Genomic DNA, 72,089 nt, shown 5'->3' on the forward strand with positions numbered 1-72,089 from the left:
AGATCTCGAAACTTAAAAAATTTTGTGTTTCCCATGAAAAGATGATAAATCAGATTTGCAAAATAGCAAGATAAGGATGATGATACATTGCCTCACAATATCATATTGATTTTTTTAAAATAAAACATATCCACTACTATTAATTCAGTGGCAGTATTGACTTTCGCTTGAGAGGTATATTCCATCTCGGGTTCCATAAACGAAGTGGTGTACCTCAAACCTATCTATTTAGCACGATTGTCTTCAGTTCATTAATGCTATAAAACCTGTGTCGTTTGTCAGCACACAGATGAAAGTGGCCCTATTCATTCCTCATTTTGCAAATTCCCTGTTTTGGCTCCCATAAGAGTGTGACAGAATTATCAGCTAGCTCAGGAATTCGAACACAGTGTCCCGCTAACCTCATCCTCCTTAAAACACGAGCAAAACGAGCTAACTCCATTCTTGTTAAGTTGAGATATTTGTAATGAAAGCTGCTAAAAAACAAAGAAAATGATTTAAAAAAAATATGGGATATTTTTAATCATAACTTCTAGAATATTCCTGTCACAAGTGAGGTAGGCCTATATATCACCGGAAAGGGTTTATTTTGCTCTAGGCCTATATCTGACACAGTAAGAGTTATCCTTAGCATGCGTGGGCACACTCCGTCCAATGCTTTCTCTGCTCCATACAGAAGTACAAATTCAACTGTTGCGATAAAAAGTCGCCGTTTACACTTTCTTCATATTACTATGCAAGGCATTCCATGCGTGCTAAGGCCACGTCTGATCCTGATGTCATTTTCTCTCGAGGCAATCCAGGAGCCCAGATATACTTGAAGTCCTTTTTCTTCTAGGCATTGAGCCGTAGACCAATCTTCAATATCAGCCCGGTGTGATTAACATTAATTTCAAAGTCATCGCCAAAATAATTCCATGAGAGGCCGGTAATCTAATTTCCAAGAAGGAATCTTAAGGCTTGACAAAAACGTGAATGCATGCCAGGTAGACTCGGGAGGCTATGAGGTGATGACATCACTATCAGTTATTAAACTATTATAATGACCAATGGCAGCATTTTGTGGGCATGTGAAGACGTGATTGGATCATTTTATTGTATGTATCAAAGTGGGCTTTCCTACTAGACAAAGGCACTTCATAATGAAAATATTATGTTTCAAGCTACACGTACGCCCTATACAGAATATAAAAATAGGAGCATGTCAAGCTTTTGATTTCAATTTGTCATAGCATGTACTAGTTTTGTGCGTGAATTCGTGGTTCGTGCTCGTCTGCCAATAAGACCTAAATCGGACACAACGTAATGTTGCATAATAAATTATCTCGATCAAGTTACCAAATTCAACTTTGTCATGATGTATAGGCCTATGAAATGTGAAACTTATCACAACAAAATCATAAAGCTTGAAATAATTATCTGACTGGCTTGTAGTGAACGAAAGCTAGCCAGTAGAATGTGAAGGTTGGTTGAAACTTAAATTTTTGCACATTGTAACAAAAAACAATTGTATTTGTTTATAGATTTTGCTGATCCCGCAATGACCACAAATCAATTTCGGTTCTTTGGGTAGGCTTAGGCCTATCAATGAAAAGGTGGAATATTCCAAACCAGTGTTTGAAAAAAATAAACAAACAAGAAAAGCGATATATTGTCGATAACGTCAGACCAAAGAGGTTCAAGAGAATGGGATCACAACTGTAATTTTAATATTCCTTTGAACCATATTCGATACCGCCACTCAAAAATATTTGACGCATGTGCCAAACTGGACTCTGCTGCCTCGCAGATAGGGAGACATTTGACTCGTGTCTCATTGCATAATCACCAACCACTTTTAAAGGAAGATATGTCTTTGTAGATGGTAATTACTTTTTCCATCCCTATATACTTATAAAAGGTAGGTGATGTGTAATGTTAACGACACGAGGATGCGTGAATAGAAATTAACCTTATATATATATATATATATATATATATATATATATATATATGTATATATATAACTTATATATATGACGAAATAAAGCGAAAATTGCTCAGCTGGGCATGCCCACAGAGTTCTGTGGGCATGCCCGGGCACCAATCTGATATACAATAAAGAATAAGGCCTATATTTATAGACGTTCTATACTTGAAGATTTATATTCCGTTTAAAAAAAAAAAAAATATATATATATATATATATATATATATATGTTTATATCATCAAAATATGAAAGTTCTGCGTCGGTGAGTAATGAATAGATATCAAGATCCAGCACTGATTTATACTTTTGCACAAAATTAATCTCTGGACCGGATTAACTATTTTCAATATGCTTTATCATTAAGTGAGATTTAATTAATAAACAAGCAAAATATAGCCAACATTTTATATGATAACGTTCAAAATAAACATTTTAACCGATTGCTCAGCAAGACGGCGACATCGAGCATGGATCTCCAAAGACACAAAAATGCACATCTGTCGAATTCCTTCATCAATAGAAAACTGACAACACACTGTTTGAATGTTTACAGCCAGTTGGAGCTCAATCTCCATTCTGACAACACCGTGGAGGACGACGTACAGTGCTTGCTGCCCTCATTGTTGAAACATGTGCGAGACCGTCATGCTCAGCTTACAGAAAGGACGTCAAGAATGCAGAATTGCTTTGCATGCACAGCTAGCTACAGTAGTGAAGCTGTTCGAGTGTATGTAGTAGTGCAGTGGTACACAGTGCGGTGCGTGACTCCTTGCTTGGTGCATAAAACTAGCGGAGTTCCCGATCCGAGAGAGAGAAACCTAACCACGAACGACTAACCGTCCGTGCTAGAGAAGATCTAATCTGCCGACCTCCTCGCTCTGTATATCGTGAAATACTTGGTAAGTATGGTTTGATAAAAATGTGTTGCTCATTTACATGTTTAACCTCTCTTTCTAACGTTAGACGCAACGTTACGGATCCGGGCTAACTCGGCCCACGGGACAACTCGTCCCACCCGTCGAGGGTGGGCCGAGTTGTCCCACCCGTTGGTATCGATAGTGATCGTGAGCGCTTGTCTGTGTTTGAGGTTATTTTGTCTTTGTGACGTCTTTTTTAACCGTAACTTTTATGGAATTGTGCTCAGTGGTTTCTGTAAAGAATATTTGCCAACTTTTGGGGGATACAACGACGTAAAAATGAAATTTCAGACGTTTTATCGCGGTTCGCGATCCCCATAGGTTCACGTTCATTTCGCGCGGTGGGCTAACTCGGCCCAGCTAAGTTTTAGCTGTTGTTTTGTCAGTAAATCTCCGTAAAAATATCAATTTTATCATGTATGAAGGTGTATTCAGGGTTCCTTCAACTAATTTCATCTTCGAGGGAATTTAATTTTGCACATGTTTGGTGAAATGTTGGATATTTGTTCGCATGATTTCATCTTTGCCGTATCCGGACCGCACCGGTCTCGCCACCAGCAGCTCGCTCACGCATCACTGTGGCAGAGCTGAGCAGCGCCATGCCCATGCCCACTCTCGGCGAGGCACGGGGCGGCGCGGGGCACCCGCGCGAACGGCACAGAGGGAGCAGCCAGCCACTCCGTAAACGTCGCTACGGATACGGGCGGTGGTTGAAATTGGAGGAAAAGGCGTCATTTGCTGCACTTCCCAATTTTCTCGCGTGAGTACTAAATTCTATGCAGTAGTCAGTTGGCATTTTCCTATCCATTGTCTTGAACTTTGAGCTGAGAGCTAGAGAGGGAGCAACTTGTTTCAACTCAACTGTGTTTTGCTACAACGTCGCGTGAATTGGGCTGAGCTGGTGTGCTACCGCCAGCCAATGCCAAGGTGAAAGGGCAAGGGTTTCTGCTAAAGGCTGGGCATATAGGGGGTTGCTTGACTCTTTTTTTTTTTTCTGATTTTTTTTTTTTTTGGTCTTTTATCTTTTTCTGATATTTTTTTTCCAGGATGACTCAATAATATGTATTCCAACCTCATGCAGTTTGCAGTTGTCATTTTGCTGTTTTTCTGTCTATCCCCCAGCATCAGCGTTATTATTTGCAATGATTGATACTGAATAAAAAAAAACACACACACACAACACACACATAAAATAACGATTTGGATGCATGCTGTATTGTTGGCAATTATCACATGACTCGGATGACACTATTCGCTATGTTGGGACACTGCTCCTTAATTTGCGAATATGTAAAATTTGTGAAATAATACGAGTTTTAATATGTGAAAATGTCACTTTTTTGTGTCTGAAATGATTTACTAGTACTATGGTGAAGTCGGTTTTCAAAGTGATATTTATTCAATGTACTATAATTGCTAACAGAAATACTGTTGTTACTGCTAATGATTGACAAATTGCCCTACACGTACATCGATATAAATGTTTATGTAAATATGATGATTTTATAGAGATAATTATTACATCGATGTAGGGCAATTTGTCAATCACTTGCATTAAAAAACATCTCGACGGAAGAATTTCATGAATTTGAAGAAATACTGTTATACCGGTACTGAAATGAATGGAATATATAACCTTGTAACGAAAGCAGCAGATAAAGCAATAGTAAATTACATTGTGATCGAAGTTCATCTATGTAGCAACCTAACATCACTTTATCATTGAATTGTCATATAGACTGCACCTTGCTACTAACAATGAATACTATTGGCCCTGAAATTAATTTTACATTAGTACATGTATGTTCTTTCTTTCTTTTACGCCCAAGTACCAGGTATTACTTCTCTGGCAGGATAGACCAGCAGTAAACTCTGTGGTATTGAATTGCATGCAGACTTGTGCAGGATGGATACTGCAAGTAGTAGTAGGGCCTGGTAGGGGAAAATATGACCAGGTAAGCTCTGAGATTGTAATGTAGTGCTAGTTTTGGAACTACATTGCATTAAAGATCAAAAGTGGGATTTTTTTTTTGTAACACCTATAACTTTCGACAAAGCTTAACATTTGCTAATATTTCACATTTTTTCTTACCTGCGCCTAAAATTGTATTATGATGGCCTGCTATTATGTAGGCCCACGGTAAGACAGCAAACTTGAATTTGTTGAGCTTCTTGGCTATTTCATTCTTTTCAATCTCAGATCATTATATTTTGTTCAGTTTGTAATTGTATAGGTTCATAGGTTGACACACATTCTCATTGACCTGTATGCCGTTTCTTTTTATCGCCCTCATTCCTTTCCCATTCATGTGTTCATCCCTTTCACACCACACCTATACTCTTTTGTTTAACATTCCATATTAAGTTCGGTAGTCCGAACTTAACTTCCCTTGTCCAGTCGGCCACTACATTGGGATGTTCGACAGTGACATAGAAAAAGAAGAAATAAGTTCTCACCTCAGCTTGTTGACACCTTCGTCCAGTTTATTTTCATTTGTAGTCATAGTGAGTTGGGTTTTTACATTTTAGTTGGTCTCTTCCATTCCTATTACTCTCAATTTCAATTTCAATTTACATGTATTTTCATATTTCTCATGAAAATAGTACAGACAAAATAAAAATGTACAGCAGTCTGTCTCAGCATGAAGTCAAAGGTGAGTTTAGAATTGGGCTATGGTACTAGAAATATGATGGGGCCTATACATACCAGCAAGTTTGTTCAGCTGCAACTTATACATGGAGAATAAGCTCATCAGGAGTCACATTCCAGCAGGGCTCCTACTTAGAACCAGACTGTGTGACCATGGTAACCGGCAAGCTGCCACGTACAAGAATTCTGAAATCAGGTACAATAATGAAGGACTTGTGGAATGTTAACAGGAAGGCTGATCAATACCTGCATTCCTGGTTAGGATCCCTCCGGAGTATAGAAGAATAGACAAGGAAAAAAAGCAACAAGTTTACTACCAGGTACCCGATATGCACTTGCGTGCCGTAGCTGCTAATAAGATGTTGCTTTAAGGCTGCGTTCACATAGAAGTATACTATTCGGGTATTCGGGCTCGTTTTTCGAGGGCACGCGAATAGCTTGAATCGAACGATAGGATTTCCTCACACCGGTTCACATAGGAGGGCACTATTCGAAAGTACCGAATAGCTGCGAAAAGTATAGCAAAGTGGGAATCGAGCTTGTTCGATTTTCTTGCAGCGTATACCGTCTCTCGTTTATGAAATAATGACACTTTTGGTCTGGATTTGCCCTTTAGCAAAAATAAGCATGTAGACTGACATTCTGATGCAGTTTAGAAATTGTTAATAAGATTTGCTGGGATGTAGGAGGAAGAAATCCTCACTGCATGGGATGGTGAGTTGACGGTGCGGGTGATGGTGTACTCTGTGCCCGAATAGCGAATAGCGAATAGCGAATACCAAATACTTCTATGAGAACGCAGCCTTGCGTTCACATAGAAGTATTCGGTATACGGTATTTGCTATTCGCTATTCGCTATGCGCCGTCAAGTCGACCCAGTACACCATCACCTGCACCATCCGGATTTCTTCCTCGTACACAACCATCCCAGCAATCTTATTAAAAATTTCTAAACTGCATCAGAATGTCAGTCTACATGCTTATTTTTGCTAAAGGGCAAATTGAGACCAAAATCGTCATCATTTCATAAACGAGAAATGGTATACGCTGTTCGAAAATCGAACAAGCACGATTCCCACTATACTATTCTATGCTATTCGGCATTTTCGAATAGTGCCCTCTTATGTGAACCGGTGTTAGGAAATCCTGTCGTTCGATTCAAGCTATATTTGTGTGCCCTCGAAAACGAGCACCGTATACCCGAAAAGTATACTCCTATGTGAACGCAGCCTAAGACTGTAAGAGTATGTTTGAAAGAAGGTGGTGCGGTGCAGCATATTGGGAAGTTCATTCCAATAACTATAGGCCCATGGTGAACATAATACACAGTGGATTTTTTGTTTTGTTTTGTTTTATTGTTTTTTGCGTTAAAAAAAAGAAAAAGAACTTGACGGTTGGCCATTATTGTGCAGGTACAGGTGGCAGAGGATTTTTCTCTTGAATTAGGGTAAGGATTCCCATGGCAAAAATGGCAATGTCATCAAAACAAAAACAATTCCTTTTTATTTTTGAAAGTACACACAAAAGGTAGGCCCTACAATCATAAACAAGGCCAATCTAGCTAGCACTACATTTCATTACCGGTTTCATGATATCAACCATTCAACCAAACCGTCCATATCTACAGGTCAAATAACTGACCACTGGATATCAAACAATTTATTAATTTCCACGGTAATGCCCATAAACAGACTTACCCCTTGACTTTTGCTTGTTTGTTTTTATTAAGAAAAAAGGTAACATTTATTGGACAGAAATAACTTTTGAGTAGAACGCAGATCTATACATAAAATCAGCAACAACAACAGCAACAACAAAACATTTAACAGTTAAAATCAAATGCATATATTGACCTTCATGTAGTTCACATCGAATGATCTGCTACATAATTTGATTTCTTCTCTACTGGGGATACGGGTACGGAGTGGCTGGCTGCTCCCTCTGTGCCCCGCGCCGCCCCGTGCCTCGCCGAGAGTGGGGATGGGTGGCGCTGCTCAGCTCTGCCACTGCTGAGCGAGCTGCTGGTGGCGATGTGCGGTCCGGATACGGCAAAGATGAAATCATGCGAACAAATATCCAACATTTAACCAAACATGTGCAAAATTGAATTCCCTCGAAGATGAAATTAGTTGAAGGAACCCTGAATACACCTTCATACATGATAAAATTGATATTTCTACAGAGATTTACTGACAAAACAACAGCTAAAACTTAGCTGGGCCGAGTTAGCCCACCGCGCGAAATGAACGTGAACCTATGGGGATCGCGAACCGCGATAAAAACGTCTGAAATTTCATTTTTACGTCGTTGTATCCCCCAAAAGTTGGCAAATATTCTTTACAGAAACCACTGAGCACAATTCCATGAAAATTACGGTTAGAAAAGACGTCATAAAGACGAAATAAACTCAAAGACAGACGAGCGCTCACGATCACTATCGATACCAACGAGTGGGACAACTCGGCCCACCCTCGACGGGTGGGACGAGATGTCCCGTGGGCCGAGTTAGCCCGACCCCAACGTTACACGTACGTAGGGTCGTACTCGCACGAGTCGTAGATAGACCGAAAGATAGTCAATAGTCTGAACATCCATGTCATCATGTGTTACTGTATTCTGCGGAGACCAGGCCATTTAGACGGCAATTTAGACTAGTCCGTCAAACTGTTAGCCCTACTTAGTGTACTGTTAAGGGCTTTTTACACTTGTAAATTTTTGCTTAGCCCCGGACCAACGGTGGGGCTAAGGGGGGGGGGGGGGGGCCTTAGCCCCACCGTTGGTACGGGACTATCCTTAGCCCACTTTCTGTTTACACTCGTTTTTGCCAAAGTGGGCTAGCCCCACCGATAGTACGGTACTATCTGGCCCTGCAAAATAGCAGGGGTTAGCATAGCCTGACCAGACACTGTGCTGCGCACAGGGTCTGACATGTGTTAGTGTTTCAACGTTGTAAACGACCGTCACTATTGACGGCAAAATCACATAAAATACCTTTTATTTTGTATGATTTTAAGAGTAATATAATTTGCAACACTTACCTACAGCGTATTTTCCTGATGGTTGAGTTGAATTCGGCGTTTTGTTGGTATCCAGACCTTATTGTTGAATTTTTCGGAGTAGATCGTGCGGTGGCATCTTTTCCTTCGAGAGCTTCACAAAAGGAACAAACTACCACGCATGCGCATTCAGAAGTGGTTGCTTTTTACGTACGCCCGTGCGCCCGTGCGTTTCATGTGTTACGTAAAGCTTGTAGTAGATCCGCGCGTGCTGCACCGGCAATGATTTGAACTTTTTTAGTCGGGGTCATCCGACTATCTCATCACTTCCGCCCCGACTACCTACGTTGTAGTATACGAGAGTGAATGCCATTCATATAACACGCAGATGAGGAGTGAAGCAGTAAGGACGTTTACAGACCTGATTTCAGCCATAGATTTCGGTAAGTTTTAGACGTAATTAAACAAAAAATCGCATACCGGTTATTGAATGATGGTCATAGATTACGATAATTCCTTATATTTTAGTTTTCCACGATTAATAAAGATATTCATGAAGGAAACAGTGAACGATAACAACGTCCGCGAAGGAATAGAGGTGCAGCGCTGTCGCCAGCGCTGCGTGTAGTTAGGGTTAGCACTGCAATTGCGGTGCCAAGCAAGTGAGTGTAAACAGAACGAAAAAATAATCCTGGGCTAAGCGACGGAGACGAAGTCCGACCCTCACTGACCAATCAGAAACGAGGTAATCAAGTGCTGCCGGTGCGTGCGTGTACGTGTACAGTACACAGCGTAATTATGAATATTCATGTGGTTTGGAAAGTCCGGGGCTAAGAAATACGAGTGTAAAAAGGTCAGTTTTCTCCTTAGCCCCGGACAAGAGATAGTACGGGACTAATTGGCGAGTGTAAAAAGCTGAAAAAATTGGTACGGGACTAACGATAGTCCTGGGTCAGAGAAAGTCTGGGGTTAAGAAACACAAGTGTAAAAAGCCCTTTAGTAAGCAAATAATCAACGTTGGTGAAGGTGATGGGACAAACTATCACTTCCGAGGCGATCTGGATGTAGCTATCTTTCCGAAGCACAGCTGAGGAAAGATAGCGTACACATTCAGATCGCCGAGGAAGTGATAGTTTGTCTCATTGCCTGAAACTAAAAGTTGATTATTTTCTTTATATTCCACATCTACGCGTAGGGTCCTAGAAATTCCCATTTTATTCCACATCTGAAACCGTTCTAGCTGTCTTTCGATATCCTTAGGGCTTAGGCTACGTGTGCGCGTAGATGACAAAACAATGAATTTGCTGCGCGCACCGTGCGGCACCGAAGTGAAAGTGCGTTGCACTGTGTACTATCAAGTGACCTAGGTCACATGATAGCCCACAGTGCAACGCACTTTTATTTCGCGCGTACTCATCTTGCGTTACGACTGTGTGGACTGTTTGGAGATCAGCGAAACAAAAGGGACTATCAACATAGAGTGTAACGAACTTTTCTTCTCAGGTGATGTGATGGGCAAAACTACGCTTCATCACGTGATCAGCTCTGGACCAATCCTATTGCAACATTCTTAGTATGTGGAATATAATACGTGTTAGCTAGCTTCACGGAATCACTCTCTCCTGTTCCTGTCAGTTCAGTGAAGTGTCACTGCCTGTCTCGTGCGGAGGTGACTCAAAGTCAATACCGGTAATTAAATGTTCTTAATGATAAACTCCGAACAGACAGATTTTTCAGCAATCCTGGGTATCTAAATACGAATCTTGTTAGGATGCTATATTATTTTAGGCCTAACGCTTGGGCTTCTATTTAACTTCAGCACAGCCATATCCGTGTAACCCGAATCCAGTAGTCGTTAGATTGTTCTGTAACATTAGGTGTCCTATAACTGCGACCAGCCCCAACACGCAGTGTTGGGGCTGCGCATTGTAGCAGACATGATCATGACAGGCGAAGTATAGGCCACTGGCGCCTAAATATCAATATGAAATCGCAAAAATTCTGTAATATGAAGACTTACAGGTGAAGTTATAATGTTGAAGACTGACTGCGTTCAACTTTTGGTTCTGCCAATATTCCATTTCTGCTCAAATTGATGAGTTAAATACGACTCGGTTGAGAGGAACTCGGGAGAACAACATCTTATACAGTCAATGGATTTGAAATTTGTGCACATGCGCTGGCCGTCAATTCATCTGTACAGCTGTAGCTTTATGGCAAGGCCGTATCATACTGTTGTGGCAAACCCTCTCGCTGTATATTGCGTTGCTTTCTGGGTGGGTGCGCGCGCGCAGGCCTTGTCAGAAGGCTAAAAGCATTGCGACTCCGCCAGCACATGAATATTTACGTGCGCAGTGTACTGCATACAGATTTCAAAAATGGTGAATGGGATGGGGAGCTAGGAGATGGACCTGTAAAAAAAACGTTTTTTCAAGATCATTGGACCAGTGTGAACAAGAACAAGGTGAACGGATGGTAGGAATTAGATAAGAATCTTATGTATACTGGTAATTATAAAAGTAAGTTTTTTTCTAGTGAAATTCGAAACTTACGGAGGCGCGAAAATCTGTGACAGACTGTGTATGTTTTTCAAGCTTACCGATATAGCACTCTATTGACTCAGGACGCTCCCACAGTATAACTGTGTACACGGAGCGTCCCGGGGTTAGGTGTCCTATAGTATTAGTAATACATCGACACTGCTGCACTGCTGTACATTGTCATTGAAACCGACACCCCTCAATTTATAGCATTTGATATGCATAAAGAACGAACTTTCACTCATGAAACTATGCGTGCACGCAGTGGTTTTGCATTCTGTGAAGCTAGACTAATTCTACATGTAGACCCTAACAAACCGTTGTAGGCTATAGATCTAGACTAGATGTAGTTGATGTGCGTTTTAATATTCTGTTTTATATGTAGCTTTAACAGAAGTCATTCTGCCATTTTGCAGTCTTGTCACTGTTGTGACAAGCATATGTTTGTTAAATATTTATCCCTCCTAATAGTGATACGCTGTCTGTCGCACACAAACACACACACTCTACACAGGCTTATAAAATACCTAGTGAAACCCCATCATAACATGTTCAGTTGTAATGAGGAAAAACTTTTATCGAGGTGATCATGTCAATCCCATTTTCCTTTGCATGTAAACCTAAGGCAACCTAGCAACTATTTTTGAATGTTCAAGCGATGACGAAGAATGAGAAAACAAACTTAAACCTCAGTTGGTAGTGGAAACTTGACACCCATACTTTTGGAAGTTTCCATGAAAGTCCCAGTGTCAGGCAGGCAAAGGAATGTGCATTTGATATATGCATTCCTTCAGCTTCATAGCCCACCAGGTCATAAACTGCATGTAAATAGCATCGGAATAGCAGCAAATGTGTAGAACTAATCTGTGTGAGTTAAAGACTCTGTAGATCTTAACAAATGTCATGAATCTAGATTTCCCCCCCCCCCCAAAAAAAAAAAAAAATCAAACAGTAGATCAATGTATAATGTTAACCAAGACTATTCTCTGTTTTATCCAGATGGGCACTCATGTAAATGTACACTTGTGTTCACTGCCTTTAAACTTGTTTTTATTAGATGGAGATACCTTGTGTCTGATATTGTCATTGAGCTAAAAAAAATTAAGAGGGTAGAAATTCAATGCTTGTGTTTGTATTGACAAAACTGTAAAAGTGATTCAGCTGAGTGACTCAGATTTTTACCTAATCTTGTTACCATTTTCAGGTGTTGATTTTGATGGTTTGAACCACTTCACCATGAGCAGCTCAGAAGAGGTCTCGTGGATATCATGGTTCTGTGGACTCAGAGGCAATGAATTCTTTTGTGAGGTAATATGTGTATGATTCTTCACGATAAAGTAGGTTTTGAATACCAGTCTTACCACGTGTTTGATTCATATTTATTTTTTATTTGCTATTTGAAGATTGTTTTAAGAAATAGGCACTGTAGGGATGTACATCTGTTAACTATATGCAAATATGTGACTGTGCATCACAAAACCAACAAAAAGTTGTGTGACAAGATTTTATGTAAGGACTCAAAATGGGTGAAAATGAAATGGTTTTTGGTATTTTGTGAAAGAGCAATCCTTCTTTTACATAATGCGTAACTGTAAGTTTTGGATGATAAATTGAATGGAAAGTTGTGTTTTTTTGCAGTTTTGTAGAACACCTTTTCTTGTAGAAGTGTGATAAGGTATGTTTTAGAGGCTCTGTGTTTTTTCTTAGAAACCCTTTTACTTTACGCCCACTTCACTTTCAACTCTGATAACTTTTGAGGAGATAATGCTACTGCTTTGAAAGTTAATAGCGGTCGTGAATACAGTGTGTAAAATTTCAGCTTAATCTGTAATCCCTTCATTGTGGTTGCCCTAGAGGTTTACATCATGTTTTTAGTTCCATCTGTTGCACAGAGCGCAGCTTGGTAAGACCAGGCGTCCACTAGGGCGCGGACAAGACGCGGACAAGTCCCGGAATGCAAATTTGGTATTCCGCACTCCTTCGGGAACCTGTCCGCACGTTCCTGAACGTGTCCGCTCACTGTCCTAAACATGTCCGGGCGTTTCCGCACCTTCGGGAGAGAGAAAAATTTCCGTGCCCAAATTTTGATCGAGACCAAAATTTGGACGCGGAAATGAACTTCATGACACCTTCGGCGACTTGTCCTGACGATGTCCTGACGATGTCCCGCTTGTCCGGAACCCTTCCGCTCCTTCCGCACACGCTCTGGAAAGAATCCCGCGGTGTGGGGAAGCTTCGCGAATGAAAGCGGAAGACACCAGGAATGGTTTAGGACAGCGCGGAGCCGATGCGGATCTATATATGCAAGTGTCCGGAACCGATGCGGAAATGTTGTGATGCAGACACGAAAATGTCGACACTTTCCGCGAGCGTCATGCCAATGAAACGCAAAATGAGCAAGAAGGGAGGCGAGGCCCCCATGCAAATATCCCCATCACAGTCACACCTTTCGTCTAGTGATGAAGAACAGGTAAATCTAAGGAATTTCCGGTCCCAGAAGGCGAAGAAGAAGGTAGTATAGACTGTGCCAAAAGTAACCAGGAAGAAGTGAAATCAGCCCCTAACTTCCTAGTAAGTTTGTATTGATTTGATCTAAACAGAAATTATTTTTCATCTGAGTGACTTTCCTGGTTCCTATTACTTACTATGGTACATTTTCCTTTATATTGTTTTCGTATTTTATTTGCAAACAAACTAGGTTGTCCCATGTGACAGCCCAACTGAAAAATCACAAAAGTAGGTGGAAGTACACTCAGAAAAAAAAACAACATAGAATTGTTGGCTAAATGTTAATGTATTATATAAACATGAACAAGTTGTTGTTCATACGTAAATGCTTTCTAATGATACAACATATTAGAACAAAAGACAAATTCATCACACTAAAAAGCATGAATTCAATTGCAAAGATATACCTGTGGTCTCATTACAATGTAATATCTTTGAAGCCCCAAATAACAATGAAAGCTAAAGATGATGGAGGACAATGAAGAATTTTCTGTCACTTCAAAATTCAAGTGAAATGAGAGAAAAAGCAATAAATCATGAACTCGAAAAAGCGTTAAATTTCTGTCTTTCTTTTTTTTCTTTTTTTTTTTTGCTGAGTGTATATATTTAAGTACACATTAAGCATCACAAATCATTTCAGAAGTATTCTTTACCTGAATGATTTTCGTAGTTGTTATTACCTAATATTTTTTTCTTCTCTCTTTGTTTTAGTTGCAAATAAACTCGATTGTCCAATTTGACAGCCCAGCTGAACCATCCCCCCATGAAAAAAGGAAATCAAAGTATAGGTTAAAGATATTTCCCCATTTTTACACTTCATTGACAATAGGCTAGTAAGCTCTAAGCATGAAAAAAAAATCTCGGACTTGAAAATGTTCAAAAGTGATCAAAATAAGAGAGGGTTAGAGATGCACAAGGGTAAAAATGAGAGAAAGAAAAGCAAATTTAATGATTAGGATCATTTTGGCATGTTCCACAGAAGTATCAGACAAAACATGTATATACTTCACGATGGATAAAGCACAGGTCTAAAAAAGGGGAATAAAGAATATATATATATATATATATATAAGTAACAAAACTGCAACAAAGTTCATGCTATATTCACCAACGGTTTATTTCTTGTGAAGAAAATCAACCGTTGGTGATTACAGCATGAACTTTGTTGCAGTTTTGTTACTTATCTTTTTATCTTGCCAACACGTGGACTGCCTTATCAACATGATCCATATATATATATATATATACATTTACATTTATATGTATATTATATATATATATACTGTATATATATATATATATATATATATATATGGTTCAAAAAGTTTGCGAATATCATCCATGTGACTGTAGGCAGAGAAAAAAATTGTTCTCCCAGATGAGGCAAATTAAAAAGAAAAAAGAATGAGTCGTCAGCCGACATGCAGACAATCCTCTTCTTCGACTTTTGGTGGTCACATTTATCAAATAATATTGACCAATCATCTCAATATAATATCAGCAGCTACTGCGGAAGCACAACAAGGAGCATCAATGACGGCTAGCAGTCAAATGAGGAAAAGTCAAAGTCAGCGCCAAATTTATACCTTTCCATTTTTAGCTCACCTGAGCCAAAGGCTCAAGTGAGCTATTGCGATCGCCCTTCGTCCGGCGTCCGTCGTGCGTCGTGCGTCGTCCGTCGTCCGTCGTCCGTCGTCCGTCGTCCGTCGTCCGTCGTGCGTCGTGCGTAAACTTTTTACATTTTCATCTTCTTCTTGAAAACCCCAAGACCGATTTTCATCAAACTTGGCAGGTAGCATCCCTAGGGGGTTAGGAACTCAATTTGTTAAAATGGGCACCATGCCCCACCCAGGGGGTCCCCAGGGGGGCCCAAACCCCCCAAAATTAAGGAATCTGTAAAAATCTTCTTCTCTAGAACCAGAAGTGATAGAGCTAAGTTAATACTATGAGTTAGTACATTGATGACTGTAGTTTCAAGTTTGTTCATGGCAAAATTAGGGGTGCCCCCCTTGGGACCCAGGGGAGGGGGGTGGGGAGGGGTTCTAATGGGGCCTAAATTGTACATTTTCATCTTCTTCTTGAGAACCCCATTACCCATTTTCACCAAACTTGGCAGGTAGCATCCCTAGGGGGTTAGGAACTCAATTTGTTAAAATGGGCACCATGCCCCACCCAGGGGGCCCCCAGGGGGCCCAAACGCCCCAAACTTAAGGAATCTGTAAAAATCTTCTTCTCCAGAACCAGAAGTGATAGAGCTAAGTTAATACTATGAGTTTGTACATTGATGACTGTAGTTTCAAGTTTGTTCATGGCAGAATCAGGTGTGCCCCCCTTGGGACCCAGGGGAGGGGGGTGAGGAGGGGTCCTAATGGGGCCTAAATTGTACATTTTTATCTTCTTCTTGAGAACCCCATGACCCATTTTCACCAAACTTGGCAGGTAGCATCCCTAGGGAGTTAGGATTTCAATTTCTTAAAATGGGCACCATTCCCCACCCAGGGGGCCCCCAGGGGGGCCCCAAACCCCCAAAATGAAGGAATCTTTAAAAATCTTCTCTAGAATCAGAAGTTATAGAGCTAAGATAATACTATGAGTGAGTACATTAATGACTGTATTTTCAAGTTTGTTCATAGGAGGGAGATCAAGGGGTGCCCCTCTTGGGGGCAGGGGGGGGGGGGGGGGGAGGTTGGTTGGGAAGGTCCAAATGGGGACCTGAATTGTACATTTTCATCTTCTTCCTGAAAACCTCATGATGTATTTTCATCAAACTTGGCAGGTAGCATCCCTAGGGGGTCAGGATCTCAATTTATAAAAATGGGCACCATGCCCCACCCAGAGGGCCCCAGGGGGCCCCAATCCCCCCCCCCAAAAAAAAAAAAAAATTTGGGCCCTTATTGTACAGTTTCATCTTCTACTTGAGAATGCCTGGTCAAATTTTGGTAGAGCTGTGAATAATTATACCCCCGCCAAACGAAGTTTGAAGGGGGTATATGGGAATCAGCGGACGGTCGGTCGGGCGGTCGGTCGGGCGGTCGGTCGGGCGGTCGGTCGGTCGGGCGGTCGGGCGGTCAGTCCGTTGCAAATCTTGCGTCGCGAACTACTTCCTCAGTTTTCAACCGATTCCCATAAAACTTGGCACAGATGTGTGCCTTGGGTTGTAGATGTGCAAGACGTATTTTTTGACAGTACCCAAAAGTACGTTGCCATGGTAACGGCATATTATGGGCAAAAATGGGTACAAATCTTGCGTCGCGAACTACTTCCTCAGTTTTTGCCCAATTTCCATGAAACTTGGTACAGATGTGTGCCTTTGGTTGTAGATGTGCAAGATGCATTTTTCGACAGTACCCGAAAGTACGTTGCCATGGTAACGGCATATTAATGGCAGAAGATCAAGGAAAGATCTTGCGGATTTAACTACTTCCTCAGTTTTTTGACCAAAGTTTATCAAATGTTGTTTTGACCAAAGCTTATGAAATGTTGTTTGGCGGGGGTATAACCAGTCGCTGTAGCGACATTTTTTAGATTAGTGACTGCGTGAAAGGTGAACTTGCGATACTCAGGTGAGCGCTAGACCCGCGGGTCTCTTGTCCTGGTATTGTCCGCAGTTTGTCCGCATGCCTAACTTGTGTTGTCCGGAAGGCATCCTGATTGTCCGCGTTCATTCCTGGTGTAATCCTAGATGTTTCCGCGCTGCCCGGCTACGATTAGCATATTCCGAGGTATTTCGCGCTCTTCTGGAGTGATTCCTACGAATGTCCGCAGTCAGTCCGCGGACAGTCCGCGGACAGTCCGCGGACAGTCCTATGAATGTCCCAGGACAAGCCGATTCACAAAGTTATTCCGCGTATGTCGCGGACAGGATGCCGAAATAACAAAATTTGCTTCCGCAACCCTTCCGGGGCTTGTCCGCGCCCAGGTGGACGTCCGCCTTAAAGGCTGTGTCACACCGTTCCGGGCAAGCTACACGGGCTTGTGGCGAGGAGGTAGTTTCCAGCTCGTAGAAGATTTTCAGCGGGCGAACAAGAATGTTTGCAATTTTCATTCATGCCTTGTCATACCGTACGGGGGAAGTTTTGCGGCTTAACTTGCGGGGAAACAAATTTACTTTCCGGAGCTCTCCGCAGTTGGTCCGCACCTGACAGTATCTAGCGCGTAGTTGCCCGGAGGTGCTCATGCAAGTCCGATTTAACCGCAGCCAAGTTTTGAGCATGACCAAAACTTTTTCTGGGTGAGTCGTGGGAATGCCCGTAGAGGTCCACGCAGAACGCCAGTAGGAGGCCCTTAGTGGCAGCACTTCCCAGGCAACTCCCACGCAGGTACTTAGCAGTCCCGTATGCAGCCAAGATAATGAAATTCTGTGGGATTTCAGCCATTCCATTAGAGGAATTCCTTCACTGAGTTGTCAGCCCCCAAGCGACTGGTACAAAGGTCACACAGTATACTCGCAAGTATAATTTAAGTAGAACGCGTCCAGCAAGTAAGACACATGCGCTGACTCGCTCAAATCCTTTTTCCGCCCTCAGGAATGTCCGGTATGCTAGAAAATCCCTACACGTAACAAGCCCGAGTAGCTTGCCCGGAAAGGTGTGACAGGGCCTAAACACGGTTGCGGGTAAAAAAATATGCGTGCGCACCTCCAGGCGACTACGGTTGAGATACATGCTAGGTACTGTCATGTGCGGATCATCTACGGGGACCTCCGGGTAGTCAAAATTGTTCTTTGCAAGTCGCACGCAAGGCTTGCCTGGAAAGGTGTGACACGGCCTTTAGATTATGAAAGCACTTAACCCATTGAGGATGAGTCCCAGGTATACTCAGGCAAGTGTTTATTGGAAATACGTGTTGTGGCAAAATCAGCCCAACCTCAACATGTCAAAGCCTCCTATCTCAGTTAGCACTTTTCCATGATGTGTACATTCTTTCCATTAATTATTTAGATAGGTTAGGAAGGTCTGTTTGTATTGAGTTATACATCACTCTAAAGCTTGGAGTCTGTTCTGTCAGAATCTGCCTGTAACTAAAAATCCATTTCTTGCAAATTTTGACATTAATTTTAATTAAATGATCAAAGATAGATAAGACATGTTACATATGGAATAAGGAAGAAAGATTTGCGGTGACACCATGTGTATGTAGTCCTTAATCGGATCGCTGTTTGGCAGAAGAGCCTAGAAAGAGGAGAAACGAAGAGGGAAGCGACATATGGGGGTTGTGAGGAGGGCAGAAAGTGAAGAGTGGGAGACAGTAATGGGCTAGAGGTTGAAGTTGCACTAGTGGAGACGGTAGAGAAAGGAACACAGAGAGTGGTAAGGAAGAATAGTGTGAGAATCAAGTGGGATGTTCGGACATCGTTAGAAGGGGAAAGATGAAATAGAAGGGAAGAGGAAGAGGAAGGAGTTGAATGTTGGAGAATCATGGAGATAGGAGAGAGCAGTAAAGATTCATCAAACCAAGAGAAGAAAAACGAAGTCGGCGAACAGTGTGACTATGGAATGCGGAATCAATGGAGAAAGGACGAATAATCCCTCGAAGGAAGGGTAAGTAGAGGAGAGATGAGAATATGTTGATAGAAGGGAGATAGAGAGAGAGAGAGAGAGAGAGAGGCGGGGGGGGGGGGGGACAAAGAAAAGAAGTAGAAAAGAACAAATTGAAATTCAATACGTAAATCAGAGGGAGCTAGTATGGATCCTAGAATGAAATGCTGCTGAGAGGGAGAAAAAAAAAATGGAAAGGAAAATTGATGACAGTTAAGTCCTGAAAAGGTTCCTGTGGGAGAAAAGCAAAAATAAGAAATCAAAATGAGGTTAAAGTGTAGACCTGAGGAGAGAAGACAAGAGAAATAACCTGTCCCCCCCCCCCCCCCCCCCCCCGCCTCTCTCTCTCTCTCTCTCTCTCTCTATCTCCCTTCTATCAACATATTCTCATCTCTCCTCTACTTACCCTTCCTTCGAGGGATTATTCGTCCTTTCTCCATTGATTCCGCATTCCATAGTCACACTGTTCGCCGACTTCGTTTTTCTTCTCTTGGTTTGATGAATCTTTACTGCTCTCTCCTATCTCCATGATTCTCCAACATTCAACTCCTTCCTCTTCCTCTTCCCTTCTATTTCATCTTTCCCCTTCTAACGATGTCCGAACATCCTACTTGATTCTCACACTATTCTTCCTTACCACTCTCTGTGTTCCTTTCTCTACCGTCTCCACTAGTGCAACTTCAACCTCTAGCCCATTACTGTCTCCCACTCTTCACTTTCTGCCCTCCTCACAACCCCCATATGTCGCTTCCCTCTTCGTTTCTCCTCTTTCTAGGCTCTTCTGCCAAACGGCGATCCGATTAAGGACTACATACACATGGTGTCACCGCAAATCTTTCTTCCTCATTTACTTCACCATGCAAACCTTCAAACAACACATATGGAATAGTTACATACTTGTTTGAGACAGTTTGTCCCATATTCATTTAGTGTGTGGAAAACCCTATTTATGGGTATTTGTTCTAATTACTGAAGTAAAATCAGTTGCAGCTGTTCAGATATGTACCCATGCAGATTGTCAAGGAAACAACATTCCAAAAATATTTACTACCATTATCATATTATTTAATTATATTTTACATTTTTACATATAGGCCCATGTCAAACCCAGCTATGTATGCCCATTATCATGGATACTGTAAAACAAGATATATTCACGGCATGAATTTTTTGCGAATTGGAGCCGACGGCCTTTTTTGCACCATGAAATTTTCACGAACTGCCACTGGCATTCAATGCATATAGTGTAGACAAGGACTTTCGCGTGCATTTTAATTTGGAGAATCTTGGCCCTCACGAAATTCGCGAAAATAAAATGCATGCGAAAATTCCTTGTTTTACAGTACTACTAAAACATGGAATGATTAGTGTTTATTTACACATAATAAAGGGCAATTTGCCAATCAATTGCAATGAAAAACAGCTTGATGCAAGAAACATTTATTTGAGTAAATATGCATTACCCATTGCACGGAACCTCGGTAGTCTAGTGGATACATTTGACACCTTCGTAGCAATCAGGAGGTTGTTTGTTTGAATTCGATTTGAGTATGTATGCCCATGAGTTTTGCCATGGCTATCACTAAAACACTGAATAATCTGTGTTATTTAACATGGGTGAAGTGCAATTTGCCAGTCAGTTGCAATGAAAAGCGATTTGATGCAAGAATCAGTATAGTCATGTATAGAATGAAAAAACAAAGTTATTTAAATTGAGAATATGCAGCTCTGATGAGAATCAAATAGTCCAGAATTCAAAGCACTTTCTCCACAGCAGAATTTTGAAATATTAGCTTTGAAGGTGAGTGATAATTGAGTAACTTCATTTTTCTTTCAGTTCTAGTATTGCTGAATTATTATTACTCCAAGATGGTTGATAAAGGTTGTTATTTCTTCCTTTCAAATTTATCTTTAAATACATACAAGTAGGGTGTGTCTACAGTATGTAGCAGTGATTCTTATACAAGCTGATTGGAGACTAGTTGTATAGTGTTGTCATTGCATCTTATATTCATTGATTTTTGTGATGGATGCAGATTATTTTTGGGAAAATCAAAATATGATGTTCCATAATATTTTGATAATTGTGTGATGAAACTTGAGTGGTCTGTTTTGTTGAATTCTACTGAAATTGCTCAAGTCATATGGAATTGTGTTTGTTTTTTTCAAGATTGCTCTCTTTCATATCCATATAGGTTGATGAAGACTACATTCAAGACAAATTCAATTTAACTGGTCTTAATGAGCAGGTGCCACACTACAGGCAAGCACTTGACATGATTTTAGACCTAGAGCCAGGTGAGTGCAACAAACAATGATTATCATGTGTACCATGATTCAGAATGAGGGATTTGAAATGTTTGCTTTTGAATTCATCTTTGATTTTCACACATATCTGTAGACCTGCATTCATTACTTTCAGTTTATGAAATGGTAAACTAAGGATGCATAATTGAGGGGATACAGTATATCTTAAATACATTTTTCCCTTTTTTCCTTTTTTTTTTTTTTGATGGGAGGCCTGAATTTTTATTTTGTGGTAGGCCTAAAGTTCAAAGTCGTGTATGAGTGCACATGTTCAGTGTATTTGTCAGAGAAGATGTTCATGTCCTGTATAATCAGGGATTTTGTAGTCCAGTGCTCACCCGTTATTCAGGAACCGCTTAAGCGGAGCCCCCTTTAAGTGCAACAAACTTGATGTAACAAATTTTTCACATGTTATTTCCACCACTTAATCAGAACCATGAACCGTTTTAATATCAGGACAAAACTGACTGAAACACTTCCATTGTTCGCCATGAATGCCTGGAAATGATCAATAAATCCTCAGAAATAATTGCAGGGATTTCATTTCCTTGCCAGAAGGATAATTTTTTAACCAGTTCCCAATAGGTTATGCCAACCATAATCTACACATTTACTGTTTTAAGGCAGTGAGATGTAGCGCAGAGGCGGTCTGATGAGCACCATCAGCTTCTCCTTATGCACTTACACTGTACGACCCCTTCAGTGCGATATGGCAAGTCACCTTCCCCGCGTTGCAGCTCATACTCTGCTGCACTAAGTGCTGTTTTGATTGAAACTGTAGACAATTAGGAATTTTAATGCAATATGTTTTTGTTGATTTCATTTTCACATTTTCAGCTTCTTTTTAAAAACTTCATGATTGATATTCACCATACGTGGTCGGTAGTATCCCTAGAATTATAGGATCATAATCTGTTCAAGTGGGCACTGTGCCCCCTGCCCCCTGCCCTCCCAACCCCCCACCCAAAAGCTACCCGAAATTAAGGAATCATTTAAAAAAAAAAAAACCTTTCCTAGAACCAGAATGATGAAGTTTAGTTTATTAGTGCTGTGAATATGGCTGTGGTCACAACCATTTCCCCCCCCCCCCCCCAAGGGAAAAAAAAAAAAAATATATATATATATATGTATACAAGTTTTTAGCCCATTTTGGCTGGGCACAGCTGTTCTTTCAGGATATTGTTTGATTCCCTGCTAAAGTTTTACAGGGAGTTAAAACTTCGGCAGTGCCTGCCCACTTTCCACTCGCCACACCACATATATGCTTGGTGCCCAGGCTCTTACTTCGAACATTAGGTGCTCACCATCAAGCGATATAGGTAGAAACTGCAAGATAAACAGCTGCCAAGCAGTTGCTGCCAGATTGCGCCTGGGAAACCAGTAGGTCACAAGTCAGCGAGTTCAAAACAGGCTGGCATGCACATGATGCCTTTTTGATTCCCAGTGGCTGTCTGCCCAGCCATTTATAAGGCAATGCTCAGTGCTTTCCACAAGAGAAATCAACTAGATTGCTGAATGAACTTAGGCCCTGTTTTTATGCCTCTGTCATAATATCACCATGGGCATTATGTTTTCTGGTTGCCTATCTGTCAATAATTGATATTATGAATACATAATATGAACCATTAAATTTTGAGGTATCCAAATGAATCTTGCATATGAGTCAAAAACGCAATTCTTAAATTTTTGTCAAGCCCACCGCAGGTGTGGGGAGATTATGGGATTGCCTGCGGCGTCTGTCCGTCTCTCCGTAGTCCGTCTGTGACGCTACAAAAACTTGAATAACTCTCTACTGAGGACTTCAATTTCAATCAAACTTGGAGGGAATAGTGGTTATACAAAGTTACACATTTTACAAAACATGAAGAGCACCTCAAGGACAGTGGTCACAGGCAGAGGTCAATGAACTTTAGGGCCCAATGTTAAGTTTTTATGGCGCATTTCGATTATGGCTCATAACTTTTGATGTATATGTCAGTTTGTGACCAAACTTGGATGGTAGATGCCCCTTGGGGAGTTGAAGGTCACCACAAGGTCAAAGGTCACAGACAGGGGTCAACAAACTTTTAGGGCCCAATGTTCAATTTTTACGGCGTGTTTTGATTATGACTCAAAACTTTTGATCTCTATGTCTGGTAGTGACCAAACTTGGATGGTAGATGGCCCGTGGGGAGTTGAAGGTCACAACAAGGTCAAAGGTCATAGACAGGGGTCAACAAACTTATAGGGCCCAGTGTTAAGTTTTTATGGCGCATTTTGATTATGGCTCATAACTTTTGATCCCTTTGTCCGTTTGTGACCAAACTTGTATGGTCAATGTCTCTTAGGGATTTGAAGGTCATCACAACGTCAAAGGTCACAGATAGGGGTCAACGAACTTTTAGGGCCCAATGTTAATTTTTTACGGCGGGTTTTGATTATGGCTCGTAACTTTTGATCCCTGTATCAGTTTGTCACCAAAGTTGGATGGTAGATGTCTCTTGGGGAGTTGAAGGTCATCACACCGTCAAAGGTCACAGACAGGGGTCAAAGAACTTTTAGGGCCCAATGTTAATTTTTTATGGCGCATTTTGATTATGGCTCATAACTTTTGATCCCTATGTCCGTTTGTGACCAAACTTGGATGGTAGATGTCCCTTGGGGAGTTGAAGGTCACCACAAGGTCAAAGGTCATAGGTACATCAATGAACTTCCAGGAGTTAGAAAAGCATTAATTTCTTCTATGCGAATGGGCGAGACACAATTTTGCACTTGCCTTCTTATGTCACTGACTCTTCTGCCTGCATTTTAAAGAAGTTAAAGACTGCAGAAAAGGATTCTTGCATCTTGTCTATTCGATGGCATATGTAGTATGCTATTAAAGTTGAGAGCATATAGGGAAATAAAGTTGGATGTGTTATGGCCTACTGAGTATGAGATATAGGTGAAAAAAGAAAAAAAAATCTTGTTAGTGTGAGGTATGGATTGTAACAATTCAAAAGATATTCTTCTGTAAATTAGTTTTACATGTACACTTTCGATTGTTCATTGCAGACAGATAAAAAGATTGTCTTTTTTGTGCATTGCAGATATAAAAGAAAGATTGTCTTTTTTGTACTTTGAAACGTTGTTTTTCACCATCTGTTATTTGTCTCAAATTTACTGTATCATACTGTATTTGACCATGTTTTAAAGTATTGTATTGATGGCACAAAAGGTGAAGACATTTTGTTAGATTAACCCACCCACCCCCCCCCCCCAAAAAAAAAAAAAAAAGGAATCTTTAAAAATCTTCTTGAGAACCAGAAGTGATAGAGCTAGGTTAATGCTATGAGTTATTGTCCCCGCCGAACGAGTTCGAGCAGGGGACTATGAAACGGGCTCCGTACGTGTGTGTGTCCGTGTGTCCGTCCGTCTGTCCGTCCGTCCGTCCGTGTGTCCGTGTGTCCGTGTGTCCGTGTGTGCGTCCGTGTGTGATCAAAATCTTCAATTTGCTACTTCTCTGTCATTTATGAGCCAATTTTGATTCTGTTTGCTTTATATGATAGCACTACATGGGAGCTTTGAAACTTCTACACAGAATTTCAGTCGTGACCTTTGACCTTGACCTTTGACCTATATTGTACATTTTGCTACAAAATGCTACTCCTTCGCCATTTCTAACCCGATTTCGATTCCGTTTGCTTTATGTGATGGCGCTAGGTGAGGGCTTCAAAACTTCTACACAGAATTTTGACCTTTGACTTCTTTGACCTTTGACCTTGATTTTTTGACCTATATTGTACATTTTGCTACAAAATGCTACTCCTTCGCCATTTCTAACCCGATTTCGATTCCGTTTGCTTTATGTGATGGCACTAGGTGAGGGCTTCAAAACTTCTACACAGAATTTTGACCTTTGACTTCTTTGACCTTTGACCTTGATTTTTGACCTATATTGTACATTTTGCTACGAAATGCTACTCCTTCGCCATTTTTAACCCGATTTCGATTCCGTTTGCTTTATATGATGGCACTAGTTGAGGGCTTCAAAACTTCTACACAGAATTTTGACCTTTGACTTCTTTGACCTTTGACCTTGATTTTTGACCTATATTGTGCATTTTGCTACAGAATGCTACTCCTTCGCCATTTCTAACCCGATTTCGATTCCGTTTGCTTTATGTGATAGCACTAGGTGAGGGCTTCAAAACTTCTACACAGAATTTTGACCTTTGTCTTCTTTGACCTTTGACCTTGATTTTTGACCTATATTGTACATTGGCTACAAAATGCTACTCCTTCGCCATTTCTAACCCAATTTCGATTCCATTTGCTTTATGTGATGGCACTAGGTTATATCAACGACTGTTATTTATAGTTTGTTCATGGTGAAATAAGGGATGCCCTCCCCCCCCCCCCCCCTGTTGTCACAGAGGAGGGGATGGGTGCAAATGGGGACTTTAATAGTAAATGTTCATTATTCTTCTTGAAAACCCCTTGATGGATTTTCACCAAGGTTGGCAGGTAGCACGCCTGTGGGATTTGGATCTCAATTTGTTCAACTGGGCACCATGCTCCCCTAGGGGGTCCCTAACCTTAGAAATATTTACTTTTATTTATATTTCATTTGCATACTCCTTAAATTGTAACAGATGATGAGATGGAGGAGAACCCAAACCAGAATGACTTGATCGAGCAGGCTGCAGAAATGTTGTATGGACTCATCCATGCCAGGTTCATCATGACAAACAGAGGGATAGCACTCATGGTAAGAGTAAGACCAGTTAGGGCCAGTTGTACTAAAGCTTAATGCGCACTTCATGACTTTGCTGGTCATTTGACTTAAAGGTACTGTTTACCATTAGGATCAGTGATTTTTAAAAATGCTCAAGTCATCACATTTGATGCATATTTGTAGGTCAGTTGTATCACAAAACATCCTACCATGTAAAAATTTGCAAATAAAGTCTAAAATATAAGGAGATATCACTATTATTGTCTCAATAAACCATACTGTAGGCGGTTTATTCTAGAAATGATTTTATTATAACTATTGCTCACATGTTGTATGTTTAACAATGCTTAACATTGATTATCCTGATTAAAGTTTTTACATTAATTGGTTGTTTCTATCCCTAACTCACATTTTAGAACTATATTAAAGCACTAAACCTGGGTTTTTGTCTCATCTGCAAATGGTAAATAATGCTTTTAAAGACCATAATTGTGGAGTCACCAGCCTAGCCACTAGCCAGTTTCCAGTCATGCAGCTGGGTCACATTGGCAGTCAAGGAGAGTCATGCCAAATTTTCACTATCGATCGTGGACTTTCACCCAATCATGTTGTAGTATGCAATATGTACTGACACTGAATGCAGTCATAAGTTTTGCTGTGTAGTCTGGGGGGTGTTTCATCAACGTTTGTCAGCGCTGACAATTTCAGCAAAATCTTTGGTTTTGATTGGCTGAGATGCTCTGGTCACTGACTGTTACTATGGTGATTCAAGTTGTCAGCGCTGACAAACGTTGATGAAACACCCCCCAGATCACACATTGTGCGGTGTCGAGTCACACAACTGGTCATGCAACGCTTCTTGTCCCCAGAGTTATCATGCGACCGGTCAGATCGTGTATTGTGCGGCGGGCTTACATTTTAAGTCAACTGGGATGTTTAGCTTCACAAAGTTGCATCGTGTTTTCAACAGACATCACTTTCAACTGTCACTGTAGTAGTTACTGTTATGCCGTACCCCCCCCCCCCCCCCCCCCAATAAAAAAATTAATAATTCTGTTACGTTATTTATCTCTGGACTGGAGCTTATTATTTGCAAATCATATATAATCTCATTCTCTGGGTTTTTTTTTGGGGGGGGGGGGTTGGTTTTTTTTTTGTTGTTGTTTTTTTGTTTTTGTTTTGTTTTTTTGAGTTGGGGGGGGGGGGATTGGGGTGTGTACTGGTTACATGACAGAATATGTTTGAGAGTGCACTTTTTGTACAAGTACAACTTTTTATTTGCTCAATGTACCCATCTCATCTCTCTTTGGCCCAACTTCACAGCTGGAGAAATATCAACAAGGTGACTTTGGACACTGTCCCAGGGTTTATTGTGAAAATCAGCTTGTTTTGCCAATAGGTAAGCATATTTGTGTGGGTTGAAAGGCCATATTTCCAAAGTTGCAAATATACCACAGTATATGTGTGTTTGCACTGTGCACCAAGTTGCTAGGCCGTAATGTTATGACAGGATAACAGCGCAGTTATTACACATTTTCTACCATGTTTGATCTGCATTGTACTGTACATCATTACTGTAAACAAGTAACTGTCATATATTTGTTTGATATTCATTTTCATTTTTATACAATACATTTAGGATGCAGGTATCATTTCCTATATTTTCATTAGTTTGGCAATGAAATTTGTTAGTATCTCTTATTCTATTGGTTATCAGTCAAATTTTGAATTATAGGTAACTGAAGTCTTGACTGTGTGAAAAGAAATTTGCAGCTTTTTCCATGTGAGGGCAAAAGAAATGTGTGTTTAAAAAATGATGGTTGAGCACTTCTTAACAAAACAACTAAAGAAAACTCATCATTCTGATGATAAGTTTGATTATACCCCCAACAACACACACTGTGTATGGGGGTTTAGGAGTCACTCTGAGGTCAGATGACCAGGCGGTTGGTCAGTCAGTCACTCTGTTGGAAAATCTTGTGGAATGAACTAGTATGTACTCCTGCATTTTTTGAGCAGTTGACTTTAAAATTAAGCATGTGTGTACACTATCATAGGTGGATATGTAAGATACATTTTTTGCTAGTATCAAGAAATGGTAACAGCAAATTTTCACAAAATCATACAAATGTTGTTGATCAAACTCGGATTTAAAGCAATTCAGTTGAAATTTGATAACATGTGATCAATGTAAAGTATAGTTGAGCAAGACACCTTTTTCGTACATGTTCAGAAAGTTTTTGAAACAATTGTACAACATTTTTTGGATTGAGCTGCTCTCTCTCTCAGTTTTACAGTGTTCGAAGTAGTAATTAAGTTAATGGCAGACATTGGTATGCTATAGGGAGATCTAAAGCAATTGAAAGAAACTTTGGTAATTTCCATGAGGGTAAAAGTGGTGCCATATTACCATAAATAAAGGTATATTAACTGCACCTTTTTTCCCCTACTGCAGTGGGTCAAAATTCAGGGTGCTGTTTATACACCATTACAGCCAATACCTACTGTGTGTCTGCATACAGTGTGCAGACAATGTTCTCTAATGTGTACAATCTACCATTCTCAGCATGCCTGTGAATGGTTACTTACAGTAGTTGAATGTTCATATAAAGCCACATTAGAGTCATTAAAGCCAAAACATAATTCTCGTATGCCTGCAAAAATTGTCAAATGTTGCTCCCAAATGTACACAAATGCCTAAGAAATGTGTGGAATAATGCTGCAATAACAAGATATTCATTAAGTAACGAAGAAAATGCGAAATATTAACCAAAAAGGTTCGCCGGAGTCGTAATCTCAGAACTTACCCGATCGGGGTCAGGCTAACTCGGACTTGGGGACAACTCGGCATCACTTTTACGGCGGGGCCAAGTTGTCCCTCTGGATAGTACAGTGTTGTACAATGGTAGCACTTTGCATTCTGGCTGGTCACAGTTATGGGCCATTTTGTTAATTAGATGATCATTTCATCGACCAAATGACTGATTTCGTAACGAAATATTCCATTCGACACATGGCGCCTCATACAAAACTACGGTGTTTGCCCATACAGGATTGTACCACCTTCATGAATTCGGGCCTCTGATTCTATAACATTTTTTTTTTTTTTTTTGATTGGCCTCTCAAATCAAAATGATAAGTCATTTTATATACCTGAGATGTGCGTTCCACCCTGCAAAAAGATTGCTTCGTTACTTCATGGACAAAATTGAGTCAAATGTTCACAAAAGAAAATATGCAGAGGTATGCCCAGGTGTTAAAAAATTTCCTGATAACTGTTGCCTACCCACCCTTGTCTCACCAATGTCATTCAGGCCTCTCTGATGTTCCTGGTGAAGCTATGGTCAAACTTTATTGTCCGAAGTGCCAGGATGTGTACACACCAAAGTCTTCACGGCACCACCACACTGATGGTGCTTACTTTGGCACTGGGTTCCCCCATATGTTTTTCATGGTGCACCCAGAATACAGACCTAAAAGACCACCCAACCAGTTTGTGCCCAGGTAAGTTTCCTTTGCAGTACAATGTGACAATGAATCCTACGTAGAAAAACGCCAACTAGAAGTGAGGATACCATGTAAAATATAATTTCTTTTGTGAAATATGAATTTTGAAAAAGTTTTCTGACATGATCAACTGACCAAAGGGGTATGCCAGTTCACAACTTCAGGCAAGCATTATGTACCATTTATGAGTATGTGTGCAAACAGAATGCATTCATTAGACATAAGCCAGCAAGAGTCATGAACTGTGTAGTCCCATTTATTGTATGAACAGGATGAGTGCTATTATAGTTCTGATCTACATGGTTCTAAGCTGATAAGTCTAATCTTGTGCAGGCAGTCAAGTGAAATCATACAATAGAAAGGTTGCTTCACACTTTCAAGAATCATCATAATTTCATAGATAACTCCAATGTAATAACAGAACAAAGATAAAAATTCAGACACAGGACATCAATTAGTAAGAAAAAAAAGTGTTGATGCACAGAATATATGAAAATGTAGGTAATGATGTTCAAAATGAAAAAAAGAAATACATATCGTAATAAATAATCATTAACTTGCAGAGTCTATTTGATGGTTAAATCAGGACATTTCATGTATTCATACAATACATAGTTCTGGGTGTTATTGGGAGAGAAATTTCTGAAAGTGATTACATGTATGCATGTAAGAATTTGTGTAATATCTCTGCCCTTCTTTACATGATTGCATATTAGGCTTATAAATGAATACTGTGACTGGGTTTGTGTTTACCATGTCTTTAATGCATGGATTCCAGACCAACCTGCACTTTTCAACACATGCACTTAAACAAACCTTGAACATTTATGCTGTAATGGTAATATGATTGCACTATGGTTTATTGTTTGCTACATCGAATGAGAATCCCCATTGCCTTGCATACCTATATATGTACACACACCTTGTATGTGTTGTGTTTACTTTCCATTTAAGCGACAAGTCTGTACAAAGATTTCCATTCCTCTTTAAAGCAAAAACCATTTATGTTTCCTGTAAAAGCTCTGCCATACATATATTGAATCAACGCTGACTGCCATGAATTATACTTAGCCATTCATGTGTATTGTGTTGGTAAAACGAAAGTTCAAACTAATCACAGATCACTTCTTTTGCTACTCTCCCCTTTCCAGACTTGATTTCTGTATGTTTATCTCATGCCACATAACTAATGTGCAGTTTCTCATCTATATGTCTTGTAAAGAATTCACATGCTCTGTGAAGTTCTAAGCAGACCCAATTTTCTGTGATGCAGGGACTAATGGACCAAAAAATTAATAACAAAACATGTGTGCAGTACTTGTGTGTGTCCCGTGTCCTTTCCTTCCATCCTAACATAACATTTCTTTCCCCAAATAGCATACTGCAGGCTAACATCCTTCTTTTCCTTGCAACATATTTATATTTCAAGGTTTTTGTTGGTATGGTATTCTCTTTTTGATGTGAGTGTGCAGTGATTAGAAAAGCAGAAGAGGAAGATTAGATATAGAGCAATGCTTCACAAATGTGGATGCATAGAACAGCTGACTGTGCATACATTGTTTGTGGTGAGTGATACTTGTAAATGTTTTGTTCTTATATCATTTTGCCACATGTTGCTAGTGTACTGTGGTATTTTGGTACAAAACCATGATAATAATGATGTTGATCAAGCGTCTGAAAAAACTGGCAGTGTCAAGCTGTATTAAAATCTGATTTTCATGAATTAAATGATAGATATTACAAGCGCTTTTTGTAAAAATGTAAGAATAAAAATGAATATGAAAGCTTCATTCTATAGGGCCATTCTCATTTGGAAATTCTGCGAAGTGAAACTTCACAAAATTTCAAGTAGCCATTCGCATTGCAACAAATGATGAAACTTTTCCAAATTATGTGCCTGGTAGGTAACTAGCAAAATTTTACAATAAACTACACACGCGTGAAGGATGATTCCAGCATGCAGTTCGATTTGGCACAGCTTGGTCTTCACACAAACTCTTACAATTACGTGTATAAGGTATTGTAAAGCGTGACTATAAGATGATCAAATGTTCCATGTACTTGTTTTCGTGGCTATTCCAATACATCTGACATGGATCTTCAAATTCTGTTATATCCGTGAAGAAAATGAATGTTGATGTGGATTGTTATAGGTATTTCATTCGCTGACAAGAAGAGACTTATGGGACACTTGTATTGACGTTGCTGTTGCTCTTTCTACATCGTACACAGTGGCACATCTGCACTGTACATTGTACAGTGCATTGTACAGCTGTACCACCAGACTTGCCACCATCAGTGTGGTCAAAACACTGATGTCTTTCATGTACAAAGAGGTTCTCTTTTCAAAGGATATCTATCCCGCTGTGCTTACAAACACACTCTTGATTTTGCTGTACTCTCAAAAGTTTATCTTGTCTCCACATGTATCGGAGACATCTTGTCCCATTGTCAGTCTAGTTGCTGTTATTCCTTTCCATTAGCAGTATAGGATGATAAATACAGTAACCAAGACAATTGATTCTTTAGGATGATGTACATGATTAAAATGATTAGTACGTGCAAGAGAGTGTCAGTGATGTGTTCGCAATTTGAAAACTATCCCTTTTTTTCCCATAGTGTAGTAGGCCCTAATGCTATGGTAAGGCAGCATCACAAAAACCCCATACATGTACCTTCATATCACTAATCTACATAGAAATGAGGGCTTCATAATACTCCCATTCGTAGTACACGTTCACAATTCACTTGGAGTTTGGATCAAGCAGTGAGCAGGAAGTGTACAGAAGTCATGTGACAAACTTTGATTTCTTTTTTTTTTTCTTTTTTTCTTTCTTTTTTTTCTTTTTGCGGTGACCGTTCACATTACAAATCGCAGCAGCAAACTTTGTGTGAAGAGTAAAGCTTCACACTCTGGCTTGGATTTTTCCGGCAAAGTTTCGAAGGGGGGTGCCATAAAGTCGCCGAGCAACTTTCACACAAACTCCGAAAACTTTCTAACTTTGCAAAATGTCATTTGCAACATCTTGCTAAGAACCCTATGAACTTGTAGTTGTGTACATGTAGCAGGTCAGTTCTAGTTTTATCTTAATTGACCACTCTAAAATTCAGGTCAGATTTTCAAAGTTTTCCGCAATGGCTCAACTTCCAACCAATTTGTCAGACTAATGCACTAAATTTATTGTTTACCTGACTTACTGACATGATTATTCCATGGCATTCTACTTCCATAATGTCCTTGGGTGTCTGTAAAGGGCTTTTTACACTTGCAAATTTTTGCTTAGTCCCGTACCAATGGTGGGGCTAAGGGGGGGGGGGGGGGGGGGGGGCCTTAGCCCCACCGTTGGTACCGGACTTTCCTTAGCCCACTTTCTGTTTACACTTGTTTTTGCCAAAGTGGGCTAGCCCCACCGATAATCCCGTACTATCTGGCCCTGCAAAGGCAGGGTTAGCACCGCAATTGCGGTGCCAAGCAAGCGAGTGTAAATAGAACGAAAAAATAATCCGGGGCTAAGAGACGGAGACGAAGTCCGACCCCCCACTGACCAATCAGAAACGAGGTAATCAAGTGCTGCCGGTGCGTGCGTGTACTTGTACAGTGCACGGCATAATCATGAATATTCATGTGGTTTGAAAGTACGAGACTAAGAAATACGAGTGTAAAAAGGTCAATTTTCTCCTTGGCCCAGGACAAGAGCTTAGTACGGGATTTATTGGCGAGTGTAAAAAGCTGAAAAAATTGGTACGGGACTAACGATAGTCCTGGGTCAGATAAAGTACGGGGTTAAGAAACACAAGTGTAAAAAGGGCTTAACCGGATAGTTTTCAGCAGTGCCACATTCCTAACAAGTACACACATGCTATGACACAGGAACAAAATGGCGATAAAAATGGACATAGCAGTCTCACAGTCTGTGCAAATGCATCACCGGAACAAATCTTCATTCATATGACCCACAAAATAACCCTTTTCAGAGCTTGCAGTACATATCTATGGCCCTGCCAATGCAGAGAAAGAGGCAGCAGTGAACAACATGCACTCTGTACTGTGACGAGCATATTTTTCTCATATACATCGCTCCTTTTCCCATCAGTCACACACACACACACACACACACATTCTTGTGAGATGCTTCAACCTGGGATATGACAGTTGATCAAGGTAATGAGACATTACCTGTTATATGTCTTAAAAAATCTTTTTTTTTTCTTTTTCTTATAAATTGAGTTTTTGAAATTAAAAATGATAAAAAAAAACAACATGTAAATTCAGTTTAGTAAGTACAGTAAAAAAATAATGCTTCATGTAGTGTATAGGTGTATAGACAGTGATCAATGGTACAGGTAAAACTTTTCAAATTCCAAATTTGAATAGTGTGAAAACTATTCGCCTACATAGAGGGCCTAATATGGAGAACGAGCAGGTGCATAATTTACCTGTAAGATACCCCTAGGGCCTTAAGAGGGCACTGCTTTATTTGTTTTAAATTCGCTGAACAAACAGACAAATGCCCAGTGTGAAATGTATCCCAGTTGCCTGGAGTGAAACACTGCAATATCGCTGATTAAAGCGGTTTACACACGAACACACTAAAGGCCCTGTCACACCTTTCCGGGCAAGGCTTGCGTGTGATTTGCGTAGAGCAATTTTTGATACCCGGAGATCCCGGCAGATGGCAGGCACATAACAGTACCTAGCACATATCTCGCCCATAGTCGCCTGGAGGTGCACACGCGAATGCTTTTTACCCGCAGCCATGTTTAGGCCCTGCCACACCTTTCCAGTCAAGCTGTGTGGGCTTGTTGCATGTGGGAATTTCCAGCATGCAGGACAATTTCTGAGGGCCGACAAGGATTTTGGCGAGTTTTGCAGGTGTCTTACGCATACTTGCTGGATGTGTGCTACTTAAGTTCTACTTGCGTGTAATATGTGTGACCTGTGTGTCAGGCGCGTGGGGGGGGGGGGGGGGGGGGGCTGACAACACAGTGAAGGAATTCCTCTGAAGGAATATTTATTTGGCAGAGGTCCCAGAGAATGTCATAATCCCGGCTGCAGCCGGCTCTCAACTAACCGGCAGAAGGCAGTAACTGATCTTCAACATGCATGCGGGTTAACTACCTGTGACTTGCGGCAGTTGCAGGCCTCATACTGGTGTTCTGCATGGACCTCTGCTGGCAATCTTTGCAAGTCACCCGGAAAAAAGTTTTGAGCATGCTCAAAACTTGGCTGCAGGTAAATCGGACTTGTATGCATTACTACGGGCGGCTACGTGCTATGTACTGTCATTGTGCAGGCCATCTGCAGGGACCTTGGGTAGCGAAAAATGTTTCCCGCAAGTCACAAGCAAGGCTTGCCCGGATAGGTACGACGGGTCCTTGAGCATGCTCAAACCTGTTCCAGGTTAGTAGCGGGGATTGCCCGTGGATGTCCACGCAGAACACCAGTAGAAGGGCCGTAGAGGTACAGCGTAGCACCTCGCAGGCAACTCCCACACAACTAGACCATAACTAGAATGTGAGTAGAACGTAAGTAGCACATGTCCAGCAGGTAAGACGCACGCGAAACTCGCTCAAATCCTTGTCCGCCGGCAGAAAATTACTGTGCATGCTGGAAAATCCATACACGCAACAAGCCAGCATGTGACAGGGCCTTCAGACACTGCACACACTACATATACAGACTCACAAAGAGTGAAGAGTATGGGCCACATGTGGAAAAGGTGACTTTCCATAACAACATACTCACACTGAATGGTTTGGAAGTGCATGAGTATAAGCTGACGATGCTCGATATGACTGCGAGGACTACGTCCTACTGCCTAACAGCAAATAGTTTAGACTGTAAAATCAGCAGAATCTGCCCAGGATTGGTTCAAAAATAACCCTATCAGTCAGGGAATTAAATACCTGACTCATCCTCAACGGGTTAACAAAACTTTGGAATATCAAACTCCCCCCCCCCCCCATTTTTGGACTAAGGAATCACCTTATTTCATTTTCAAATTAACGAACCCTCAAAATAATGAACCTCATTTCATTTTTGCATTAATGAACCTTCAGAATAACAAGAGCCTTCGAAAAAACAAATTGTAACTGTTACTATATTTTTTTCTAGTGAAGCTGCATTGGGATTCACTAAGTTTATTACACATAAATGTTGCAATGTCTTCCCCCAGCAATTTGGTCATGGCCAAACTCTCTAGCACGCACATGGGTAGTTCACATGGGTAAGTGATTAAGAGCAGCACTGTGTATATGCTCAGGGTTCTGGTTTTACAGTCTGTCAGTCTTGATTCTTTATCTGTCTCACTTTCCTCTAATATGGCCTAACTATCTCCAGGTCTCCATTCCCACTCTCTCAAAATTTTACAGTTTCACTGTTGGTGCACTGTCACCACTAATCTATGCCTACTTAAATTATGCATGAGCATGATCATTCCTATGATTCAGTAGGCATGTTCCAACAGCAGAATTGACTTTTGGATACGAATCGCAATCCAAATATTACTTTTTAAATCAATGCTCAAACAAGACAAAAATTGTCCTGATCACAAAAGTAAAAAAAAAAATATTTTTCTGGCAGTCGCTCACATGATGACCACAACATCTTGAGAGAACCGTACATGTAGCCAGCCTATTTTACAGATGTGGTCGTAGGTTGCAATGTATGGGAAGGTAAACAAAACGATCAAGATAGCATAAACTAGATCAGGACATGAAATGCCTATCAGTTATTTTTGCTTTTGTACTGCTCTCACTGCCAGTCAGTGAGTCAGGAGTCAAGTTCAATCTGCTGCTTTGAGAAGGAGATAGTGGCCGAATGTTTCGGGAGATGCAACATCTCAAATTACAACTGTAGAAGAAGCATGTAGGCTATTAACAATGGCAGTCCGCTGCCATTCCGCTTGGTTTTGCCATCCAAAACTGAAATGCCCTGCACTATTTCTGTCGTCTGCCGCCACTTGAAAATAAAAAAATCGCTGCAGATCCAGTTAACATCCAGTTGATATTCTCTTGAATAATTCATTCAAACAACAAGAAACAAGCTATTGTATCTATCTGTTGAGGAAACCTTACACCCTAACAACATGTAAGCAGTGACATGAGAAGTAACAGTACGCAGTTCAAGCGTACAGTGCATGTATTGTATAGGATACTACAACAAGCAAGATGCGTCAGCCCTGTGAATGCAGGCAGGTGTGTGACCATTTGAATAAAACGGGCGAAATCTCCCAAGAATTCGAGACTTTCGGAACACCGCAAATTTCGCTACCTGATTTGCTCCTACTGAAAATCGTCCCTGGCATCATTGCGCATTGACCACCTCAAAAGGTGGACGATGGAGCACCTCGCATCACTGCGCATCAGCCACTACCTGATCTGTCTCTACTGAGGAAAAATTTGAGGTGTTACCGCGCATTGCCGCGCATCACCGTGAATCACCTCGCATCGCCTCACATCACCTCGAACATTCATGGCTCTGTGGAAACACGCTCATAGAGGCAGTAACACAAAGTCTTAGGGTTGATGTTGTTAACCCGTTCCATACGGAAACCTGGCGGCCTGTGTATTAAGTCTATGGGGGTTTCAGAATTCAGTATGGAACGGGTTAACTTTAGACCCCCTGATTATCTGCAAATACTTTCTGTTATGAACCATATATTCCTGTGTGTCTTTCATAGACCATGTGGTATGTACATTAAGCAGATGAACTTGTCTGTCCTTGTAAAAATGAAAGTTGACAGGAGAAGAAAAAAATAGTTTAAGTTGTGAAAATTTTAGGAAAATTGTTTTCCTTCCAGGTGTATATTACCAAACTTTTGCCCTTATTGTACTATACATTATGCCTTTGAGCCTTTCCTACCAAATGCTGTTTCAAACATTCTATCAGGGAACACTTGCCCCTCCAAAGCTAGCATTACAAGTTGTTCAACCCAACATCAAATAAGCATTCTTCTGCTTTCAATAGTTTTTCTTCTCCATTTTCCTTTTGAGGAGTAGATGAGGTATGACAGAAACAGTACTTGTTTTTCAGGTCAATGGTTCGCACAATACCATTAAATCTTACAAGGTCCTAGAATAAGCAACAGCATGTTGATGGATATTTACTAATGCACTGCAATGTCTATTACCTCTATTATTGTTCTCCTAATATTTCATTTTCAGTACTTGGTGTTGTACCCACTCATCCTGTCAAATTGTTTGATTTACAGTTTTTGTCTAACAGAGCACTGTGTTTTTGTTGAAGTTCTTTTTCTGCAGCATGCTTTGTTAAATAACCACTCCATGATTTGTAAAGCGTCAGTTTTTTATTCTTAACAATCTAGTTGCAGGGCATCACATAAAGCCACAATTTTTTTCTTTCTTGTCATTTTCTGCACCTTCCTTTTTCTTTCATGTTGTCAACTGTTGTCTATTTCTCTCTCCTTTCTTCTCTTTCCTTTCTGTCTGTTTTGTGCATATTCTCTCTCCGTAGACTCTACGGCTTCAAGATACATCCGCTCGCTTACGAATTTCAGTATCAGGCAGCTTCCCGCACCCGTTACAACGCTCGCCCGTCTGGGAACACCAAGAAATAATCAATATCACAAACGCTTCTTCACTCTATACGGCTACAAGCAAAGCTCTTGAGCACCAGATGGTCCGAGACTGTCTAACACAGTGTAAAGATGCTTTTGTGTAGCAAACACCTTTCTCCCAAATCGGGAATAAATCCTCTTGTATTTGTGTAAGGTTCTCTTGGGGTTAATGAATGCTATCTATGTTTATCTCCCCTCTCTCTTCCTATTCCCTTTTGCGCCATCTCACGTGACAATACAGGTTGTATGGATTCAAGATTCATCCACAAGCTTACGAGATACAGCTTCAGGCTGCTGCTGCCCGTAGTCGATCCTCAACTACTCGCCAACGTTCCGCTAAGCCCCAATATAAATAACGTCTCTGTAGTTGAACAAAGTAGAGACACCTTTCCAAGTCCATGGAGCGCTATTCACACCACAAAGAGAATGATGGACCATTATTCAAGTTATAATTTCTTTTCATCAAAGCAGTGTTATACTCATTGTGTGTATATATTAAAAAAAAAAAAAATTAATCAGTCTCATGCTTTGACAGGGCACTAGCTGAATGGATACATGTGTAGCAATGCTGAAAGTGTTTACATTCTACTGGATAACAGGTCATCATACATGTACAGTAGTTGATTTTAAAATTCCAAGATTAAGTGAAGGTATAGGGAGAATATCTCTGAACTGCAGATTTGTGGTGAACACATCCATCATTGTTTTCTGTGGAAGCTAAAGCAAGTAATTTTATAGTTCATGGACAAACTTCATGGCAAACTACTAAGTGCAAGTGGTTTGGCATTCAGTGCTTGTTTTGCATATTTTCTTTTTTCATTGCTGCCAGACTAAACAAGTTGTATACTATGGAAATTTGAAACCACTCACTTTATGCTTGTTGGTAATTTTGTCTATATTGTGTTGTGTTCAATAGTTTGCAAATGTTTTGTAAAAGCATGTGTGACTGGGGAGCTAAATTCAAAGATCAATCATATTGTGCGCATGGCAGATTGTCATTAACATGATTCCCTGCGCATGGCAGATCATCGCTACGGTGTAGGCTGTGGGAGTGCACATAGGGTTAACAACATTCTACCATGCGCCGGGAAGCGTGTTAACAACATTCTGCCATGCACACAATGATGTGGCTTGCATTACTTTTGTCCTAGCATGATCTGTACATGACATTTATATACTGTAAAAGTGGATATTTTCGCATGACTAATTTTTCGCGCTTGGACGGGTAAGAAAGAGTTTCTCTTGTTTTTAATTCCGCGAAATCAAGACACAATGTACAGGAACATATGGCAAGCAAAAATATTTGCGTGCTTTTATTCCCGCGTTAGTTCCTGGTTGCACGAAATGTGCAAAAATTTCAACACTGCGAAAATTTCCACTTTTACAGTAACACCTGTTCTATTTGTGGGTCTGCATGTCAGATTTGCCAAATTCATCCTTCACTTGGCCTTTTCAATAACTGAATATGCCTAGTATTCACTGTAAAATGGATTTACTAGTGACAGTGATGGAAGGTATACTGGAAGTATGAAGATATTTTAAGCTGTCACTATTCTTTTGTCAGCTTGGAATAATGTACACCTTTACACTGTGTGCATATACCACACACTATTTCCATGTTAGGATCAAGAATGTAGTATCCCTCCATTTTATTTGGACTTAAAGAATCCCATTCTACTTCAGTGAGGTAGCAAAAGTATATACTTTTACAAAGCTCCAATAGGCCACTGTGGGTTAGATATATGTGCATGACAACCAACTTTTGAAGGTCATTGGAATGACACTGTTATTCCGGTTTGGCTCTCTAGTTCTATTGTAATCAAAACAGCTAAACAAATCTTATAATATTGATTCTCATCGATAGCATAAGAGTGAAGTATGTGTCAAAAATGACTCATTTCTGACTTTTTCTCTTTTACAAGCTATTCCAAGATCACCTTTTCTAGTCATGTAACATCATTAGGATATTTGCTACATGATTAATGTTTGTACTTGAACCTGGCAGCAGCAAATTGAAACTTCACAGGTAGAATGGATGTTAACATTTGGAGACAGTTGTACAAAATATGCATCAGTATATACATGTTTAGAATGTCACTCATTCTCATGCACATACTGCCAAAGAGAATGTAGCCACTAAGTATGTAGAACATGTTTCTTATTGTCAGTAATGAAGATGTTTTCATGTGATACAATACACAAGATTTTTTTTTTCAATAATGGACTCTTTGGCTGTCAATTTCGTACAACTGTTGAGTGAAAAATTAAGAAAAGTTTAATGAGTTATGTACATTTGTGGATATGGATGTCCTCAACCAGTATCCATAAAATACCATCTCAACTCAAAACTGAATTTCCTGTATGGAATCTCTCAAGTCTGCACAATTTTATGAGTCAACAAACTCTGGACTAGGCCTTAACACATGACATGACTGCAACTAGCTGTTGGTGTTAGTGCTGCTTACATTGCAGGTATTGCACTAATAGCGGGACATTTCGCATTTTATGCCTGGACTACTTTTATGTTTCTTTGTGTCCCGTGGATTGTGGGCTTTCCATGGTGCTGCTGATTAGTTTGTGCCACATCAGTTTTACCAATGTCTCTGCAGTGTATTTTTGGAGCCCTATGCTTATACATGTTATGTATTGGTGGTGAGAGAATACTGTTCTTATTAATCATTTTGTATACACAATTTGGGATTTAAGTCACTGATTAGCACTATGTAGAGAATTAAAGAGTTAAGAACACAACTATGAGTGAATTTTGAGAATCACAAATTTGTGAGCATTTCTGTCCTTGAAGTTGGTTGCTTTTGTTTCTTTGATTGATGTGCTGCAAATAGAATAGGGTACAGTATTTCATTAGTAAAAGGGTACCTTTCGAGGATGTCAACAGTTTGGTCAGTCCGTGTAACACAATAAAACAATGTTCAAAAGAAATTTAAGGGCTGTTGTTATCTTTTCTTATCAGTATCAGACCATTCAGTTGAAAAAGAAATTTTCATTGAACAACAAATTTTCAGTGAACATTTATTATTTGACCTTCATATGTTGGTACATACATGTTAGTCCAGCGTTACCTACTGTAAATTTGCCCCCAAATGTTAATTTTCATATAAATTCTGATAGATAACTTGTTTGAAGCGATATTGGGGCAAAGTTATCCCGCAAACATGTTCTAAAAGATCATATTGTATTAGGGGTTAATGCATATTGAAAACAGAAAATAAATTTCAAATCCCTGAAAAGTACCCTTTTGCTGAGGAAATACCCACTTGGAAAACTTGATGTGACTGAGTGCACTTCATGAGCAGTAAGCTCATGCACAGGCAATTGGTAGAGTGGCCAATGTGTGAGATAGTAATTGACTGGAAAGAGGAAGTTGTTTACAATAACACAGAATAAATATCAAATTTAAAGCTTTTGTTAGGGCTCACAGTAGATTAAGAGAAGATGTAATGAAATATGACCATACCAAACTCAGTATCATTTACAAAAAGGCCATGTAGACATGCTCTGGTCCTATTTGTTATGCTGCTTTGAGCACTTAAAGAACAGCACCAACAAACAGAATTGGAAACATAGGAACAGGAAAATACCTTTGACATCCTTCTCTCAGCCTCCCTGTGCTCATTTATTCAGACTTACGTCACTTCATGGTTGTCTCTCTTTCTCAAGAGACCCCCCCCCCCCCATGTTCACTGGAAAATGACCCTCATGTTACCCATACAAATTGTATGTATTTCATGTTTGAAAATTAAAAACAAAATACCCGATTTTCCTTGTAGCATCAGAGCTGCCTGTTCAAAGATGAGGCAGGTCAAAGAGCATTGTGTATCATATGAGTTCAGCTTGTGTCTTCAAAATAAAGGGTTTTTTTTTTCTTCTTTTTTAACTACAGAGACATGTAAGGAGCTCATATGAAGCAGTTTTTCCACAGTTAAGCCATAACCATCATAAAGTCACACTACTCCCCACTTTTGTGTTTGCATGTTATAGTTTCATCATGTGACTGTCTTCCTACAAAAAGTAGGCATGATAAACCTTTTCACAGGATACAAAAGCTCTAAGATCAGAGTGCATGATTTCAAATAGATGGTTAAATTATTTTTGTTTTCTTTTTTAGTGTTATGAAACTTGGCAGTTTACCAGTATGTGATGTAAATAACACTTGTTTTAGTGATGTTAGGATTTTTCAGACTGATTGAAAGATATTTCCCACTTGTTCAAATAATGTTATATGTCTGGTACAGTTGGCAGTGTTGAAAAATTATATAATAATCAGTGTAGTGAGTCTTGCTCCCTTAAATTAGCACATATTTTGTAGCATTCTTCAATATTCTCAGAAGATATAACTCTTATGTTATTATTGTACTTAATTAGACCAGGTACCCAAAACAAATATTGATTTAGGTTTCTATTATTGCTTTAAATAAATACAATGTATACTGGTATTCATACATGCACTAGTGAATGAATATGTATATGTGAAGTTATTTTTCAACTGTTTTTACACACACTTATATAGTGTTCAATATTGAGGGTGAATGCAAGTTATAAATGACAGTGTCAACCACTGCTTTAGATTACAATACTGAAGAAAAAGTAACTTTGATCATTTATCTTTACTTTTATCACCTCAACAGCAAGAAGCATTGGAGTGCTAAATGGTATCATCAACATGTGGAACTCATGTCCTGCTCATCAAGTGATAAAAGCAGGGAGAAATTGTGTATTGTGTAATGAGTGATACTGCAATCTGATACTGTTCTAATTGTGATAGATTAGGATGCCATGATCTACCCCCAACATAGCATGAGTACTGTTTTATGACAGATGTAGATTCCATTTCATGAATTATTAAAATTTGCACATTACTGTGATTGGCAAAAATAGTACTGTGTTGCAGCAGTGATCATAGATTTGGTGTATATATTTACCTGTGGGTGGTGGGAAGAGATAACATCTGATATGCACTACAATGTGACACTATCCAAATTGTAGCTGCCTGATAAAATTACAGATAGGGAACACTATGTTCTACATAAATTATAAGGAAAGAAGAGTGGGGAATGTGAGAGATAGCAGGAATACATGTGGATACATCACATGTAATCTCTTATACCTGTGTTTTTAGTTACAAAAACTCATTTCAATTTTACATATCTTTACAATGTAACTCTAATTCTTCCCTGATATTACCTTGTGACACAACATATATATATATTTTTTACCCAGGTGTCAGGACAATAAACTAAGTGAGGTTTGTGCAAGTGTAAACATTTTTCAGACAAGACAATGATTGCTTTACAGCAACCCTTTACCCTCTTCAGGGTGCTCCAACATATGTACTAGTAAGTGGCATTTTTTTTTTTTAAATTTCATTGCATGTTATTAGTAAATGAAATCCTAATCACCAGTGCTCATTTTACCTTCTTACAAGTTGACATCAATACACATTGTACATGTATTGTCATTTTTTTTTTGTGATAAGAAAGAATTTGTATCTTGAAAGCGGGGGGCATACAATTTTGTTACCCTTTAAGCACGCAATTATGAAAGAACTTAAATCTCAACCTAGAGTCAATGGCCAGAGTACACAGTTGAATATGAACTGTGTAAGCACCATTACCAAGGTCACCACTCTATACCGAGTCTTAAGCACATTGGTTTTTGTCGAGCCCACCGGAGGTGCAGGGAGACTAAGGGATCGACTGCGGCGTCTGTCCGTCCGTCCGTTGTCCGTACGTCGTCTGTCCGTAACGCTACAAAAACTTCAATAACTCTTTACTCTGGGCTTCAGTTGCAATCAAACTTCGAGGGAAGAGGGGTCATACAAAGTTTCACATTTTACCATAAATGAAGGTCACCTCAAGGTCAAAGCTCACAGGCAGGGGTCAATGAACTTTAGGGCCCAATGTTAAGTTTTTATGGCGCGTTTCTATTATGGGTCATAACTTTTGATCCATAACTGCATTTGTGACCAAACTTGGATGGTAGATATCCCTTGGAGAGTGGATGATCACCACAAGGTCAAAGGTCACAAGGAAGCAGGGGTCAACAAACTCTTAGAGCCCAATGTTAAGTTATTATGGGTCATAACTTTTGATCCATAACTCCATTTGTGACTAAACTTGGATGGTAGATGTCCCTTGGGGAGTGGATGGTCACCACAAGGTCAATGGTCACAAACATGGGTCAACAAACTTTTAGAGCCCAATGTTAAGTTTTTATGGCACGTTTATATTATGGGTCATAACTTTTGATCCATAGGTCCGTTTGTGACCAAACTTGGATGGTAGATGTCCCTTGGGGAGTGGATGGTCATTACAAGGTCAAAGGTCACAGGCAGGGGTCAACGAACTTCAAGGGCCCAATGTTAAGTTTTTATGGCACATTTCTTTTTTGCCATAAATTTTTACCCTGTTATATCTCTTTTTATCTGTTATATCTCTTTTTTAAATCTGTTATATCCCATTCGCGTACAATTTCTTGTACGCGAATGGGCGAGACACATTATGGCACTTTTTTGGATATCTCAGTCATTTGAAAACCAATTTTCATCAAATAAACGTTGAATCCTTCTTAAAATTACATGCTCCTTCATATCCCATAAGAGGTTTCTCATTATCTCTCTTAGGAATGTTCAAAACATGAATCCTCACCTCAACCAGTACTGTACAGTCCCTTAAAACCATGGACAAAGACCATAGTTTTGAATGAGGCACCAAATGTCGCATGGCCTATTTTGTTACGAAATCAGTCATTTCGTCGACGTAATGTTAACATTTCGTCAACGAAATTGACGGACAAAAGGAATGATTTCATAACAAAGTAGGCCATGCGACACTTTGCGCCCCATACAAAACTATGGTCTTTTTACATGGTTTAAGCCATTGTTTCAATTGTACCACCTTCGTGAATTCGGGCCTTTTTGTTTTTGGGTTGTCCATCCGTCCTTCCTCCGTAATCAGTTTTGTGGACAGCATAACTTATTAAAGGGGAAGGCTAGTAACTGATCAGTGGGAATCAGTGGAAATGCTTGGAGATGATTGTTCCAATCCTTATGGGATTCATTCAAGAGTTCATTGTATATCTATTGTGTGAAAATGATTTGCTTCAGAATGGTCTCATATTCAAGTAATGTGCAGTTTAATGCTTCCAGGTTAGCGTCCCTGGTCATTTTCACACAACAATAGATATACAATGAACTCTTGAATGAATCCCATAAGGATTGGAACAATCATCTCCCAGCATTTCCACTGATTCCCACTGATCAGTTACTAGCCTTTCCCCTTTAAGGTATCCTAATGAAACATGGCATATGTATAGGTGGACGAAGTTGTGCGTATCAACTTTTGGTTGCTCAAGTCAAATGTCAATGGTCAAGGTCAAATTCATAAAATTTCACTATTTCCCTCATATCTCTGTTATGCCTGAAGATATTTTCTTGAAACTTTGTGTATACATGTATTACTAGGTAAACATTCTCTGAGGGAAGTTTCGGGCCGAAAGGTCAAAGGTCAAGTGAAACTGCTAAAATTTCACTTTTTTCTTCATATCTTGGAAATGGCTTAAGGTACAACTGCATCTTCATGGAACTAAGTACATAATACGGTCACAGCTCGTTATTCCGAAGGTTCGTTATTCCGAAGGTTATTGTCCCCGCCGAACGAGTTCGAGCAGGGGACTATGAAACGGGCTCCGTACGTGTGTGTGTCCGTCCGTCCGTGTGTCCGTCCGTGTGTCCGTGTGTGCGTCCGTGTGTGATCAAAATCTTCAATTTGCTACTTCTCTGTCATTTATGAGCCAATTTTGATTCTGTTTGCTTTATATGATAGCACTACATGGGAGCTTTGAAATTTCTACACAGAATTTCAGTCGTGACCTTTGACCTTGACCTTTGACCTATATTGTACATTTTGCTACAAAATGCTACTCCTTCGCCATTTCTAACCCGATTTCGATTCCGTTTGCTTTATATGATGGCACTAGGTGAGGGCTTCAAAACTTCTACACAGAATTTTGACCTTTGACTTCTTTGACCTTTGACCTTGATTTTTGACCTATATTGTACATTTTGCTACAAAATGCTACTCCTTCGCCATTTCTAACCTGATTTCGATTCCGTTTGCTTTATGTGATGGCACTAGGTGAGGGCTTCAAAACTTCTACACAGAATTTCGACCTTTGCCTTCTTTGACCTTTGACCTTGATTTTTGACCTATATTGTACATTTTGCTACAAAATGCTACTCCTTTGCCATTTCTAACCCGATTTCGATTCCGTTTGCTTTATGTGATGGCACTAGGTGAGGGCTTCAAAACTTGTACACAGAATTTTGACCTTTGCCTTCTTTGACCTTTGACCTTGATTTTTGACCTATATTGTACATTTTGCTACAAAATGCTACTCCTTCGCCATTTCTAACCCGATTTCGATTCCGTTTGCTTTATGTGATGGCACTAGGTGAGGGCTTCAAAACTTCTACACAGAATTTTGACCTTTGCCTTCTTTGACCTTTGACCTTGATTTTTGACCTGTATTGTACATTGGCTACAAAATGCTACTCCTTCGCCATTTCTAACCCGATTTCGATTCCGTTTGCTTTATGTGATGGCACTAGGTGAGGGCTTCAAAACTTCTACACAGAATTTTGACCTTTGCCTTCTTTGACCTTTGACCTTGATTTTTGACCTGTATTGTACATTGGCTACAAAATGCTACTCCTTCGCCATTTCTAACCCGATTTCGATTCCATTTGCTTTATGTGATGGCACTAGGTGAGGGCTTCAAAACTTTACACAGAATTTTGACCTTTGCCTTCTTTGACCTTTGACCTTGATTTTTGACCTGCATTGTACATTGGCTATAAAATGCTACTCCTTCGCCATTTCTAACCCGAATTCGATTCCGTTTGCTTTATGTGATGGCACTAGGTGAGGGCTTCAAAACTTTTACACAGAATTTTGACCTTTGACTTCTTTGACCTTTGACCTTGATTTTTTACCTATATTGCACATTTTGCTACAAAATGCTACTTCCGGCGGGGACATATATTACGCACCGTGTAATTTCTACTTTTCCTTGTTTAATCTGAAGGTTTGTTATTCCGAAGGTTCGTTATTCCGAAGATTCGTTATTCCGAAGGTTCCTTAATCCGAAAATGAAATAAGATTCGTCATTCCGAAGGTTCGTTAATCCGAAAATGACATAAGGTTCGTTATTCCGAAGGTTCGTTAAACCGAAAATGAAATTAGGCTCGTTATTCCGAAGGTTCGTTGATTCTAAAATAAAATAAGGTTCGTTATTCCGAAGGTTCGTTAATCCGAAAATGAAATAAGGCTCGTTATTCCGATGGTTCGTTAATCCGAAAATGAAATAAGGCTCGTTATTCCGAAGGTTCGTTGATCCGAAAATAAAATAAGGTTCGTTATTCCGATGGTTCGTTATTCCGAAAATGAAATAAGGTTCGTTAGTCCGAAAATGAAGGTTCGTAAATCCGTAAATAAAATAAGGCTCTTAAATTCCGAAAATAGAGAAAAGTTCTTGTTGTGACAAAATATGGTGTAATTACTGGTTTATGCGTTCGTTGATACGTGTGCGCATATGTGTGAGTGTGTGTATTGAAATCAAGTACATAGAACCTTTGAAATTACTGCTTAAATGCCCATCTAGTTATCCGCTCTCACCCCCGTTATCGTCGCCTTATAGCCTCACGTTTATCGGTAGTCATAACAATTCAGGAGAGGCATGTTCACTTTGAAAAGGGGATGCCAGCACACTCATACTCTCTTGGTACACATAAACACATACGAACAAACACATGTAAACAGGCACACACAAACACACGCAATTCCATACAAACTTTTATCGGCGACGTATAGAATGCCGTCGTAATTTGTAATTTCATTTGTACATGTATACTAACGATGAAAGTAGAGGTATTTTCTCCGGAGGAGGATAAGCTCGCCCCCTCCCACTCCTTCACTTCTTCATCATTGTCAGGATAATACATTCATTATTTGAAATAATTACCATATTCGGCGACTCTAACATGTCTCATGCAGAGAAAAAAAAAAACTCACACATGCGTGGACTTAAGGATAAAGGCTTTTAAACAAATAATCAAATATACTCAACAAGCAGATTTCAAATGTAACATCTCTTTTAATAAGCTTCACGTGAAGAGTGGAATGTAATCGAACTTAATTGTCCTACCGATCAGTCACTAGGTAAGAAATTATTTTTGCATGAATTCAATGAGAAGTTAAATGCAGTTCTCCACTTTTTTGTGTGACATGGTAACACATGGAATTCATGTTATGGTAACTGACAAAATGTAAGCCGGTACGTGCTTTGTATCATTTCTAGTAAAGTTAAGTAAATTGGGTTTTACACTCCATTATGATAGCCTTTGCCATGACACTAGTTGTATTACGTATTACCAAAAGAAACTGCAACTTTTTTGTGTAAAACCCGATTTTGGACACATATTTAGGTGTACTGTTTGGATATTCAAGTTACGGTACCCATTGTTAGAAGTGGAAAAAAAAACCCCAACGAGTTGTCAGTTTGCATGCATGTCACTTTCTTTAAACATATGATTTTTTTTTTTTTTTGGGGGGGGGGGGGGGGACCGCGGTCACCATCTTAAAATTATAGGGAAGGCATTCAAAAGTTAAAGGGATGGTATAGTATTGGCTGAGATGGGGCGTCAGGTTTCCAACTTTTTTGTGAGATAATGAGAAACATGAAATATGAAAGAGCACGTAATTCTACGAGGAATTCAAAGTTTATTCGATGAAAATTGGTTTTGAGATGGCTGAGATATTCAAAACAAAGGGATCCTAATAAAACGTTGGACCCACCTTTTGTTTGGCTTAATGTTTTACCTTGTTTTTTGATATCTCGGCCATTTAAACCGATTTTAATACAATACACTTTGAACTTATTTTAGAATTGTATGCTTTTTTTTAAATTTCACTGAAGATTTCTAATTATCTTGCAAAAAGTTAAAATTTGAACCTCCCATCTCAACCAAAACTATACATGTACTATCCCTTTAGAATACCTCGCCTGTATGAAATAAATCTCTTTGTAAGACACTGATACCCCAGAAGATCGATAGACACCCCCACACACATACACACGGACACAAAATAAAAAGGGGACTAACTACAAGCACCTTGCAAAAACAAAACACGCCCCGTCATTGGATATTGGTACAATTGATTAAAAACAAACAAACGTATACGTATAAATGTTAGCGATTATATTGGTCGTTATCATACATAATAGATATGATAACGAGTGCTGAAAATAACCATGAAGATTATGAAGGTGGACGATGTGAGATCATATTTACACGGAGCCGCTGCATGTCGAAGATCCCGACTACATTATGGGGAAGGTGGGGCATGAGCACTTAATTTCAAACTTCCAATATGACGTCGTTACTGCTATTATCATTAAACATGTGAGGGTGTCTGAAAATAGGCTATGGAAAAATCACACAGTCCCCTACGCTTTAAATCCAATCGCTCAGGTAATTAATTGTTCAGACTGAATTAAAATAAAGATTCTTGATCTACGCCACTTCTTCACGCAACACGACGTGCTTTACCTGAAACTATACACGTGTATCATCCTCCCCAGAGACAATATAGAATTTCCATTGCATAATATTCAAGCAGTTTTTTTATTACGACAACGTATTTTGTCGTTACAGTGAGTTTATTTCATTTTCGGAATTACGAAACTCATTTCATTTTCGGATTAACGAGCCTTATTTCGTTTTCGGATTAACGAACCTTCGGAATAACGGACCCTATTTCATTTTCGGATCAACTAACCTTCGGAATAACGAACCTAATCATATTTTCGGATCAACGAACCTTCGGAATAATGAACCTTATCATATATTCGGATTAACGAACCTTCGGAATAACGGACCCTATTGTCTTTTCCGATCAGCGAACCTTCGGAATAACGAACCCTAGATCATTTTCGGATTAACGGGCCTTCGGATTACATTAGCGAACCCTATTTTATTTTCGGATCAACGAACCTTCGGAATAACGAACCTTCGGAATAACGCCACAAATGTTCGGATTAACGAACCCTTTTTCATTTTCGGATTAACGAACCTCTAGGTATAGGGAATTTGCGTGTTTCGGATCAACGAACCTTCGGAACAACGAACAGCACCCCTCAAGACAGGGTCTAGGAACACTACCCCCTGGAAAACCACCCCCCGGATAACTACCACCCGGATTATTACCCCCCCCCCCCCAGGAAAATTCCCCCCTAGGGCAACTACCCCCCGGACAACTACCCTCCAAGGGCAATTACCCTCCAGGGTAATTACCCCCTAGGACAACTACCCCCCGGACAACTACCCTCCTAGGGCAATCACCCCCCAGGGCAATTCCCCCTTAGGAAAACTACCCCCTGGATAACTACCCCTCGGATAACTACCCCTGGATAACTACCCCCTCGGATAACTACCCCCTGGATAACTACCCCCCGGAGAACTACCCCCTGGGTAACTACCCCCCGGAGAACTACCCTCTGGATAACTACCCCCCGGAGAACTACCCCCTGGGTAACTACCCCCCCGGAAAACTACCCCCTGGGTAACTACCCCCCGGATAACTACCCCCCGGATAACTACCCCCCCCCCCGGATAACTACCCCCCGGATAACTACCCCCGGATAATTACCCCCGGATAATTACCCTCCGGATAACTACCCCCCAGATAATTACCACCAGGATAATTATCCCCAGGTTAACTACCTCCTCCTCCGATAACTAGACCCCAGATAACTTCCACCTGATAACTACTCCCTACGATAACTTCCCATGGATGATTACCCCGGATAAGTAGGCCTACAACTCCCCCTCCCCTATATAACTATCAAAAGGAAAATTACCCCCAAGACAGTGCACCACGTCAATAACCTCCCGGATAACTACCTCCCGGGTCATTGCCCCCCCCCCCCCCCCCCCCAACTCTTACTTTTAATAAAAAGAATATTATTACTACAGGAAACGAAGTTCTTTGTATCATTTGCCAGGAATCACGGAGATGCCATACTGATACTTCATCTTATGAAAACAACATCTTAAGGATTTACGATTTGTATCGTTTGCATTTAGGACGATTTATGTACAAGCTTAATTTCTCCCTTCTGTATTTTGACTTTATGTTCATGAAAAACGAAACTGTCCCTGCATATCCTACGCGGTAATCCAGTAAATGTCAATGCCTTTAACCAAAACTATTTTCGCTAAATCTGTATTTTCTCTTACTGTTCCAAAATTTCGGATTTCTCTTGATAGTAGTATAAAAGAAGTTTTAAGTTTGAATGCCTTTACCATTGAACTAAAGACATTTAGAAGAAATGTTACACTTCACTTTTTGCAATATTTTTTTTAACCACAATCGTCTATCGTTTACCACAACTTCATGTAACTCTTCTTTATTTTGAGGAGCTTATATCTCATGCCTCACGTGCCCTGGTTTTGACCCATCATCTTCCTCTTCCCTCTCGCTTTTCTCTGTCCATGTACCGTGAAGGTAGTTTATTCCTGTCATTCATTACTCACCTTTCCTCTTTCTCTCATTACAAGGGATTTATCTCGTGTGTGTTCATGTGCAGTGCACTCCCGTTATGACGAAATGCTCAGGACCGGCAGTTTTTTTTTTTTCGTTTTAACGAAATTTCGTTATAACCGAACAAATATGATATGCAATGTATAACGAAAAGAAGGAAACCACGCATAAAAAAAAAAATTGTTTGTTGAATAGTCATCATACGCTGGAAAGCTATGTGAAATGGGAGAGTACCTTTTTAATTTCGTTTAAATATTACATTTTAAAAAGAGCATAAAGTTGTTTGTGGTGTCACACATGTGTAGAAAATGACGGTGTATAGGATTTGGTTACAGTTCGCTATTCTAAAGGTTCTTTTCTTACTTAAGTACGTTACTCCGAAGGCTTCTTATTCCGAAGTTTCGCCATTCCCGGGATTCCGATGGTTTGTTTATCTGAAGGTTCGCATTTCCGAAAAATCATTGTTCCGAAAGTTCATAATTTAGATTGAAATAATATATTGTTCATTTTCCGAAGGTTCGTTGATCTGAAAATGAAATGAGTTTCGTCATTCTGAAGGTTAATTATAAATTTAAAAAAAAAAAATATTAGAAAGGTTCACTATTCAGAAAGTCCGTTGTTCCGAAGGCTTTTTCATCCGAAAATGAAATAAGGTTCGCTATTCCGAAGAAAGTTTGTTAATGAAAAAAAAAATGAGAAAGGTTAGTTATTTCGAAGATTTCTTTATCTTAAGACGATTATAAGGATTGCAATTCTTAAGTTTTGTTAGTCTACTTACTTTTTCCACCATGGATGAACGATTCTTTTTGTAATGTTCCGATTAACGAACGTTTTGAATTCCTATCATTTTCGGACTAACGAACCGTATAAGAATAAGATTAAGAACCATATTTTATTATCGGATTAACGAACCTTTGGAATAACGCCAAAATGTGCTTGATATTTCATTTCCGAACTATTACGGACATTTAGTTGTATCAGAATCTGTGTGTTTTGTATTAAAAGACTTCGGAACAATGAAGCAAACCTTATCTGAATTCAGATTATTGTATTACAATAACGCAAGTTCCCCTCGGAAGCTGTGCGTGATACATTTAGTGAACATAAAGGGGAAACTCGGTATAACGAACACTGCTATAACGAGATATCGGTTATAACGAGGAAATTTTCCCGGTCCCAAATTTCCTTCCACACAAGTCTATGTAAAATGCTACTCTTATAGCGAGATCGGCTATAACGAAATAACTGCTATAACGAGATAAATTTTGTGACTTCCAAACAAAGAAAAACATAGCCAATCAAACCTGCTATAGCGAGGTAAAGCAAAATGCCTTCGGTAAAGCTTTACTTCGCCTGTGCTATCATCTTCCGAGATTGTAAAACTTGATGCGCCAAAAACAGTCTTGTACACTAGTCAGTGCACTCCAGCTAGCACTGCATGTTGTACGTGTAAGTGTGTGTGTGCGCGCACACTGATACATGCAGAAAATGTGGTGGGACGGCCATAATGTATGCATGACATCATCATGACGTTTAGCAGGAATGAGACAATCTGATGCTGTGATTGGCTTTCTACATAGGGAATTCCCCATCTTCACACACACGCAGTCATAATGTACATACAGAATGTGTCACATACACACACAACATTGTGCAGCCCATATTCAAGCTTCCATACAACACACACCCATACGATAACCACATACCAATCCACATACGATCTTGATACAATCGCAAGCTTTATAAATTTACAAATTCAAACATCTACAATTAATAAGAAACACATTCATGACTTGATATTGGATTTCCTTGGCGAAAAACATCTTCTTACCCATAAAGGTGAGTAATTCCCCCACACACAATATCAAGTTATCAGTATTGATTGAAATATGATGGGTAGTCCCACATGTGCAAATTAATGTCTTTATGTTATGCCTTCTTTTATGCCTACTGATATAACGAGATATCGGCTATAACGAGGAAAATGACTCGGTCCCGACCATCTCGTTATATCGAGTTTCCACTGTACAATGATGTGAAGCGTTCGCTCATGCATGCAGAGACGCTATAAAAATGCCTGTTCCGCTACGCATTTTCGAATGCGATCCGCATTTCGTTGTAACGGAGCACATTTCTTTTGTTTTTCTTTGTCAGTGGCGCTCAGAAAAGACTTCGTGATAACGAAAATTTTGTTATAACCGTCTTCGTTATAAGCGAATTTTGTACCATAGACTTTAATGGCGATAATTTTGGGACCAGAAGTTTTGCTTCGTTATAACGAAATTTTGTTACAACCGTGTTCGTTGTAAAATATTTGTGTACTTCGTCTCTGTCTTAATTTACTTTCTTTACATTGTTTCATCAATTTTGTAACTGTTTTACTATTATACCGTTAACGCTCATTTCAGAATTGCCCTACTGCATCATTGGGCATTAACAACTAGTATATCAAGGATGCGGGAAGAGATTGTCACATCCTTGGTATGATCACCGCAGAGCATTACCTCCCTTGACAATTATTCCTTATTAGAATTAGGCTCCAAACAATCACCCCTCTTGCAATACCCCCCCCCCCCCCCAGAAAATTACGTCTCTCATTGTCATTTTCGAACAACGTTTGCTATTTGAATTGAAAAAAAAATAACAACATTTTTTCATACCGTCTGGTTTTGGTCGAGACCTAACTTCAGATTTTTAACATCTTTTGGGTGAGATAATTAGAAACCCCTTACGAAATATTAAAGAGCATGTTATTCCAGGAAGGATTCAAGTTTTTGTGAAAAAGAAAATACATGTAGTCTTAAAATGGCCGGGATAAAACAGAGCAGCCCTAATGTAAAAAGGATTCTGTCAACTACAACTCTCTAGATCTATTCCAAAAAAAAAAAAAAAAAAAAAAAAAAAAAAAGGTGCAGGACAAAAGACTTCGTTAACAACTAGAGGTGTTTTGTAAAAGAAAAAAAGAAAAAGAAATACCATTAAACTCGTGATATTTTACTCTTTCTAATCAGACTAGCTTATATATGAACTGGATTTCTCCTTAAAGTGTCGAGAACATTTAATTTGGAAACTAGCACAATTCTATACTTGTATGTAAAATAAGATGTAATTTTACTCAAATGACAGATTAGGGCACCGTTTGATAAAAGTTGCCAGTTATGACATCTTGTTATTCTCTAATAATTTCAATAAAACCATGGGTTCTGCTTGATTAATAAGCTCGAGTCACTGACTTGTTACCATGGACCTGCTTTGATCGACCTACAACGATTGGTAATTGTGTGGAACTGACAGTTTGTCAGGACTGATAACTTTAATAAAACCGTGCCTGGATCCTATCAGAAACTATGGCTTTATATCGAATGGTCCCTCGCTAATGTTAAGGGAACATGAATTACAGTGAAATCAACTCTCCTTTTCTTATGTTTATCGTCTAATGTGTTATAATGGTAGAAAATGACAAGCCAAAAGAGTAAATAATGACAGTGTAAGAGAAAGGTGCATTAATGTAGGGCCTACATGAGCTTAGTCTTCTGATATGGTGTATGAACTTATGGAAAATTACAATAGTTGGGGGGGGGGGCCTAAGGGCTCAAAATGGGTTGTTTGGTTCAGATTCTTCCAAAAGCACCAAATTTGGCTCATAGGTCCCTTGTACCATACTCTTTGGGGCCGCCAAATTGGTGGAATCCAATATGGCCGCCATCCGGGTTAAAGGTCAACTGCAGTTACAAATTGAAAAGGTTGATTAATGTAATGAATTCCATGTGGAAGATTTTACGGGGTTAGAGAATGTGATTCTAAATATCATTTCTGCAATTCAAGGTCACTATCACCTCTCAAGGTCACTTTAAAGGTCTAATAAGGGTCAAATCAGGCATTTTGTGCATTTTTCGAAATGGCGTCTGTGAGCATTCAACTGCAATTCACTGGTACCCCTATTTTGTACCATTTGTCATCTCTTCCATACTCCTTCAATGGTCAATTAGGGCAAATAGGGGTTCCATATCAATAATGATTATGACAAATAAATAAAAAAAAAATTAAGATATATATATATATATATATATATATATACATACATAAATATGTTGAAATTTTGAGCACAGAAATGGGCTTCCATCGGTTTCGTTTTCTTTTCTCATTTTCTTTGCTCAAAGTTTTCACTATTTATCAATTGTTTCTGGTCAGTCTTTCCTTTCTTTGTTTCAATATATATAGGCCTATATATAATGTGTGTATATATACATATATATATATATATATACACATATACATGCTTAAATACGGCCGCCATCCTATTCCAAGGTGCCGAATCAGGGTGCAATGGCAAAGAGGGTAATAAACACGCCTAATCTTATTTTGTCTTCGTTTTTCCTTCTGATGAGATAGCTGGATAGCCCGTAAGCAACTAGCTGGTCAGTTGTATGTACTTGGGGTGGACCACTTTACCAGTTTATGCACCTTGAGTTTTCCGATAACGGAATGCCGATTCGGGATCTTTTCATGTGTCTGGGTTTGTGATTCTTTCACACAAGGAACTTCCACTTTTTATATCCAAGTGATGAGGTGCAAAGTGTTGTGCCTCTGTATACTAGAGGGGACGGTATGACAACACACGCCATTGCTCAGCTAGACTTGAGATAAGTGGGATTCGAACCCGCGCCGGAACACAAGTCTTTAGACCGCAAGCCATACGCTACCGACTGAGCCACCTCGTCACCTTTCATGGTCAATTATATAACTTTCCAGCTGGCAAGCGATATGATTCTCCTCCTGCTGAAATTGGTGTATGCTTGCTCTCCCTTGCTTACGGGGAATCGAGCTCCTCAATCCAGGTCAGACCAGTATTCTGTAACAAAGATATCCTTACAAAGGATGACATGGTGTTTTCTGAAAGCATTTTCTGAAAACAGTATACAATCGCACGGATGAGCATAATATCACATTTTCGGTAGTGTGCTTTTTTTAATCCCTTTGATCTGAGGGAGTTACGGGTGGGTCGTGGTATTGAAAAGATAAAGGCCTTTTCAGCTCTTTCCTGTACAGCATACCTCTCTTCCAGAGCCCAACATTACTTCAGACTTGCTTTGATGTGGCATGCAAAATGCCTAAGTAGTATGGGTCAGCAAACCAGAGCTCACTGACACATTAACTACTTAAATAATCGTGCTCATGTCCAGCAAGGACTGATGAGCAACAAGGTTTCTGGGGCAGCCTGCGTCAACGAGGGTAGGCATCATCTCGTCATAACGTGGGAGCATATCATCAGAAACCACCCTATCTGATGTGATCCCTGACTTCAGGGAGTGATGGAGTTGGAGGAAAGATGGCACAGGTACATGGCAATTACTAGTACTATCAGCCACTCTCTGCAATGCTTCAGGAGCAAATTTCATTCTTCTGCACCACAGCTGTTTTAAGGCATGCATTGGGAGGTGGAAAACATGGAAATGGAAAAAAAATAATGAAAAATGAATGATGCATGAATGAATGAATGAAGGTGAGAATGCACAGTGTACAGCAGGTGTCAGACGAGCCATGGTCAGTAGTTTGATATTGCTGCAAACTTAAAGTGGGGGGGGGGGGGAGGGAGGGGATTAAGGACCTATCTGACGGGAGGAGACATTATTGTCGCAATACCAACGTCTCGAAGAAATTATTTTCGCTGTCACAACTAACGCGATTTCCAGGGCGACGTCCAAGACGTCTTCAAACAAAGGGACAACTTATTTGCTTGGAAGTCACGGGGCTGTTGACACGGCTTTTGCAGTCGCAGGGACTTATCAGAGACGTCTTATCTCAGCGATTTCTCCCTTTCGTCGCCATTATGTTATTACGGTCTCCACAAGATGCGGGGACATCTCGAAGATGTTGCAGACAAATTTAGTCCCCACGACATGGCCACAGTGATGGAGGCTTCGCAGAGACGTCTCGGAGACAAGCTGGAAGACGGAAATAGTCTCTGCAAAAATTGGAAATGTTCGATTCTCCTGCGAATCCTGGAGATTGGGCTCGTCTCCAGGAGACGTGCGTCGTAGAGATGTTGCGGAGAGTACAGTTGCAACCTATAGTCTTCAGACTAACGAGATACCAACTTATAAAGTCTTGTGATATCATACCAATTTGCGTCCAAGCACTTTGGATAGAATCTTAATAGACCCTAGAAGGTGTCATGAATGTTGTACTATGGCATATCTAATCTGAACCCTGTTAATGGTGTCACTGTGGCACCTGTGAAATATGCTTGTTCCCTACATGACGTCACCAGGACCGTCATGTTCTCTGAACGGCATATTTAGCTGTGGAGGCACATAAATTTCCTATCGAAGGACTTTAGAATCGAACTTTCTTACACAAGTTCGAAAATAGCAAATTGATGCCAACCTGATGTACTAAAAACTCTCTTAAACACGACAGATTTTTTTTTCACCCAGATTAGGAGTGATCTTCATAATTATCATTCCATTTAATTTAAATCTGAATTATGAATATCTATTGTGATTGAGGATCCCTGAACTGCAACAGAGAAATAAAAACACTTCTCTTTTAAATGGCAACGTCAAGGACGCTGGTTATATAGAGAGTAGCCCCCCCCCCCCCCTTATTGCTAGGCGATTAATATATTAGGTAGCGATAGGATTCTATTTCTCATATATGTATGTTTTTATTGCATTCCTTGCAGATGAAGATGAAAATAATAATCCTATAATTAAATCTTGAAAACTCTTTTAAAGGGCATTACCCATAATTATAACTAGCTCTTTTGGCTGTCATTAAAGCAAATGCAAATATACTGAATTCCGTAAATATGACCAGTCGGTGCGGACATTTCCTCTTAGCGCCTGTAATGTAAAAATAATTAATGGAATGATTGTGACATGAACTATGATATTCCATAGCTTTGTTCAGAACCCCACTTAAAAACTTGTGTAGCCATATTGTAACAGGCCATAATTGAAATGATGCAGAAAAAAAAAATTACCGCAAGTAATCATTAAAAATGAAATTGAAGGGTTACCAAGTCTTCAAATTTGATTGTGAAATAAGGATCTGAGTAAGCTCCCTTAAACCTAATTACTCTCAGAAAGGGGTTCTTATTATAATTCATGAGTGTATACCTAGTGTTTGAAATCTTAACACGAAAGCAGATATTTTGATGTTACTCGTGAGAAAGCCCACCTCTCCCTCTCCCACAGCCCTCAACAACTGTAATGCTATTAGCAGGGCTGGCATTCCTCCTATATTGACTATAGGCAAGCCATTTTCTAAATTACCTATTGTGAATAGAATGGTTTGACCCCAAATGACCTTTAGGGAGACCTTATAAGGAAAAGTTGACATCAGACCATAAAAACAACTTCAGAATCGAATTCCTTGACCCATAAAACCTCTAAAGCTGACTTTTCAAATTATTGTAACACTTTAGAGGTTTTTTGATATGGACTGGCCTTTAAACGTAGGTGGCAGCCATTTTGGATTTTGCAAATATGCCGCCCCGGAGGGCGCCCTTCACAAGAAATACGCCTTTTTCAGCCGTCGACAACTGCAATTCTATTACTAAGGCTGGCATTCCTGGAATATTGACCATGGGCAAGCCATTTTTTCAATAAATTGTTATGAATACAATGGCTTGACCCCTAATGACCTTAAGGTGACCTTATAAGAAGAAATTGACTTCAGACCATAAAAACAACTTCAGATTCGAATTCCTTGACCCGGAAAACCTCTTAACCTGACTTTTTAAATGATGGTAACCCTTTTATGTTTTCAAATGCGAGTGACCTTTAAACCTAAATGGCGGCCATATTGGATTTTGCCAATATGGCCGCCCCAGAGGGCGCCCTTCTTGGCGCCCATCAAAAATCGAAATAGTATGGTTTGGGCTACATGTGTGCCAAATTTTGGTGCTTTTGGAAACTTTTGAACCAAAAATCCCTTGCGCCCCCCACTACAAGGGGTGTATGGTAACTTTCGGGGGGGGGGAGGGAGGGTTGTCCAGTGGGTAAGTATCAGGAGGGGGCGGGGGGGGGGGGTTCGGGGTATGGTTATGGGGGAGGGGTATCTCGGGGTGGTAATCCGGGTAGTAGTTATCCTGGGGGTAGTTATCCGGGGGGTAGTTATCCGGGGGGTAGTTATCCGGGTGGTAGTTATCCTGGGGGTAGTTATCCGGGGGGTAGTTACCCAGGGGGTAGTTCTCCGGGGGGGGGGGGGGTAGTTATCCAGGGGGTAGTTATTCGGGTGGTAGTTATCTGGGGGTAGTTATCCGGGGGGTAGTCATCCAGGGGGTAGTTACCCAGGGGGTAGTTATCCAGGGGGTAGATGTCCTAGGGGTAATTGCCCTTGGGGGTAGTTGCCCTAGGAGGGTAGATGACCGGGTGGTAGTTGTCCTAGGGGGTAATGGCCCTGGAGGGTGATTGCCCTAGGAGGGTAGTTGTCCGGGGGGTAGTTGCCCTAGGGGGGAATAGACCTGGGGGTAATTATCCGGGTGGTAGTTATCCGGAGGGTAGTTGCCCAGGGGGTAAGTGCCCGGATACGCTTAAGACATTGTATGTGTATTGCCTGATAGTGATTCTTTACATTATTGGAACTTTTTGATCATGGATCAAAGGTCAAGGGTCGAATTCTCACTATTTCTGCCCATATCTGCAGTGTAGGCAATGTCTGAAGATATTTTCTAAAACTTAGTGTATTCTTGTACATAAAGATTCTCTAGGAAAGTTTTGGGTCATGAGGTCATAGGTCAAGTGAAAATGCTAAAATTTCACTTTTTTCTCCATATCCTGGAAATGGCTCATTTTATCATTATGAACTGTACATACCGGTATGCTTGTACTGCCCGACAGTGATTCTCTTCGAAATTTGGTCCTGGGGTCAAAGGTTGGGTTGAAATGCTAAAATTCTACTGTTTAATGCTGAAATCAAACTTTTTCTCCATACCTTGGATAGTACAGGGGAAACTCGATATAACAAACACTGCCATTACAAGATATCGGTTATTACGAGGAAACTTTCACAGTCCCAAATTTCCTTCCACACAAGTCTATGTAAAACACTTCTCTTACAGCCAGATCGGCTGTTACGAAATAAATGCTATAACGAGATAAATTTTGTGATTTCCAAACAAAGAAATGTAGTTAATCAAACCTGTTATGTCGAGGTAAAGCGAAATCTCTTCGGGTAAAGCTTTACTTAGCCTGTGCGGTTTGTATGGTCGAAGATTGTAAAGCTCGATGCGACGCAAACTGTGTCTGGCAGTGCACTCGCCACAAAGAGTATAGCAGCACTTCTAGTTTCTTTACTCTTTGCTCCCCACCTAGCTAGCACAGCATGTTGTACCTGTGAGTGTGTGTGTGTGTTTGTGTGCACATACAGTATACATATGCTCAGTGTGCTAGAGTACACACGGCCCTAAGCATACAAGTTATTATGACATCATCATGACATATAGCAGATGTGAGCAAATCTGATCATGATGCTGTGATTGGCCTTCTACCAGGGAATTCCCCATTTTCAGACATGCACGCATACTGTATACATAAATACAAAATGTGTCGAGTACACACAGCATTTATGCAGAACATGTTCAAGCTTTCCACACACAACACCATAACCACCAATCCACAGACAATCGTGACACGAGTGCATGTAAGCTATACATTTACAAATTTGATCATTCATTAAGGAACATATTCTTGATATTGTACTTCATTGGTTAAAAAAAAAAAAAAAATCTTCTTACACATAACGGTGAGTAATTCACTCACACTCATTGTCGGGTCAACAGTATTAATTGAAACATGATATGTAGTCCCACATTTACAAATTAATGTCTTTATGTTATGCTTTTTCATGACTACTGATATACCGAGATATCAGCTATAACGAGGAAAATGACTCGGTCTCGACCTTCTTGTTCTATCGAGTTTCCCCTGTACAGTGTACTCAAATGCATAAACTTAATAAAATTAGGTATTACATGCATTACTGCCCCATGGTTCTCAGTGTAGGGAGATTTGGGCCATGGGATCAAAGGTCAATTGAAAATTTTCAAATGTAACAATTTTCCCCATATTTTGATCATACATGTAGCTCAAAGTATTGTCATGAAAATGGATGTTACCAGTAAATGATTATTTGAAGAATTGTTGGCCATGGAGTCAAAGGTCAAATTAAAATGCTCAAATATCCCATCCATCCAAAATAATGAAACCTAGTTCAAGCAACGTAAACGCTCAACACATTTGTGACAAACACATCATTTCAATTTTGGACAACTTTATGATACTGTATTCTGATATTGTCAAGACGTACTCAAAATCTAGTAGGAGAACCATGCATTATGATGGTGGCATACCAGTCGCTATTTAAATAATAATAATAATAATGATAATAGTGTATACTTTTATAGCGCAACAGTCCGGCATCAAAAGATGCTCATGGCGCTTTTAGTCTTAAGGTTAGGAGAAGAAAGAAGAAAGAAAGAAAGAAAGAAGAAGAAGAAGAAGGAAAAAAATGAATTATGTGACATCTTCACTTTTTTTTTTCCTACAATATATTAAACATGTTTTTAGGGATGATTTAAATGATTCCACAGAGGATGACTGGCGAACAGTGACAGGGATATCTTTCCAAACTTTTGGTCCAATGTGGGAGAAAGAACGAGTTCCCCATGAATGCTTAACCTTAGGTATCTGAAATGAAAAGGAAGTAGATGATCGAAGTCTGCGAGGAGGGTTATAACGATATAAAGAATTCTGGAGATACTCGGGTGCAGTTGAGTGAACCACATGATACACAAGAAGAGCAATTTTGAAAATACTTCGCTTTTCAACAGGAAGCCAATGGAGAGAACGTAACACTGGCGTAATGTGAGCAGTTTTCCTACTATAGGTCAGTAATCTTGCGGCAGAGTTTTGAAGACGTTGTAGAGCGTTGATTTGTTGTTGTGACATGCCGAAAAACAAAGAGTTACAATAATCTATGCGAGAGGAAATAAGAGCATGTACAAGCTGTTCCGCTGCTGTTTTAGTGAGATATTTCCGAATAAAACCAAGATTACGCAACTGGAATCTTACAGCTTGTGATACATGCGCAACATGATATTTGAAGGACATGGTACTATCAAAAACAACACCAAGATTGCGTGCCTTTTCAGAAGAGTTAATAACACTGTTACCAATTCTCAGTTGACACTTCTTCATGTTAGCCTTTGTCAGCATTTGTCTTGACCCAAGTACCAATAACTCTGTTTTATTGTCGTTCAACTTCAGTTGATTTTGGCTCATCCAACCTTTGATTTCATCAACACAGATTTCAAGTTGTTTTAACACTGTTGCTGCTACAGTTTCAGATGGCGGGAAGGAAACAAATGATTGAATGTCCATCAGCATAGCAGTGATAATGAACATTGTGCTTCCGAATGATCTGACTAATGGGCTGAAGATAGAGTGAGAAGAGGAGTGGGCCGCCAACCGATCCTTGTGGAACTCCAAGCTCGGTGGCTACAGGTTTTGACGCTGCATCATCAATCCTGACGTACTGGAGACGGCCAGACAGATAGGAGGTGAACCAGCGCAATGCAGTACCAGAGACCCCGACAGATCTTAGTCGTTGAATGAGGATTCGGTGATCGACAGTGTCGAAGGCGGCAGACATATCAAGGAGGACAAGCGCTGTGATGTTTCCGCTATCCATCTGCTTCAAAATATGATCACTAAGGTTTGCAAGAAGCGTTTCAACGCTATGATGAGGCCTATACGCTGACTGGAAGCAATCCAAGAGATTGTTGTCTTGTAGATGCCCAAGAAGCCGTGAGAAAGCAACACGTTCCATTATCTTACTGAGGTAAGGTAAGTTGGATATAGGACGATAGTTCAGCAGGATTTCAGGGTCTAAACTGGGCTTCTTAAGGGTTGGACGAATCAAAGCTGTCTTCAGGGCAGGTGGGATGATGCCAGTTAAAAAACTCTGATTAACTATTTTAGCAATGCAGGGAGCAAATGCAGGCAAACATTTCTTTAGAATAGTGGAGGGCATTGGGTCCAGCTCGCAAGACGTACATGGTGATTTCTGTATGATTTGAGATATCTCATTAATAGATGTGGGAGAAAGATATTCCAGGCATGCAGAGGTCTTCACAGTGAAGTCAGTCATATGGACAACAGGAAGAGATGAACGAATGTCCATAATTTTACTGACGAAGTATTTGCTGAATTGATCAGACAAATCTTTGTTTGATTCGTGCTGAGGAAGAGAGGGCATTTGCTTTCTGCTCAGAAGTTCATTTGCAACTTTAAATAACTGTCTGGAGTCTTTCCCACAGTCTTCAATTCTCTTTGAGTGATATGCTACTTTTGCTGCACGGATGGAGGCCTGAACCCGCTGTCGTTGCTGGCAATACAGTTGTCTATGGATCTCAAGTTTAGATGATCTCCATTTCCTCTCGAACTGCCTTCGAACTAACTTTTCTTGTCGTATTTTGTCACTGTACCATTGAGTCATGGGGCGAACTACTACAGAGCGACGTTTTACTGGAGCATAATTATCCAGGATGGCAGAAAGGGTGGAGTTATATGCAGTAACAGCTCTTTTCTATGTTTTGTTTTGTTTTTTATGGGGGGGAGAGGTATAGTGACTGCTAGAGGCAGGTGGTTCTCGGGTATGACTGCTTAATGTAAGTACATGAAAGTAGAGTCAGCTAGGGCTGCTTTTAAGTTTGCAAGTGTCCATGGATCCTTGAACCACATATTGACTGTGACAATCCTATAATAGTGCTTAAAAAGCCAGTCATTGATTCACTTGAAACAGACAGAGTCACTAGCTTAGTAATCTTTGAATACATCTTGTTCTGTCAGCCAGTGCACTGCTTACTAAATTTATTTCTTTTCATCTGTCATTAATTGTATATTATGTTAAGTAATTCTCACAGGCTACTTCGTTTGTTAATATTGTATGTTCTTATTCTGACGTAAACGTTTAATAGCAATATGTACATGTGAGATTGTTCAGTGTGATTCATACGCCCGTAAGCTCGCACATAATGAAAGGCTTGCACGTGCAACTATACACCTACAAACCAGTATGTGTCATTTTGTTGCATATATGATGTATCAAACTTGCACAATGCTGTACAAATCACATTGGAATGGTCATTGCTGCTGTTGCACACTGGATTAAATTAAGATATTGAAACAAAAGAACAAATATCCTGTGACAACCTGAGGTAGGTTATCATTTCTGGTGGCAATTTGACCTAGCTACAGTATCTTTATGTTATCTGCAACTTCTCCTGGAAATATATGTCAAATTTATGTGCAAAGCATATTTGTATTGTTCCATTGTTATCAAAACATTGACATCGCCTGTTTCACATTACAAAGTATATCCATTTGACTTGTGGATGTGTGCCGAATTTTAGATTGTGAGTCAGAATTGAGAAAATGTCATAAAGCGAGATTGATTCCTATTTTATGGTATGTTACAAAAGAGTAGTAAATATCAATTCAGGAAAGCGTCATTGGTTTTGTTATATTATTTCAATAGCAAAATAATCATGAACGTTAATCATAGATATCATTAAATACGTGGACATTATGGAAGTTATTTGATATGGAATTTGTGTATTGGAAACCTGATGACAAATGGCAGAGTAAAGGTTTCAAAGCATGAGGTCTTATATCCCCCATGGACTTGGTGCCCCTTCGAACAAAAAGGGATTCTATTAACCTCGGGATGCTACCTGACATGTTTGCTGAAATATGCGCCGTCAGACTGACAAAAGATCGAGAAGTTTAAAATCGCGAATTCTTCACAATCTTTTGTCGTCCGGTCGGTCAGACTGGCAACCAAGCTTTTGGGTCACTAGTGCACGTGCGCAAGCTAAAATTCAAGTTTAGCAACTGCGTGTGAACGTAACTAGTTTACGTTCACACGCAGTTGTCAAACTTGAAAGTCGAAAATTTAACTGTCGATGATTAGCTCCACTCGTGAATTCACGACTAGGGTTCACACGCACACCTAAACTTTGAGATACAACTTGCGAGCGAATCCCGCTCGATGATTATACCGGATGTGCAGATTCTTCGCTATGACTTTATGTTCGTAGAAAATAGCACAGCTGGAGGTTGACCCGGAAACGAACGAGAAGCGAGGTTCACGCTAACTCACAAGCTCGTTGATTAACTGTGTCCACATCGAGCGACACTACAAGTGCGGACCGCCGCACAGTGGGCCAGGTGTGAATGAAAGTGCGCCAAAATAGGGATTTAGTCAATGGAAGGAAATTTATTTTTTTTTTCATATCCTAGGCACAGATTACATCCTCCTGAACACCTCTGATCAATAGTTTTTCTTGAAATTAATTTAAAGTGGATTGTTTATCTACAAAAATACTTAAAATTTGTGAATACTAGGTAAAAAACGAGTAAATGCAATATTTCAGTTTTCAAAAGGTTTCCGCCGAACAAGACGTTTGACCCACTTCAAATTTTCAACACGTGTGTCAAATAAACTATTTTAAATGATCATAAACTCTACAGGCCAAATTTTATTCCCCCTGAAAGTAATTTGGGTCAAAACAAGGAATTTTTGGCTAAAATAGCAAAATTCTTTTCATGTGCAAAAATGGTCAGCATTCCTGCCGATTCCCGCGCTAAAAATATCACAATCGCCTTTGCTGTAGTTCCTGCTTTACAATGACACCAAACTTGGCTGCAACCTTCCGCAATCTTGTGAAGAAAACCCAATTTTCCATCCGCATGTTTGCCTGGTTTTTGCCAAAATCTCGCGTGCGGTGGAAGCACGCACCCAATGGATCCTCATACGCAGGCAAGGCACACACAACAATTAGAGACCACAGAATTGCAAGAGAGGGGGGGGGGGAGAGAGAGAGAGAGAGAGAGATGGGGGGGGGTGGGTCTGGGGAGGGGCGGGGTGTCATGTTCATCATGATTGAAATGAGTGCATGATTTAATGTTTACATCAAGCCATTGAAATGACATTATATTTTGATGCCAGAGTTATATTCTTCTTTGAAGGTAAGGAATATCCTCTCATCATAAATAATCTTAAAGCGTCGATAAACGGTTCATGTTACTTTGTTTTAGCATGATGTTTTCGCGGTACATATCATAGGCTTCTGTTTCTGTTATTGTGTAGGGTTATTGAAGTGTAAGGTTAGTTTCCAGTGTGGGTGTCAATGATCTTTTTTTTTTTCCTGTATTGAAATATGCATTCGTCCGAACCAGAATTCTTCATGCCTTATGCATGCCTGTAGACGACTGCACGCTAGAAAAACATCTCGCACTGACAACATCAGCGATATTTTCACAGACTGATGGTAACGGGTGACATCGTAATCAGTAGCAAATACAGAAATAACAGCCGCTTCCCGCTGATGTTCAGAAAATTTTGAAAGATCCAGCAATCCAGGACATTGCTGGTGACGCAGCAGAGAGTGACTGTGATTCAGAGTAATTTCAATATTTTGAACAGGTTGCTTCAGTGATACAGGTATGCGGTATTTTTTATTTTTTTGGTTTCCTGTTTTGTTCTGTTTTGTTTTGTTTTGTTTTTGTTTTCCGGGCTACAGAGGGCGCACTTAACATAATAAATTTATCAGATTTCCTTTCCAATTTGTGTACAATGTTTGTTTCTCACTTGTCTCTTATTTGCATTGTTAACGCATGCATTTTCAAGAGAGGACATTATATACAGCAAACTATTGATTAAATATACCAAAAAAGTCCTGAAGGGCGCCCCTCTAAGTGTGACCTAAGTCTGAACCTTTGACGTCTTTCCTGTATTTTTTTCTTTTGTTTTGTTACTTTTCATGTTGTTTCTGCACATGCGTTACAGCTTCAGTTCGCACTATCAATTTTCTGACATGGGAAAACAATTGTAACGTGAGAAATATTATATTTCTCATTGGATGTTCACAGCCAATCAGAAATCGCTACATAAATGACGTCATAGGTGTTTGAAAATATTTTCATTGCATTCTACGGGTCTGATTACCCCTAGATCCGCCAATGTAGCATACATTTTAAGTGGATCTCGGTGAATATGAATTTTGGCGCACTTTGGAGCCATTCTGGCCCACTGTGCGCCGTGGCTCATGAATAGAGCATAAACCCTAAGATGTCTTGTGGTTCTTTAAGATTGCTCACTTTCGAGTGCGTCCACAGGTCGCTAAACTACATGCTAATCATCGAGAGTTAAGTTTTCGACCTCAACTTAAGGTTTAAGAACAGCGTGTGAACGTAACGCGTTCATCGAGTGAGAGACAGATGAAACAAAACTGTATTCGTCACTTTCATTTCATGTCAACTTACCACGCCCTGCAGTCCTCCTCGTTTTTCTCGTAAAATAAATCTCAGTGTTCATCAGTTTGCTGAGTATAACCTCCAGACAAGCGTGGATATTTATAGAGGTTTTTTTTTTCTTTTTCAAAATGGGATAACCCAATTAGAGTATGACAAATTTTTTCACAGAGCTTTTTCCCCCCTATAGAATAGATTAATACCATATCAAGATTATGTTGAATGTCTGGTACAGTTTGTTTTTCTGAAGGTTCGTTGTTCATAAGATTCGTGTATCCGAAAATGAAATAAGGTTTGTCATAGTTGATATTATATTTTTCGTTATTCGAAAGTTTGTTAATCCGAAAATGAAAAAAAGGGGGTTCGTTATTCTGAAAACGAAATATGGTTAGAAATGCCAGAGTTTCATTGGTATGCATCTTCTTTTTAATTTCTGATTATAAAAAGAGAGAGGGGGCATCCCTAAGTAAGAAAAGGGGACGGTTCATTAGATTTTGGGTTATGCAATCATTCAGGTGTACTGCTACGCCAGTACATAACAATCAATTATTGTTGGGCATACTGAAGCCTCCTGTAGGTTTTACTGGATTAGATGTTGGCATTAAAAAAACAAAACAAAAAACAAAACAAAACACGCCCAATCCTAATGGATCTGTAGAGCTCTGGTCAATGGCATCTCTAGGTCGGTTTGTCAATGGATTTGATGCATGTACTAGGTACTTATAAAACATTTCGTGCATTGTATAATACGTTTGTTGCGACACGGATTGTCGCCCCTACACGGATTGTCGCCTCCTGCTCGGGGCGACAATCCGTGACGGGCGCTGGCGGCACGGATTGTCGCCCCCGTCACGGATTGTCGCCTGGCGACAATCCGTGACCCTTGTGCAGTTCCCAGTTTTTGACCTCGAAGGCGACAATCCGTGTTGGCAAAAAAATTGTTGCGACACGGATTGTCGCCCCGTCACGGATTGTCGCCCCGGGCTCGGGGTGGTTCCTCCGGTGTTAAGCTTTGGTGGGATGGGTATATGACTGGTAAGTTATGCGTATGTGTGTGTGTGTGTGTGTGTGTGTGTGCGTGTGTGTGTGTGTGTGTGTGTGTATTGACTCTCAGTTGTTATTAGGTAATGTTTACTTTCCAACAAGAGATAAAACATGGGAACAAACGGAATTTCTGGGAAAAATAGATGCACTTATATCAGATTTCTGTCCTTGTGAATGTTCTCTTATTCTAGGAGGAGATTTTAATGCAATTTTGAATGAAACTTTGGATTATATAGGGCCTAAAACACCTTCAAAGAGTAAATCTATAGAGAATTTGAATTTTTTTTTCTTAAGAAATATAGTTTATTAGATATATGGAGGAAAAGAAACCCGGACAGTAAGCAATTTACTTTCAAACAATTAAACCCTTTAGTACAAACTCGTTTAGACTATTGGTTCATATCAGACCACATGGTGCGATTAGTAAGAAATTGTGAAATTATGACATCTGTTACTCCTGATCATTCCGGTATTAGATTAGAATTACAACTTGTTCCGGAAAGTTATAACTGTAGGGGCAAATCGTATTGGAAATTTAATAACAGTTTGTGTAATGATAAAGAATTTGTAGAAGGAATGATAACGGAAATAGAAAGTATTATGAAAACGTGGGAAGATGCATTTAATGATAAATTAGTTTTTTGGGATTTTTTAAAAATGAAGATGAGTGAATATGCAAGAAAATATTCGAAAGGAAAAGCAAAGGAAAGGCGAATGAATATTGAAAAGTTAGAAAAGGAATTAAAAATTTTAGAGCAAGATTTATTAACTGCTGCTGCTTCTTTAGAAATAAATACACAATATGTTGAAAAGAAAAAAATGTTGAGTGAATTATATGATAGATCATTGGAAGGACTTAAAGTTAGATCACGAGCAGCCTGGTATGAGAACGGGGAAAGAAATAAAGAATATTTTGAACAATTATTAAAATCAAATAAAAAGAAAACTATAATATATGAATTATATAGTGAAGATAATTCTGTTATAAAAGATAGAAATGAAATTTTGAAGTTAATTCGAAATTTTTATGAAACATTATATTCAAAGAAGAGGGGTGCAGTAAAAGAGGTTTTAAATGAAAGTTTTTTTTTTCAAAAGTATTCCAAAGTTAAGTGAGGAAAGTCAACAATTTTGTGAAGGAAAGATTACTATAGATGAATGTTATGAAGTTTTAAAAGAAATGAAAAATAATAAAGCTCCAGGTAATGATGGGCTTTCGGTGGAATTTTATATCATTTTTTGGCCATATTTAGGCAGGCATTTAGTTGAAGTATTGAATGAAGCGTATGATAAGGGTAATTTATCAGTATCACAGAAGCAAGGGACCATTACATTAATAGAAAAAGATGGTAAAGATCCTCGTTATATTAAGAATTATAGACCGATTACACTTTTGAATGTGGATTATAAAATTCTTTCAAAGGTTTTGGCGAAGAGAATGAAACAAGTTTTGAGTGAGATAATACACATGGATCAAGTGAGATACATGGAAAACAGAAATATTGGGGAAGCAATTCGATTAATAGATGATATGATTTTTCACTGTCTGTCATATAATATAGGTTGTTATTTAATAGCTGTTGATTTTGAGAAGGCCTTTGACTCGGTATCTCATTCGTTTTTATTAACCGTTTTGAAAAGTTTTGGCTTTGGCCCTTCTTTTTGTTCTTGGATAAAGACATGTTATACTGATATTAGCAGCTGTGTAATGAATGAGGGGTTTTCAACCGGTTATTTTAGAATAGAACGGGGCGTGCGTCAGGGTGACCCATTATCACCTTATTTATTTTTAGTAGTTATTGAAATTTTGGCACATGCTTTGAGAAATGAGACTACTTTGAGAGGGATTGATCTTGGTGATTTTGAAGTAAAGCAGATACTGTATGCCGATGATATGACAATTTTTATAAGAGATAAAGAGTCAGTTAGGTTACTACAAAACTTATTTCAGATTTTTTCGGAAGTCAGTGGTTTAAGGGTTAATATGGATAAAACGAAGGTTTTGATTATTGGTAAGGATGAAGAGAATGTAGCACAATTTCAGTTTGGAAGTATAGTTACAGAAATTAAGATTTTAGGGATTACATTTGCTTTAGAAAGGAAGAGAATGGAGGAAGTTAATTATAAAGAAATATTAAGTAAAATTAAAAGACTTTTAGGTTGGTGGAAGCAAAGAGATCTCACCATCATGGGGAAAATTCACTTACTTAAAACTTATGCTTTATCTAAATTGATTTATGTGGCGTCATCCTCTGTTGTTCCAAAATGATTATTTGATGAAATTCAAAAAAGTTGCTTTGATTTTGTGTGGAAGGGCAAGGATCGCGTCAAACGAGCCATTATGTATCAGGATTACAAGGATGGTGGATTGAGAATGATGAATTTTGAATTGTTTGTGAAAACTCAGAGAGTGATGTGGGTAAAAAGACTTTTGTATGGAGAACGAAATATGAGTTGGAAAGTATACTTTGATCACAGTTTTAAAGCTGTAGGAGGTAGAATTTTATTTCTTTGCAATTATGAGACTAAAAAACTTTCACTTAAGGCACCATCGTTTTATTTAGAAATGTTAGCTGCCTGGGAAGACTTATATAACTGCAGAAGTTTTGAAGAAGGGAAAATTAATCCAATTATATTTAATAATAAAGATTCTTTATTGAGAGGGAAAATGATATTTAATGCAGATTTATATGAGCGGAAGGTTTATCACCTAGAACAATTATTTGATAAACAATCCATTAGACCAATTAGTTATTTTCAAAGTTTAGGTTTACAAAGTGAAAATATTGCTTATGTATGGAGTTTTTGTGAGTCCATTTTGAAAAGTGGGAAATATGATGGAATTTTATGCAATTGGTATGAAGTAGATGTCAGTGATTTTAATATACCTTTAAAGT

The 72,089-nt window shown here is 39.6% G+C and overlaps 1 protein-coding gene across 2 annotated transcripts; it reads left to right on the forward strand.

Moving 5' to 3' along the window:
• Positions 1 to 2,724: 2,724 nt before the first annotated feature.
• Positions 2,725 to 41,009, forward strand: LOC139725075 (casein kinase II subunit beta). 2 transcript variants are annotated; one of them, XM_071636164.1, is made up of 7 exons: positions 2,725 to 2,869; positions 12,278 to 12,381; positions 21,314 to 21,416; positions 26,039 to 26,154; positions 27,445 to 27,520; positions 29,436 to 29,625; positions 38,449 to 41,009. In XM_071636164.1, the coding sequence occupies exons 2-7, from the start codon at positions 12,310 to 12,312 to the stop codon at positions 38,561 to 38,563; spliced, it is 672 nt and encodes a 223-aa protein (XP_071492265.1). In that variant the 5' UTR covers positions 2,725 to 2,869; positions 12,278 to 12,309; the 3' UTR covers positions 38,564 to 41,009. The 2 variants fall into 2 exon arrangements, with proteins under 2 accessions (XP_071492265.1, XP_071492266.1); XM_071636165.1 differs by lacking the exon at positions 38,449 to 41,009 and adding an exon at positions 38,105 to 38,431.
• The last annotated feature ends 31,080 nt before the right edge of the window (positions 41,010 to 72,089 follow it).

Source organism: Diadema antillarum, unplaced genomic scaffold, assembly GCF_040938485.1.
Source record: "Diadema antillarum isolate AM-2024a unplaced genomic scaffold, OU_Dant_1.0 seq00000014_RagTag, whole genome shotgun sequence".
Taxonomy (NCBI): domain Eukaryota; kingdom Metazoa; phylum Echinodermata; class Echinoidea; order Diadematoida; family Diadematidae; genus Diadema; species Diadema antillarum.

Bases quoted from the DNA above. Each gene is read 5' to 3' on its own strand.
- LOC139725075 (XM_071636164.1), top strand. From the start codon at position 12,310: ATGAGCAGCTCAGAAGAGGTCTCGTGGATATCATGGTTCTGTGGACTC. The intron at 21,417-26,038 runs GTGAGTGCAACA...AAATTGTAACAG, and splicing joins GATTTTAGACCTAGAGCCAG to ATGATGAGATGGAGGAGAAC. The intron at 29,626-38,448 runs GTAAGTTTCCTT...GTGACAATACAG, and splicing joins CCCAACCAGTTTGTGCCCAG to GTTGTATGGATTCAAGATTC.